Below are 72,089 nucleotides of genomic sequence, written 5' to 3'. Positions count from 1 at the left end.
GATCAAACCCAATATTCGAATTAAGCTTCGAAACCCCAATTGGAGACGGAGGAAGGCACAGCTGTTGAAGATGATTTGAGAGCCATTACTTGGTGATGGATTGCGGAGGAGGGATTTTAGTGGCACATTGAGCAAGATTTGTTCCGAAGAGATTGACGTTATTGGCTATAAAGGTTGATGGGGATGGTGGTATGGAACTATTAAGTTTCCTAATTGTTATGAAATTTCAAAATAAATTATTTCCAATTTTACATGCTACTATCAAGTAAATCGCTTCTATAAATCAAATGGGAAGTAAGAAATTTCCTAATTTATTTATGAATCTCCATAAACATCTAGCCTACATTAGGAAGTATGATTTCTACTTTTATATGCTGATAGGATGCAATTTGTTGCTAAATTTATGATTATTTTCTCCTTTGATTTTTAGCCAAATATTGTTTTAATTGTCGGATTCTACTTATATTTGATATTTGGTATTGATTGTAGGGAACTTGAGCAAAAAAGTGATAAAAAAGGTGATTTTTCAACAATTGCCATCGAGTCCAGATGATTCGGAATTTGCATGCAGAGGCTTCTTAATTCGAGTCAAATACCGAAAAGCCTTTGGTGGAATATTTGGAAATTATTTTTAATTATAGAAATCAATTAGGAAACATGGGATATTATATTTTATAGTTTCTTTCATTTATTTAAAAAGTACGTTTTATTAATAGTAGATATCAAGTGGGAAACTGGAGGAGGAAAAAGCCGACATTCCGATTGATTACTACTTCCGAAACAAGAAATAATTGGGAGAAGGGAGTCATGACTCTTTTGCAGAAAAAGACAGGAGCCGCATGGTTCTCTTCTTTCTTTTGTTTTTCTTCACGGTTAGACTATGCAAATCCGTTCGATGAATTTGTGTGACTCTTTCCCGATGATTTGCAACTAAATTTCTGTCTTTTAGTTGAGAAATAACAAAGAATTTGATTCATCTATAACTGTGAGATCTAATTATTTTATTAATCTCTTTTATTTGTTAGTATTCGTATGTTTGCTGGTTTAATTTCTCATGGGCATTTTGTTGTTTGAATATCAAGGGTCTGATATTTAATTCAACTTAACAAACTAATACCAGTTAAGATAGTTAAATCTGTAATTGTTTAATTGTCTTAAATTAGTGGCGACTAATGTGATTGGTTTCATGTTAGGGAGGCATATGATCCAATTTAAATTAACCCTAATAGTTTATTTATTGATTAGAATAGGGTTTTTCTAATTGCTAATATAATCAAGAAATTAAATTCCACGAGCTTACCAAGGTAATTTTTTGGTTGGAAAAGTAGTTAATGGGCGTATCTTAACTATCGAGACAGTAAGAAAAAACTAGTTGTCATCTCTTGTTAGGCAATTATAACCTGTTTATTAATGAGTAGATGAAATAATCATTGCATCGATGAGCAGTTGTATGAACCACTTCCGGAGTTATTTCTTTGGTTAGAACTTGTTAATCCTTGAGTTAAATTTAATTTATTTTTGTTTAATTATTTTTATTTTCGTTAAGTGTTTTGTTTTAATTTTAATTCTTTAAAACCCCCTAATTGGCTTTGCTTGGAAAGAAACAAATTTTTTCCAATCCATGTAGAGACAACCCTACTCACCACTATACGCAAATTTTTATTTTTCTTAAGTATGTTTTTTATTATTACACAGGCTCGACACTTGTCAATTTTTTGCGCCGTTATCGAGGATTGACGTTGGTTTATTTGTTTTTTTAATTTATCTTGATTTTTTTATTTTTCTCTTATTATTATTTTTATTAGTTTATGGCTGCTAACATTCAGTATTTTGGTAATAAACTGGATTTTATTCCTATGGGGGTAATGAGATTTGTGTTTTTCCTAATGATCAACTTTTAGATACACTAACTTCTTATATAGAAAAATTGATTATTGCAACCTGTGAAATTTGTTATGTCTCGGATCATTCAACCAACATGTGCCCCATATTTCAAGATGATCTGAGTGCTCCAATCAATACTTTTAGAGATTTTTTATTCCTATCTCAAGCGTGGCATGACCCTTATTCAAACGGGTATAATCAAGGATGGTAGGATAACTCCAACTATAATTATGTATCAGGACCAACATGTTTTCAATATCAATATCAATAATAACAACCATCATCCATGTCAAGTATGTCTCTTGGAGAAATTATCAACCATATATAGACTAAGTGCTTAGGAAAGTTGCCAAATCGTCTGTGTGGTGCTGATGTGTCGCTTTGTGATGGGTGGAAATGTTGTCATCCTCCTCCTCCACGTGCTCAATGCTTGCTTTGCGGTGTTGGCTGCGTTTTGAATGAATGGGTTGTGTTTTGACTGCTTGTATGGAGCCAAAAAAATGGACTTCTGCCTATAAAAAAAATTTTGCCGCTTGCATGGAACCGAGCAATGGACCGATAGTGGTGATAAATAATAATGGACCGATAGTGGTGATAAATAATAATAAATAATAATGTTTGCCTTCTGCTGATGATAATGATGCAATTTTCCTTTCAATTTTACCTAATGTCAGGTCTTTTGTGAGATTAACTTCCCTTTCACTTTTACCTAATGTCAGATTTTTGGTATTCATCAGTCAATGTGACAGCTCGTGAATTACCTATTTACCCTTGATTTACATGTTTATTTATATTCTTTTTTTGTGAGTTGACTTAGTTTTGTTGTTGTTGGGTTATATATGTCAAAAGAATGCTTAGCCACTATGCAGATTTTCAGACAGGCCTCTCTTCTTTGACTCTGATATTTTCCAATGTCCTTCTCCGTACCGCCATTGAACCGCTCCATTCTTTGTATTCTGGATTTTTCAGATGTTATCATGCTTTGTAGTTGCTTTACGCTTTCAGTTACCATTTTCCCTCCTCCATTCTATTGTTTCAGTTATAAACTTGGTTTGGCTTTCCTTCCTTTGCTTGTTGGTCTGTTCTTTTGAGCCTTTCGTTTCTATTCGCCTGCTCCAGCAACATTGTCTCGGTAAGTCATTCATTTATCGGTCTATATGCTTTTTTGCTATTGCTGCTTATGAACTGTGCAAGCTTGGCCCATTTTTCCCACTAACTTTGTTCTTTTTTCCCCCCTTCCCCTGCTAATAAATGCTGGTCGATATATGCCTTTGCTTTGGTGGTGAGCTCATTTTTTTCAAAGAAAACCTTTCCTGCCTTTTTCCTTCCTTTCTAGCATCTCATGTTACTGTGGGCGTCGTTTTTTCTTTTACAGCTTTATTTTGATGTACTTGTTTGTCGAATTTGGCCGCATTTTTGTCCTTGCGTGGAGCCTGCTATGGAGCTCATCTTCTCTTATGTGTTCTGGCAGAAATTCCCTTGCAGGTTAGATGCTTGTTTCTTTGTGCCTGTATCGGTTGGTCGCTGTTTTTTCGCCTTCCTGGTCATTTCACGCTTTACACCTTTTCCCCAACATGCATGCCTTCTTCACAATATGCATGCTTGCTCTATTGCTTTCCCTTGCTACATTCTTGCAGTGTAGATGCTATCCATGCATGTTATCGTCGTTTCGTTATATAGTTTTTTAGATTCTGTTCTTTACAACAACGTGCGTTTCTTGTCTTCTTTAATTTGGATCCTGCTATGTTTTTTTGTACTTACTGTCAGTTCCGGCAAATCCATTATATTTGGACTGTTCCTTCTTAGCTCTTGGACTGTTCCTTCATAGCTGTTTTAGTGAGATGGCTAGAAATGCGCTGCGACGAATGCATTACGTGGACATGTCTTGTAGTGATATTTGCCCAATTAGAGATGCCTCTAATTTCTTTCTCAGAACCCAATCTGTAAATCTTGAATTTTTCTTGTAGCTTCGATTTAAATAGCCTCGGTCGCAAAAAAGAAAGGGGCCCTTTAGTCGAACTTATCTGTACATTTGCTATCTTGGGCATTTATGACTCATTCACCTCAGCGGAATACCACCTATCTTTGCTAATTGGTATTCTCTCCTTTGCTATCATAAACTTCACAGTGAGCCCTGCAATGGAGTAAAAAATATGGGGTTCCAACTGACCATTTTCTTCTAGGGAATAGATCCTGAAGATTAGCTTCAGGATATAAAGATGTGTTATTTAATAGTGTATTACGTCAGCCTGTGTATATGGCTGTTTTTCCCCCCTTCCTGGTCATTTCACACTTTACGCCTTTTCTCTAACATGCATGCCTTCTTTACAATATGCATGCTTGCTTTATTGCTTTCCCTCGCTACATTATTGCAGTGTAGCTGTGGTCCATGCATGTTATCATCGCTTTATTATATAATTTTTTATATTCTCTTCTTTAGAACAACACACGTTTGTCGTCTTCTTTAGTTTGGATTCTGCTATGTTCTTTTATACTTACTGTCGATTCCCACAAATTCATTATATTCGGGCTGTTCCTTCTTAGCTCTTTTAGTGAGATGGATAGAAATGCTTTGCGCCGCAAGCGTTACGCGAAAATGTCTTCCGATGATAAGGCTGCCCTTTCACGTCGGAGGCGTGAGGCCAGGCTTCTTAAGAAAAAGGAGAAACCATCGCGCTCTTATCTTCGTAGGGTCCCGTTCGGACATGTTGAAACTGGTGTTTGTTTCTCTGATTTTGCTCTTGCTTGTAATGACGAGCTAGTAGGTGGTCACAATCAGATTGTTGATCATCATCCTGCTGCGCCTGAAGAATCGTTGAACTATATGTCTACCGCTATACCTGCCTCACTGTGCCTATCCAGTGGAGCTGCTTCCTCTTCTGTTGTCCCGCATTTAGTACAGTGTAATTTCATTCCAGAAGGTATAAATTCCGTGGTCCTAGACTAGCTGTCTGCCCCTGAGCCATTTAGCTCTTTAATTGTTTTCCCCATGTTGGCATCTTTTCCAGCCTTCGTTCTCTCTGCACTTCTCTGATACAAGTTAGGCCATCTATTTGTTCACTTTGCAGCAATTCTCCTGGATGGCACAGTTCGCCTTAGGCAACATCAGTCGGCTTGTATTGCTACAAAGATGAAAGAGCAAGCCTCTTTCTCTCCTCATCTTTCAACTACTGTTCATCTTTCTGACCCGAGCCATAGAAATTCCCTGTCTGAAACATTGGATCACCCTTCAGATAGCATTGTTACAAGCTCCAACCAGAATCAACAAACTCCAGATGCTCTTAATGAAAATGCCCGTATCACCTCTAACGCTGTTAAGACCTTAAACTTTCAGCCCCTTAGCTCTCTCAATTCAGCGCCTTCAAATTTCCTTTCCAGAAACTGTCTTTCTTCTTCTGCTGCATTCAATCTTCCATCTATGAACATCTGTCAAGGTACAGGTATTGCAGCACTTGGGAATCTTTTTCGTTATGTTTCTTTTTCGCTCCTGATATCATCATCTTTTGTCTGCTATTCCTATATATATAAGACCATCTATATCGCTGCATTACTGCAGCTTCGTGCAGAAGCATAGTCCCCCGTAAGAAATGTTCTGCATAGAATCGTTCTCAAAAAAGAAAATAGAACGAGCTTCTCCCTTCCCATTGTTTACCTCATAACCACTGTTCTAAGCAAAAGCATCTCCGTCGTCTGTCTGCAGCAGCATCTCCCTTTTCGCAAGCTACCCACTACAAGAAATTTGGCTTGTTGCGACGCCAAGAATGTGCTGCAAAAAGTCCAAAAATCGCCACAAAAAAGTATTTGTGATGCTTTTGCGACGCAAGTCCTTTGTGCCTCAAAAGTAGCCGTTACAAAAGAAAACGACACTTTATTTTAAATGTGTCGCAAGTATTTGCCGCACAATTAGCGACACATATTAGTGCCACAAAATATGCAAGCAGAACAAAAATTGCGCGGCAAATCATGCGACACAAAAATTGCATCACAAATAGTCTCCTTCAATAAACAGATGCACTGAAGTGATTTACACTTTTTGCATATTTTTATGAATTATTTCCCATGCTTGTAGTACATTCCCTTTTCAAGTGTTAATTCAATTCACTATCTAAATGGAAACAATCATTGCAAATTTCCAAATTCATCATTATAACCTAATTCTAAAAGGTACAAGTAGTTCCTAATTCCAACCAATTTTGCAAAAGCCATCGCGTTTCAATATGGTTAGGCCACATTGAAACAATTTTCATAATAATTGCAACTTCCTTCCAGAAATGGCATGGCAAATGTAAATAATCCACTGAATTCGGCTCCTGCAACTTCCTTTACCAGTGCCATATATATGTGGGCTGCGTCATCAAAACTCAATGAACTCGAGACAGCAAAAACCGGAAGAGTAGTGCAAACTGTCCTTATGGAGGAAATGGTGTTCAGATGCCATCTCCAAGTGTTCCTTGAGTACCTTACTACAACCGCAACTCAATCCTTCTCCTTTCCAGTCTCCAAAAGCATCATCATCTAACAATCCTCCACAGACTTCACTTGGTGGCTTACCGACCGGAACGCACATGAATTCTGCTAGTTCACCGAACATTGCAATGCAACAGCCAACATTTTCCAGTGACACAGATGCAAATGATTCCCAGAGTTCTGTTCAAAAAATCATACATGAAATGATGATGTCAAATCAGCTTAGTGGTGGTATCATGGGCATCAATCATATGGGGAATGACATGAAATTAATGCCAACGAGCAATAATATGGGTCTAATTAGTAATAACTGCATCGTTGGAGATGGGAAACCAACCAGCCGGTCCAGTCTTCAGTCCGCATCTTGGGTTTATAAGCTTATTTGGGAAATAGCCAACTAGAAGCCATTGCATGTATTAATCTGGGCAGAATTAACACACACATATAAGAAACTGGTAACTCTTACAAAAAGAATTAACCAAAGTTGCTACAGGTAGTAATATTTGGTAAATAAGGAATTTTCTTTTAAAATGAAACTGAATTTTACTAAATACCAAGAACACCAATTATTAAATGGTATGTTGAAGCCAAGGAGGAAATGGCGAAATTTGTCAATGACTCAGTGAACACAGAATTGCACTCAATTGGCAAAAATTAAATTAGCTACTATTTCGTATTCAACCATCCTTAACCAAATAGTTAGCTACCATTCAGTGGGCCACTTAACTACAGATGAGCCCATACATGGATGAGTTGATACCTAACCTGCCATGAAAGTCCATTCAGTGGCCAAGAAAGTTAGCAATTTAACTTGTCATTGGACCTGAGAAAGCTAAAAGAATTTACATTTCACACAAACATATTCAGAAAAAAAAATGAACGATAAAAGAATAATTAACAATACCATTAAAAGCATTTTCCATCCTCTATTTTGCATGACTTGAATCCATATATCATAATTTTACACATGACTAAAAACTGCATGATTACTGAATTCCATAAAGCTATTGAACTCCAAGGCTTATTGTAGAAATTGTGTAGCTGACTTTAACATTGGCAGCATTCTTTTCAATTCTCCAGTCAGTGATTTGTTTAGTAACAACGTTTAACATCCAAAACTAAGTTTCATATATTAGCATAGATTTGATAGCTTATACATACATGTTCCGTTTTATGACTATATTGCTGATGGTACCTAGTTGGCCCATCATTGAATAACTGAATATTTATAATGCAGTTATATATCCAGTGTATTCCAAAAATTTAAGAAATGAGAAAGTATGCAACCAATAATCCCAATTTGAGGATCCTATGGTTCTTTTAGAAAGCACCTTAATTCTAATTTCCAGCCTAAATCCAATACTTTCAACTCTCTCAATTCTCACCACTCAATCGCAATCGAATTCCAGCAACAATGTCCACTGAAATTAAAGGAAAACGAAAAGGGAATAGATGCCTAGCTGAATTTCTTGCCTGCTGCTTCTACTACACCTTATCCGTTCTGCATTTGCCTACCCAGATATATATATATATATATATATATATATTTGTACTCCTTTTAGATGGCAAAACTCTACAACAATCTCTCCTGGGTGACTGCAAGATAGAATGGTTATACTTAGTGTCAGTCCTGATAGAAGTTATGTAAATAACACAAACACCAAGCTAATAATGAGAGAAGGTGGGCCTACTATTATACCCGTAGAGGCAATCATGCTTAACAATTTTGTGTTACAATATTATCATACCATGTCATAGTGTGAAGCAAAAATTCTTGCTACCATAAGCAAGTGCATTTTTAAGTAGTTTGAATGCCTTGTAACCATTTTTAAGGATTAAATCAGGAATTACTTGGTCTAAAACAGCAATACTTGATTGCCATTTTCCACTTTCTTGAAATGATTATGCTCCAAAGTTGGGATTTCTCCTAAACTATTTGTGTGATCCCAGTCTCCAAGAATAGGGAGATTTGTTTACAAGCATTTATGACAGAATTACAAATAACACCTAATATCAGTAGCATGATAATCGGACAAATATATAAACCAGAGGATGGAGTGCACTTAAGCCTCAAATGTACCTTCTGCCAACGGCTGCTATCTGGCTGTTTCAAGACAACGACTGTATTGAGTTTCTCAGGCGATTTCATTTCCATCTGTAATATGGGCTGGACTCTTTAAAACGAGAGTAAACTCCTATTATCTCCCCTTAAGTCACATTAAATATTCTAAAGAATTACAAAAAATACATAAAATAACCACAAAAGTCTATAAACTCCCGAGCACTAAGGGCAAGTAATAAATTCACTGATTTTACCATAAAATAAATGAATAAAGCGAAAAACAATTGCAAAGGAATTAAGCTTAGTTACCTTGCTTTTGAACCAGAATAGCTAGCAAAATTGTTAGGTAAGTTCTCTCAAAGCTACAATTAGTTCACCGATGATCAAAATTACATGGAGAAGCACTGCAATTGGGAATCGATTTCAACTGCTGAGAATAAAAATGGAGGAGGTCTATCTTCCTCGTGTTAAAACCCTAGCTTCAGGCGTCGAAACCAATTAGCAATCAATCTGTCTATTCTTCTGGAATTCCTTTGTATCTCAAAGATGAAGCTGGTTGCCCCATATTCGTTGGCCGTATTGGGAGGAAAATGCAGGAGGTGGAATTAGGTTTGACCATTTGAGAGAGAGAGAGAGAGAGAGAGAGCGAGATAAGTTCATTGGGAATTCGGAATCAGAATTTAGAATTTGGAAGAAAGAAGTGTGGGAGATTTGTAATTAGCAGAGAATGGAGACATTGGAAGTGAAAGCCGGTTTCCCCTTTTTTTTTAATACCTTTTTCTAGATTCATTAAAACTACGTCGTTTTGCCACAAAAATTATGCGCCTTTGTCAACTTTGCCACAAAATTTGAAATGTGCAGTTTATTTGCTGCATTTTCTCCTTGTGTCGCAGCGAAAATGTCACAAAAGGCCTACTTTCCTGTAGTGACCATTGCAGGCCTTAACGAAAATGAACAATCCTGCCATCCTCCTACTGAAGGTTCGACTAGCATCTTTAAACTTTTTGATGGGTCAAATTTTAGATTCCTTGCCTCTTCTGCTACTTCGTCCTTAGACCACTTATGTGAGCATGATATGTCTTCTCATGTTACATTCGAAACTGACTCTTTTAGACCTGCTCAACGTACAGGTATTATTCGTTCACTTTCTTAATTTTTTTTCTTCCTTTCAGTGTTCGACCTCTATCTTTTAAAAAAAATAATTACCCCCATCTAAGACAATTCTATGTGCTATTTCCAGCGTATTAGAATTCACGATTGTACAATTATAGATGTCCTGTTACTTTAAGAGCAAACAGTTGCTTTCTTAGAATAATAGAACCATTTGCCAGGCAACACCAACGAGACCAGCAAATCATCTGATTGTGCTGTTGCTCTTCCGGCTACTGTAAGCGATTATTCAAACATTATATTGACAAGGAGGAGGCAATCAGGTTGGTCTTTGTTTGTTTGACTTATTTCTGAACTTTTTCCCCATATTCCCTTCATATTATACTTCTTTCAGCTTTCCTTATCAGCATCGTTCCCATTACATAACCTAAACTGCAGGGCCAGTTACTAGACGCCGTCACTCAAAAAAATCTAAGATTGATGAAATTCCTAAAGAATCTTTATTGCTGCCTGATGCTCCTGATTGTCAATATTGTGGAGCTAAAAGATTTCATTTGGAACCCCCTAGCTTTTGCTGTTCCCAAGGAGAAATTTCTATTGTTGCTCCTGCAATGCCTTACGCTCTAAAGCGTTTGTTTATAGGAAATGATGAGGAATGCGAGCATTTTAGAAGATTGCCTCGTACTTATAACAATAACTTGTCCTTCACCTCATTTGCTGCAAAGTATGACGTAGAATTAACAAGGAATGCAATGGGAGTGTATACCTTTCGTGTTCAGGGACAGGTTTATCATTTTTTAAACAGTTTGTCACAGCCTGATCATAAGCCTTGTGGGATCCATCTCTACTTTTTTTATACCGATGAAGAATTGATCAAGCAAGTCGCTGCTTCTGATAAGCTACGTCAGAGCACTTTAAAGCTTCTGATGGACATACTTTCTCATAATCCTTATGCTAGATTCTTTAAGGATCTAAGGGATATTCCAGATCTTGAAAAGCATAATATTGTGCTTAACTGTTTTCCTGGCCTTGACCAGCGTATCTATAATCTTCCTTCTACTTCTCAAGTTGCCGCTATATGGACTGAACATGATGATGAATCAGTCGATAAGCAAGCGCATATTCTCATTTATAGCCACTCAAATGCTGCTCACAAGGTCCAGCATTATTATGCTTGTTATGACCCTTTGCAGTATCCTCTCTTATTTTCTCGTGGTGAATCTGGATGGCACCACGGAATTAAACGAGCCTGTAAAAGAAAGCGAACTGATCATTCCTATGATGAAAAGGTTATCATTGATCCCTCTTCTGTACAGGAACCATCCCAACTTATGGATTTAGAAGAGAGGCAAGTACATCTCCTAGCTTTTGTAATTTCCCAATTCCACGGTTATCAAAATAAACTTTTGTTTACATGTAGCATTTTTCATTTCCTATAGCTGCTGACCATGGAAAGAAGGACGAACATACTGTATCAGCTAGAGAGTATTACTGCTATAGGTTCCAGATAAGGAAAAATGATGAATCCATGCTATTGCATACTCTTAGATTGCTACAGCAATTTTCTGTTGATTCCTATGTAAAAATTGAAACGTCTCGACTGGATTTTCAGCACAAGAGGCAAAATGACATTCGGACAGAAATCCTTGCAGGAGTACTGGATAGTGTCTCCATTGGTCAGAGTGAAGGCTCAAAAGTTGGTCGGAAGATGATATTACCGGCTTCTTTTATCGGTGGGCCAAGAGATATGAGGCGGAGATATCTTGATGCAATGTCATTAGTACAAAAATATGGAAAGTCGGATATTTTCCTCACCATGACATGTAATCCAATGTGGAAAGAAATTCAGGATAATCTGCAATTTAAAGAAAAACCTCAGGATAGGCCAGATCTTTTGTCTAGAGTATTCAGGGCAAAATTTGAAATGCTCAAGGCTAAACTTTTAGACAGAAAAATTTTTGGAGAGGTCGCTGCATGCGTTTACGTTATTGAATTCCAGAAACGTGGCTTTCCTCATACTCACTTGTTATTAATCTTGAGACCACAATTCAAGCTGCTTAATCCTAAATCATACGATAGAATAGTTTCTGCTGAGCTCCCTGATCCTAAGCAGTTCCCTCATTTGTATTATTTTGTTCTTAAACACATGGTTCATGGACCTTGCGGGGACATGGGCAGGAATAGCCCTTGTATGAAAAATGGTAGCTGTAAAAATCATTATCCAAAAAACTTCTATGAACACACAACTCATGCTGAAGACAGCTATCCATACTATATGAGAAGGGATAATGGCAGAAAGATAACTGTCTGCAGGTTTGAACTTGACAATAGATGGATTATTCCTTATAATCCTTATCTTTTAGCCTTGTTTGATTGCCACATGAATGTAGAAATCTGTTCTACTTTGAAGCTGGTTAAATATTTATACAAGTACGTCTTTAAAGGACATGATCTTATCAGTTTCAAAATTATATCTGATGATTCCCGTGCTGATGTCGATGAAATTAAAGAATTCCAGCAGGGAAGATGGATTTCACCTCCTGAGGCTTTTTGGCGCATCTTTGAATTTAGGCTAAATGAGATGACTCCAGCTGTCTATACTCTCCAAGTTCACCTGCCTGGGCAGCAGCTTATCACTTTCAACAAAAATTCAGACCTTTTACAGCCACTGAGGAAAATTGACTTCTCAAAGACCATGTTAACCGAGTTCTTCAAGATGAACAAAACGAATGCAAAGGCTGAAACGTTGAAGTGCTTTTATAGAGAATTTCCAGAACATTTTGTTTGGTCTTTTAAATTTAAAGCTTGGACTGAGAGAAAGCGTAAAAAAGCCATTGGAAGGCTGGTCACGGTCAGCCCTCGTGAAGGAGAGAGATATTACCTTAGACTCCTACTAACTCATGTTCGAGCACCTACGTCATTTGATGACCTGTTAACTATTAATGGCCAAAAAATGAATTGCTTTAGAGATGCTGCTTTGGCCCTTGGACTTTTACAGTCTGATACATATATACAAGAGACTCTTGAAGAAGCAGTTGTTTTCCAAATGCCATCCTCTTTGAGACTGTTATTTGATACTACTCTTGTTCATTGTGCTCCAGCAGATCCTCAGTTTCTTTGGGACAAATTTCAGCTAAATCTCTCTGCAGATTACCAGCGATCCCAACATCTTTGTTTTTATACGGCTGAAGAAATCAGAAATAAGGTCCTACAGGAAATTAAAAAAATGGTCAAACAAATGGGTAAAAGCTTTGCTGACTACCACTTAGCTGCACACACTTCAGCAGATGTTCACTCTGATCAGCTAACAAAGGAAATCGAATGTGAGAGGAGTATTGAAGTTCTGGCAGAGGATCTTCTAATGCCTTTTAGATTGAATGTTGAACAACGGCATGCCTATGATTTAATTCTCCAGTTAGTTTTCTCTCATGTTGGCCAAAGTTTTTTTATTGATGGCCCTGGAGGAACTGGAAAGACCTTCCTATATAGGTCACTTCTAGCTACTTTGAGATCCCAAGGCCACATTGCCATTGCGGTTGCAACGTCAGGTGTCGCAGCCTCTATTCTTCCAGGAGGAAGAACAGCCCACTCTAGATTTAACATACCATTAGATTTTTCTAGAAATAAAACCTGCCAAATTAGTAAACAGGGCAGTGTTGCAAGATTACTTTTTCAATCAAGGTTAATCTTGTGGGACGAGGCTTCAATGGGCAAACGAGAAACTGTTGAAGCCTTTGATGGTTTGCTTGGAGATATAATGGACTGTGACGTTCCATTTGGAGGAAAAATGGTTGTTTTCTGTGGCAATTTTCGTCAAACTTTGCCAGTTATCAGACAAGCTACAAAACAGGTTCTTATAGAATCTAGTCTTCCTAGCTCTCATTTGTGGTCTTCCATGCAAAAGCTCCAGCTAGTACAAAATATGCGAGCCATCTTAGATCCAACATTCTCAGAATTCCTATTGAGAATAGGAGAAGGAAGAGAAGCTGTTGATAGTCATGGTGAAATAAATTTACCTTCTGAGATAGTCATTCCTTATACCGAAAAAGAAGAATCTTTGAACAGGTTAAGGAATTTTCCCTTCCAAGTCCTACTTTTATCTGGTCTTTCCTCTATAGTTGAATATGTATATATTCTTACTTAGCTTTCTTACAAACAGGTTGCTTGAATCTGTTTTTCCTGATTTAACTATGTATTCAAAAGATCCTTATGGTATGATCAATAGATGTGTCCTTACTCCAAAAAATAGCTCAATGGATGAAATAAATGTCAGTTCTGATAGATGTCTATGTCTATGTCAATAAATAGCTCAATAGATGTCTATGTCAGTTCTGATAGAACCATTGATCCACGCCATCAAGGAGACTATGAAGATTTCTTGAATTCTCAAAATCCAAAAGGCCTTCCTCCTCACAAGCTGCTGCTCAAAGAAAATTGTCCAATCATACTTATAAGAAACCTGAATCCTACAGAAGGATTGTGCAATGGTACACGACTCATTTGTATAGAGCTGAGGCAGAATACTATCTGTGTAGAGATTGCTTTTGGTCAGCATCAAGGAAAAAGAATTTTCCTCCCTAAAATTCCTTTACAAGTGTCTGATGATGACAAGAATGGCCTGTCATTTATAAGAACACAATTTCTTGTCCGTGTTTGTTTTGCCTTAACAATCAACAAATCCCAAGGCCAAACACTGGATTATGTTTTAATCTACCTTCGCGAACCAGTTTTTTCTCACGGCCAACTATATGTTGCTTTATCTAGAGTTAAAACTTCTGCAGTACTTAAAGTCCTTATTCTACCTGGAACTTTTGATGGTATAAAAATAGATTGCAAAACTAGAAGTGTAGTATTTCAGGAAATACTTCAGCTAACTGCACACTAGCACTGCATGTTACAGTTATTTAAAGTTAAGGTTTGTTCTCCATAATTATTATTTAGTTGTTATAATACTTGCAATACCATTCTCTATTCATACTCACATTTGATAGATATTTCCTTTATTGTTTTCCATTCTGCATGGACAAGCTCTTATCCATAAAAGAAATTGTACCTGATATGCAAGACTGGTCATGCAAAGTAATTGTTCAGGAAAAACAACAGGTTACCCAATCACTGTCGACGCCAGCAAAGAAGTAAAAATTTATTTTTGTTGATGCAGAGGTAGCTAGATACGACCTCTGCATTTAAAATTTCTGTTGATATTCTATTCGTATTCACAGCCGATTAATTCTTGAACATTTTTCTTTATGCAACAGGGATCAAAAGTTGAAGGCATTATTTTCAACCATGACATTGCTACGGTCGGACCAATCTTGCAGGTCTACAGAAAATACAGAATAACGAATGCTGTGGTTAGACCAATTCACCCAAAATATCAAACAGCTGAACTGATAATACAATGGATGCTCACTAGTAAAACTGTCATTGAAGAGGATGCTGATGACAAAGATATAATGCCTGTCAAATTTAACTGCACTCAATTCACAGACTTGGCACAGTACATGGATCATAAGGATAAATCTGTGGGTATGTATGTAGTGTATTACAAATGTATCATGAATTCTGGCTTAGAATAGCTTTTACAAAAACGTTTCCCTTTCACAGATGTCCTTCGAATTATTATTCAAGCACAAGACAGCAGGATCATTAATAAAAATTTCAAAGAATGTATTGTTTAGAAATTCGTCCTTGTCAATGAACAGTAACCTTCCCTTTCTACTGCTCTTGAAACTTTTACTTAGTTCTATTTTCATTGTTTTTTATATGTCTTATCTATCTTAACAGCTGCCTATTGTCTTCGTATTAGATTGCAAACTATCATGCTTTCCATGTGAGACGATTTCATTAAGAATGAAGGCCAGCAGATATTAGCTGACATACACAACTACCCTGTCATCATATGTCACAAGCTGAAAGTTAGCAACTATAATAGTAATTCTGTGTCTGTACATCTTTGTTTTAATTCCCATTTCCATGAAAAAATTGATACACCAACCTTGGCAACGTATCATCATTCTTAATTCTATAGGAGTTGCACTGTCGACATGGTTTGATTCGGCGATCCTTGTTGACCCTCCTGTACAGGAAGCAAGAGAATTAAAGAACTCGTATTGAATAATTATTTATGTCATGTAACCAATTGATCATCTATAATCAATTGTTTCCATTACTATTTCGATCTAGTCTATCACAGGGCGATGAGAAATACCAACCTACTTGCAGCAATCATTGATGAAAAAAGCTATATTAAGTGTAACCCTAACATATCAGTGAAACCAGATCAGAAAACCACTTTAATTTCAAATGTCAGACCATCACAGAAGGTTCAGTATTTTTTCCTCTAATCTGTTATTTGACTATCCATTTACATATTAACATATCGGTTAAAACAGTGCCTTTCAATGTTTGCTTTTAGAATATATGGGTTAAAGCAAGGTTTTCTTTTCAGCACATATTCCAAAAATACTGGTTTATGAGCTGTAAAAAATGCTGCCGGGGTACTGCTGCTGCAGATGGAGTTATTTTTATGTGTAATACATGCAAAGAAAAGCATCCTGCTCAGCCTAGGTATTTACTTTAAAATTCATTAGCATATAAGTTCCGCTCGCTCATTATTGACCTTTTGTTTAATAGACATACCTCGCTGAAATTTACATGCATCTATAGGTGTCGCTTTGATATGGATTTATGTGATCATACTGGTGCCATCATAGCTTCTGTCTTTGGAGAACAAGCAGAAAAGCTGCTAACCTTCACTACTTTTGAAATAATGGACCATTTTAAGCAGGCATGTTCTCCTTTAAAAAAACGACTGCCAATTATTATTATTTTCATTTAATTCTTATTGCAGTAGCCATCTTATTGTGCATATAATCCTTATTCATTTCCTTATTTTTTTCCTTCATGTTTTCCTTTCCAAGAACATTGAACTTCCTCTCGAGGCTGTCCATAAGGAGCTGGAGTCAAAGTGGTTTCTGGTGCACATAAAACCAGTGCAAACTCAAATGGCTGATGCAAAGCAGCGTTATACAATTATCTACTACTCTGAGGTTCTCAATACTAATGCTGTTCAATCGCCGAGTCAAGGAAAAATTGATACTTTATTAATCGATCTCTAGGCTGACACTGCTACCACCAACACTTCAGGTATAAGCAGCTGAACAGTAACCTTATACAGTACCAATGCCATCAACAGAGCATTTATTTCCTTCTCAAACCAGAAATAATAGTTCACAAACATTAGTTCAAAAAATCCTTTGTTCTTCTACTTCTATTAAACAATTGAATAAATGTTTATTTATCGTTGTTCTTACTATTTTGCCTTTCTTAACAAAATTGATTTTGCTACAGGATCTGCACCTGTTAAAGAAACCAAACCAGCTTCAAAGGCTAGACAATGTCTACTGAAAAATTTGAAGTGTTAGCTGATGAAGGCAATAGTAGTTCCCACAGTGCCACTGAAAGCTCCAAGAAGAAGGCAAAGCTGATTTAGATTGCTGTTACTTACTTTTGTATTGATAACCACGAATAGTTAGCACTATTGCACGTTGTTATCAATTAGATTTTGTTCAGCACTGTGTTATGCTGGAGAAGCCATGCTACCTATGCTTGATCCCTTTCTTTTCACCTTTATTTTATTTGGTATTTTATTTTACTAGGGGAACTATGGCGCTAGTGTTTGATTCCCTTTCTTGGAACTTACAGCTAAAATTAAAAAACTTTTGTGTCTTATTCTGCTGATTTTCTGACTAGACATTTTACTGCAATTTACCTTTTTTCACCTATTCAATCTTTACATTTCAATTACATGCTCGTTACTCTCTAGTTACAGCAAAACATAACAATCACAATTTTACTCTAAAGCTATCTAGTTCTCCATTAATTATTCAATAGATATAATGGATATACTATCAATTATAACGTATACTTCTCATTGCATGAGCATCCTTAGTTCCTAAGCTACTGATGCAACACAAACCTATTATATTTGTTGTGCTGTAATAAACAGTCGTTACTTAGTAGTATAAATATATAAACCTGTTCCGTCTTCCATTCATTCTTTATATGTGCATGTATTTGTGTTAGGACCGGGCCAGGAAATAGACAAACTCAAGTTAGCACAAATTAGGCGGTATAACCGACCATATAATAGATAGGCGGTAGATACCAGCCATATAATAATTAGGCGGTAAAACCGACCATATAAAGACGGATAACAAAGCAAATAAAAGACACAAAAGATTTACGTGGTTCGGTCAAATTGACCTACGTCCACGGGCGAGGGAGGAGCAATATTTCTACTATAAAGAAGAAATACAAAAGCCGTAGGAAAGTGGTTCCTAGGCCAATAGGCACTTACAAAAGAGTTTAGAAAATATTCCTAAACTCAAAACAAGAGAGCCTAAAATATTTGACTAAATGGGTTAGATGACTCAAGAAGCTAATAGCTCATATAACTCTCTTGAGTGGTGCGAGTTGATCCTTCAATAGACTCCCTTATTTATAGGAAACCAGAGAAGGCTTTCCTCAAGCCTTTGTCGATGTGGGATGCAAAATTTTGCCACCAATTCAACCGTGGTGGGCGTTGAAAAGTCAACAAATCTCCACCTTGGCATAATTTTGGATCCCATTAAAAAAACTGCTCCACCTTCTCCACATAAGCCTCAATAGGCTTAAATCACCAACAACGAATACCAATCAAGTCCAAACACTGCTTGAACTTGTAAACTGGAAGAGGTTTCGTAAACATATCGGCTGGATTGTCCTTGGTATTGATTTTGAATAAGGACCTTTCCCTCAGCAATGATATCCCGAATGAAGTGATACTTCACATCAATGTGTTTCGTCCTCTCATGATACATCTGATCTTTAGTCAAGTGTATGGCACTTTGACTATCACAGTGAATATCAGTAACACCTTGATATAGACTTAGCTCGCTAAATAAACTCTTCAACCACAAGGCTTCTTTGATTGCCTCGGTCACAGCCATATATTCTGCTTCAGTAGTAGACAAAGCTACGACAGGTTGTAGAGTAGCTTTCCAACTAACAGCACAACTGCCAATGCAAAATACATAGCCTGAAAGTGATCTTCTCCTGTCAAGATCCCCAGCGTAGTCTGAGTCTACAAAACCAACCAAAGTGTTATTATTTCTTCCAAACTCCAAACATACATTTGAAGTACCTCGCAAGTATCTGAGAATCCACTTCACAGCCTGCCAATGTGTTTTACCAGGGCAAGACATATATCTGCTAACAACACTGACTGCTTGTGCAATATCTGCACGAGTACAAACCATTGCATACATAATACTGCCGACTGCACTGGAATAAGGAACCCGTGCCATATAATCTTCCTCTTCATCTGATTTTGGTGATTGACCAGCAGATAGCCGAAAATGGCTAGCAAGAGGAGTAGATACTGATTTAGCATCTTTCATGCCAAAACGCTCCAAGACCTTTTCAAGGTAATTTTTCTGGGTCAAGAACAACTTCCCTACTCCTCGATATCGATTGATATCCATGCCAAGAATTTTCTTAGCTGCTCCTAAATCTTTCATTTCAAATTCACTATTTAACTGCAGTTTCAATGTGTGAATTTCTGACAAATTCTTGGCAGCAATGAGCATGTCATCAACATAAAGCAGCAAATAAATGAAAGAACCATCATTTAACTTCCGGAAGTAAACACAACTATCATACATGCTCCTCAAATAACCATGACCCAACATAAAGGAATCAAACCTCTTATACCATTGTCTTGGAGACTGCTTCAATCCATATAAGGATTTCTTTAATAAGCAAACATGGTCTTCCTTACCTTCAATTTCAAAACCCTGGGGTTGTCTCTTATAAATTTGTTCTTCAAGTTCGCCATGTAAGAAAGCTGTCTTAACGTCGAGCTGTTCTAACTCCAAATTATACATGGCAACTAAAGCAAGCAAAACACGAATAGAGCTATATTTAACAACATGTGAGAATATATCATTAAAATCAACACCTTGTACCTGACTATAGCCCTTTGCAACCAATCGTGCTTTATATCTTGCATCTTCAACCCCTGGAATACCTTCCTTTTTCTTGAAGACCCACTTGCAACCAACAATTTTCTTAGCTGACGGCGGCTTTACAAGAACCCAAGTTTCATTCTGATGAAGAGATTCAATTTCTTCATTCATCGCAATCAACCACTTTGCAGAATCATCACAAGAAACTGCTTCTGAATAGGTGGAAGGTTCACCAACTGCATCAGTTTCTTCTGCAACAGACAAAGCATATGCAACTAAATTTGCATATCTTTGTGGTGGTCGAATATCTCTCCTTGCTCTATCTCTGGCTATGGAATACTCCTCTTCTTCTAAACTATCTTCAACAGTAGATTCAGGTGTATCTACTGGCATTTGTTGAATAGAAGATTTGGACTGAGAAGGACCAGAACTGCCAATATCAAGCTCCACCTGCTTCTGTGTACTATCAGTAGTACAAGGACTAGAAGACTCCTTCTTGGAAGATAACATAAACAATTCATCAAAAGTAACATCTCTACTGATTACAAATTTTGGAGATTTGGGATCAGAACACCATAATCTGTATCCTTTCACCCCAGAAGCATACCCAAGAAAAATGTACTTTTTAGCCCTAGGCTCCAATTTTCCATCATTCACGTGCATGTATGCTGGACACCCAAAAACTTTTAAATTGGAGTAATCAGCAGGAGTACCTGACCAAACTTTCTCAGGAGTTTTGAAATCAAGAGATGCAGAAGGAGAACGGTTGACAATATAACAGGCCATATTGATCGCCTCTGCCCAAAAGTCGTTTGTCAACCCTGCATTGGAGATCATACATCTTGCTCTCTCCAAAAGCGTTCTGTTCATACGTTCAGCCACACCATTTTGTTGAGGCGTCATCCTGACGGTGTGATGCCGAACAATTCCTTCATTCTTACAAAATTCATTAAATTCACCTCCACAAAATTCCATGCCATTATCTGTTCTCAACCGCTTAACATGTTTTCCTGCTTGTTTCTCAATCAAAACTTTCCATTGCTTGAAAGTTAGGAAAACATCATTTTTATGCTTAAGAAAATAGACCCAAACTTTCCTTGAGTAATCATCAATGAAAGTCAACATGTACCTGGCACCACCTTTAGAAGGAGCACGAGAAGGACCCCATAGATCTGAATGAATGTAATTAAGAGTACCTTTTGTCTTGTGAATTGCTGGTGAACTGAAGCTGACTCTTTTCTGCTTCCCAAAAATACAATGTTCACAGAATTCCAATGGACCGGTACTTTGTCCACACAGAAGTCCTCTTTTGCTTAGTATGCCCAAGCCTTTTTCACTCATGTGCCCCAAACGCATATGCCATAATTTGGTGATGTCTGTATCTGACAAAGATGATGTTGAAACAGCAGCAGCACCTGTAACAGTAGATCCCTGCAAAATATACAACGTACCAGATCTGTGTGCCTTCATAACAACAAGAGCTCCTCGAGTGATTTTGAGAACTCCATCTCCACCTGAATACCTGCACCCGATAGACTCAAGAGTGCCCAAAAAGATGAGATTTTTCTTCAAATCTGGAACATGTCTAACATTTGTGAGCGTCCTCACAATACCATCGTACATTTTAATCCGGATTGTGCCTTTGCCAACAACTTTACAAACAGCGTTGTTGCCCATTAAGACAACTCCACCTTCAGTTGATTCATATGTTGAAAACCAGTCCTTATTGGGACACATATGATATGAACAACCCGAATCTAAAATCCACTCATTGTTAGACCTAAAATTATTTTCCGTTGCACAGAAAATGGTTCCATCATTCTCATCAGCTGCTATACTAGCTTCAGCGGATTCAGTATTTCTCTCAACAAATTTCCCCTTTTGCTTTTCTTTATTTTTCAATTTAAAACAATCAGAGATAACATGACCCTTCTTTTTACAATAATTGCACACCACATTTTTATGTCTGGACTTGGATCTACTTCTATTTTCTGTGTTTCTCTTTTCAAATCTACCCCGAACAAACAAGCCATCAGCTTGACTCCCACTAGTTTCCCCAGTAATATCCCTATCTATCTGCTCTTTAGATTTTAATGCAGATTTAATTTCTCGATACGAAATTGTTTCCTTTCCATATATCATAGTATCACGGAAATGCTTAAAAGACTGGGGAAGGGAACACAAAAGTAATAGAGCCTGATCTTCATCATCAATTTTCGAATCTATATTCTCCAAATCCATAATAATGGAATCAAATTTATCAAGATGGGAGAGTATAGATGTACCTTCAGACATCCGAAGCATATACAAACTCTGCTTCAAATATAGTCGATTCTCGACTGTCTTCTTCATATACAAGGCTTTCAATTTATCCCACATAGCCTTGGCCGAAGTCTCCGTTGCTACCTCACGCAAAACCTCATCGGAGAGATTTAGGATAATACTGGATCTTGCCTTCTTATCCATCTCAGCAAAATTTGCATCTGTCACATCTTCTGGCTTTTTCTCAATTCCTTGAATTTCCAAGTCAACTCCGTCTTGAACAAGAATGGCCTCCATCTTGAGCTGCCACATTCCGAAGTTGACATTCCTGTCGAATTTCTCGACAACCGTCTTTGTTATCGTCATTGTTGCCACAAAATCTGTAACTTGAAATTTGTCTCAAAAAACTGGCCAAACAAATATGCAAGTCTCATGAGCGGGCCCCACAGGGTGAGCGGGCCCCACGAGATAAGCGGGCCCCACGGGGATGAACGAACCCCACAAGGTGAGCGGGCCCCATGGATAAACGGACCCCACAGGATGAGTGGGCCCCACAGGATGGACGGACCCCACCAGATGAACGGGCCCCACCAGATGAACCTGTCTTGCAAAATATAACAACCAACTCTGATACCAGTTTGTTAGGACCGGGCCAGGAAATAGACAAACTCAAGTTAGCACAAATTAGGCGGTATAACCGACCATATAATAGATAGGCGGTAGATACCAGCCATATAATAATTAGGCGGTAAAACCGACCATATAAAGACGGATAACAAAGCAAATAAAAGACACAAAAGATTTACGTGGTTCGGTCAAATTGACCTACGTCCACGGGCGAGGGAGGAGCAATATTTCTACTATAAAGAAGAAATACAAAAGCCGTAGGAAAGTGGTTCCTAGGCCAATAGGCACTTACAAAAGAGTTTAGAAAATATTCCTAAACTCAAAACAAGAGAGCCTAAAATATTTGACTAAATGGGCTAGATGACTCAAGAAGCTAATAGCCTATATAACTCTCTTGAGTGGTGCGAGTTGATCCTTCAATAGACTCCCTTATTTATAGGAAACCAGAGAAGGCTTTCCTTAAGCCTTTGTCGATGTGGGATGCAAAATTTTGCCACCAATTCAACCGTGGTGGGCGTTGAAAAGTCAACAATTTGCTTTCTTAGCTTAACACATCAAAGAGCAGATTTGTCCCTGACTTCACCAACAGGTTTTTCCTACTAATATCTTTTATTATGCATTCATAGCTAAAACTTATACAACTACATTCACCAACTGCAATCAGTCATACATTTATCACTTTTGCTTCCTAAATAATAGAGCCTTTATGGCCGAAACATCTATTTTTTCTATGGATTGGTCTCATATCACAAGCAATGCTCGACAAACATATTGCTTTCTTATCAGATGCAAGAACAGAGGACAGGTAATAATATTCGTCTGCAATGCAAAAGCTTTGTTATGGTCTATTCTTCAATTTGTGTTTAAACATGAGGTCCCTTTTTATGCAACATACAGCTTTTTCCTCTTGCATTTCAAATATTGCTCAGGCAACATGATGACAATACGATCACGTTCAGACATGGATTGCACAGATGGACCATCTCGGTTAGAAATGACTGCTTTGAAGAAGGGTGGCTGGACTATTATCACCAGAACATTACCAAAGAACATGATATGTTGTTGCTTCGACATGCTGGAGATCTAATTTTTGATATTATTCATTTATATGAGCTGAAAAAACAAGTTTATCTCCGATGGACAGTTTCCCTACCAAATCTTTTGCATCAGCAAAGCAGTATACGTTCACATATTATATTTACCTTAGTAACTTAAAATTCTATATGTACCACTTAGTATATCTTACACTATCATCCTTTCGTCTTACCAGATCCTACCTTTTTATCGCTGCATCAACAAATTGTTTGCTCATCACTGAGCCCAGCTTTCTCTCAAGATTTGTCCAATTCAATCTGCTTTTATCAACCGTTTGACTCAGCATATCCAAGTTCCTTAGTAATGATCTTTTCTGCCCAACATTTGAAAGCAAGTTTCATCCTGCAGAATAATTTACCCTTCTTTATAAACTTACTTACATTCTCTTATTTCTAGAAACTCCCTCGGTTTGTTGATCACTTTCTAAATAGTGAGAGAACTCCAACCATAGTTCTAAAAACTGGCCACAAGATCACTGAAGTTGGAATAAAAGGCAACCGGCTCAAACAAAATTGGAGAAACTTTGTACTGGACCATCATCTACATCATAATAACACCCTTGTCTTCGTTCCAGAATCAGAGACAAGTTTTGCTGTTGTAATCTTTGATAGTAATGGAGTTGAGAGGATTTTCCCTTGGAACAATATATTTTCGCTGTATTTTTATGGTGGACGAATATCCACTTACATATGTAATGCTCAATTAAATACATAATCAACTTATTGTTAGCGTACTTCTCCACAACAAAACTGCTCTGCCTTTGACTAGCATGCATATCCAAAAAATTATTCTGCCAAGGAATATATTCCACTGCTGCAAAAAGTTATCAGATTCCTGACAATGCAATGAACTATCTGAACCAAACATCACGCATGACCTAACACTGATCAGCCAAGCTTTTCTTTTCTACCTACAATATTCCTTTACTATGCATTAAATTTGCAATATCTATTTCTATGTTGCAATACAATTTCATGCATTGAAATAGATTCCCTTCTTTTAATTAATTTAAATTATGGTATTTACTAATTCACTATGACAAATATCACAAATCCTGCACTTCATATATACAGTTACGGCCCCTACTTATTGTTCCTTTCCATATGATTTGGCATTACCGACCACAGCCATCTTACTTTGCAGGTCTCTAAATTATTCGTTCACCTTATGCACTAATAAAAACTTGCTCGCTTTAAATCAAAGGTTCTGAAATAATAACAGACAAAATACCACTACCCTAACAAATGTTTCTTTAGTACATACATTACAGTGATGGCTTTCCAGCTTGACGCCTAACAATCTGCTTACTTGTTCTCTTTTCAACAGCTCAATCATCTTATTACTCACATTTTCATTACCTACCACGCCTCAAATCATTTACCATTTCTCTACTAGATATTCATGACCTGCTACCAATAAATTACATTTAATTTCTTCTTCAAATATCGAGCACGCTCACTCCTCTCTTCAATTTACATTCTCTTGCAGCATACCCCAAAAATGAACCCTTCTAGCATGCCTTTGTCTGCTATTCATCCGTCGTTGAAAGACTGGGGAGTTATTGTCCAGGCAATTGAAGCAACTCATATTAAATATAACTCAACTCTTTAGCAACATTATCGAACATTTGTCCTAGCTGACACAAAGGTGATATATATCCAAGCCTTCCTTTTACCTTCCTATCATCAAATTAAATTCTGATGCAATTTAATACTTGCTAATCACAGGGTACTACAATTCAAATGATTGTTCCTCATCACATTCTAAATCAGAGAACACAATTGCTTGTCCCGTTTAAAAAATACTACATCTCTGGAGCTTTTGTTTCTCCTCCAAACCCTCATACTACCATCACTGAATATCCATTCCATTTCGTTGCTACCGAAGATACTTTAATTCAAGAAATTCCAGAGACTGGTCAGCCTTCTCTTTCTCTTCATTTCCAGCTACATTCATTCTCTACATTTGCCGTAATTGCTGACACTGATCAGCTTATAAGTAAGTTAACGCTCATACCATGCAATATATTTTCCGGCTGCCAAGAAATTTCTAGCATAGTCAATATATTTTTTAAAACTTTCTTAGATGTCATGGGAATTGTGCTACATGCTTTACCTGTCAAAACTATCACCTCTGAGGGAACAACGTCCATTGCTCGAGACTATGTCATTGCTGATCAAGAGTAATAATCTTACCTGCTAATTCAATTTCTTATCCCATGCTTTATATATACAAATAAGCTGTTCACAAAAACATTTATTCTTCCTGTGTTACTAGCATGAGACCATTCATCTTAACTTTGAAGAATGACTTCGAAGAAAACAATGGTCCTGCAATTGCAGCTGCTAAGAACCATTTTCCAATCATCATTGCCATAAGAATGAAAGTCACAACACAAAACTGTAACCAAATACTTACTATCTATTATTTAAAAAATGGCAACACATTTATCAGCAGAAAAACTTTTCCGTTCTTCTTATGGTTGATTTTTTCTTCTTCTTTTCCGCTTAAATACCAGATCTTAGCCTTTCAACTCAAGATTCAACTACTATTTTGATAGCTCCAATTGAGCAACAAGCAACAGATCTGCATCACTGGTCAGAATTTTTTAGACGCTCTACATCATTCCAATTATTCCGTGCTAGCTTAACTTTTCCTTTCTTATTTTAGGTATCATTACAACGCATCTCGGCTAGCACAGATGGTCCATGATCACAGTTATGCTAATCCGCGCATCCTTCTTCCTCCCCCTCATCACAATCACATCCATGACATAGCCGCTCTACTTCACTTCGTAAAATTCTTATACTACCGTCCAATTTCGCATCTAAACTTCTTTATTATATTTACTCATTACTATGTCCCATTTCCTCCTTCTATTGCTTTTATTTTATAGAAGCCAAAGACTGCATGGATAAAAGGTGTCGTCGAGCTTGATTGTAAACCTCAAAAATTAACCTATATAGCTTGTCCCAACTGTTATCACCCAGACAGCTGTATAGATCAGCGGAAAATTATCTGCAAATACTGTCAAGCTAATATTGATCTCCAACCCAGGTACTTATACTTAAAAATAATGTGCACTGCTTATGTTAATCAATCTGAACCTCCAATCGCATGTGCATTAGTTTATTGATTCTAGGGCTTGTATTTCAATTTGGATAACGGATTCAACTGGCACTCTATATCTTACTGCTATGGCATCTAAAACCGAAAAGCTAGCTCAATTTTCTACCGCTGAGCTATACTATCTGCAATCAGAGGTCATTATCAATATTTTTTTATGCAACACTTGTTTTCCTCTCTTTTTTTCACCAACTTATGCTTCTTTCTTACTTTATTGGCACCAAAACATAAATATGGCTCAACACCTCCAAACAATTCTCCACGGAAAAATCATTGTATGCTACGTCAAGCCTTCAACTCCAAAGTTCAGAATGATGAGACGCTCAACTTATGAAATAATCACTTCCTACACTATGGATGAAGTTCATGACATTGACAACCTCAACGTCAATAATCTCAACATTAATAACTGAAGATCTGCTTATTCTGTTTTTTAAATCATGCATTTTCCAATCAACAATGTACACTCGTTACTTGTAATATTTTTCGCTTATATCTTAAATATACTCTTCATTGCAGTTTTAGATTTCCAATTTCTTATTACTTTACACGGCAACATTGGGCATACTAATCTTAGAAATCCACACCGCGCGTATGCGCGGTGTACACCTCCTAGTGGAATTACTAACTGCTAATATACATCGACTTCAATAAGAGACATAAATAAGAATCAGTAGAATGGAGGATGGAATGCGACAATTAGCATCTATAGTGAGCCAATTGATTTCTCTAAATTGTGAAGAATTGCTCTCACAGACCATTATTGACCTTAAGTAAGATGAAAGTGCAATTATCTGACAAGTGATATGGAACTGCAAGAGTCTCAAGAAGAAGGATAAAAAATGTAGTTGAAAAAGAAGTTGAAGTGGAAGAAATGAAATCCCAACCTCAAATCGTTCAAGTGAACGAATCCAGTGAACAATTACCAAATGTGGTGACACCCCCTCCATTCCTTAACCAACATTCTCCTAACTCTTATTTTATGATTTCTGTTAGTGACATTGATTTTCTTATATCAGAAGTTTCTGAATTTCATGATAGGAAGAAATTAGGAGTTGTAATGGCCAAGTATCTTGAACCGATAAGTGCTCGTGATGGAGAAGTGTATGCAAAATTAAGGTTACTATAACTATTTGGCCCTATCTACTAGTCATTGGAAGACCGTAATTCGTGTGGTTAAAAACCACTCTACTTACGAAGGTTATCAAGAATACATAAAGGATGAATCACTGAAACGAATTACAAGATTTTATCCTTCTTGAGTAAACATAGTGACATCTAGTCAAAAACATTAAAGAAAGGTGCTTATTGAGAGGCAATCTATTAATTTCATTTTATTTATTTTAGATTTTTCATATTTAGTATGTTTAATTTTCATTTTTGATGTTTCAATGGTTAGAAGATTTCCACCCGACAAGGCGTACCCATGTCTAATTGACTGGAGAGTTCATATTTCAATTTCAGAAATTCTGACAAACAACTAAGCAACAAGACGTGCCTACGTCTTGAGGGCATGTTGTAACTCGCAAATACCCAACTCCACCATCAGAAGATTACGAACTAATAAGATGTGCTCATTTCTTGTTCCAACGAGGGGAAGTAAAAAGAAATGACAAAAGATTTTTTTTTCTTTCTTTCCTTTCCTTTTTCCTTTTCTCTTTCCTTTCTTTCTTTTTATCCTCTCTTCTTTCTTCCTTCTTTCTTTCTTCCCTTTCCTTTTTCTTTGCTGCCAATCGCACGACTAAAACTTTAGAATTTCTAATTCCATTTACGTTGCTGTCGCTTGCTGCTCCTGCCATCATCACCATTCTGCATCGTTGCCTCTCTCTGCATTCGTTTGCGTCGTAGCCTCTGGAATTTGTCTGCCGAATTGGTGCACCACTAAATGAGACTTCTCACCTGTGTGGACAAGTTCATCAAATGGATGGTTGGTTAGCCAACGTCGAGGTTCGCATGTCTTTTGCCCCTCACCTATAGCTGTCCACAGCCCCTCAGCGTTCAAGGAAGTTTTATTGTTTCCTTACTTTTTTATTTTTTATTTCTTACATTGTTTTCAGTGTAAGATTTAAGTGTTGGGGAGGAGGGAGTATATATTGATAGTTTATTCGAAAAGTGTAAGTATAAGCATTTTTGTTGGAATTTTTTGTTCGACTATGTCAAATTTTATCCAATTTTTGCCACTTCTTGTACATTTTTGGGATTACTCCTGATCAACAATGGATAGATGTTTCAAATTTTTCTACTACTAAGGTTTTATATGAGAATGGGTCAAGTATGACATGGTAAGGTCTAAAGCTATCTCTTTGGTGAATATCAAAAATTTTGTAACTTTTACAATTTTTTATTAGTTTTTTTAAGCATTGTGAATATTTTTCTAGCATTTTTCAGGTAAATTGTTTTAACTATTAATTTTAGTTCTCCATGTTTGGAAAATAAAGCGGATTTGTGATTTTTAATTTTATTTTTGGTGCTATTTGAATTATGTTTGGGTATACTCTGCTAGTTATCGCTACCGAATAACCGGGGCTCTTTATCAAAAGTGTCGATTTTCGCATCAAAAAGTGACAATAGTTATAAATATGTGGTCATTAAGCAATGAAAGTTGAGTAACCGACCTCTTTCATTTGACAGATATCGGAGTTCGCGTCAAAAGATTTGAATGGCTAAGGATTAAGTTTTGTCCCTAGAGAAAAAAATGAAAAAAAATGTTGTGAAAAAGTAGAAAATGTGCGAGTATATAGTTGATTATGTTAGCCTGCCGATCCATGAGTTTGACGTTGAGATTTTGGTTAATAATTGAATACTGGTTGAATATTCTATCTTCTTAGATTAATTAGCCAGAAATTGGAGGAGTCTTTGGTTTTAGAAACTAACCAAAGGGATATTTCATGGAATTTAGCCATTAATGTTTGATGTGTATTTTAATGGTATTTTGGTAATAGATAATTGGGGTGATAACCATTGGTTGGATTCAGTTGCTGATCTGTTGTTCTCATGCTTGAGGACAAGCATGATCTAGGTATAGGGGAAATTGATAAATTACAATTTGTTGCTAAATTTATAATTTTTTTCCTTTGATTTTAACCAAATATTGTTTTAATTATCGGATTCTACTTATATTTGATATTTGGTATTAATTATAGGGAGGCTGACCAAAAAAGTGATAAAAGGGATGATTTTCCAATAATTGCCATTGAGTCTAGATGATTCAAGATTTGCTCGCGGAGGCTTCCTAATTCGAGTCAAATACCGAAAAGTCTTTGGTGGAAGATTTGAAAATTATTTTTAGTTATAGAAATCAATTAGGAAACATGGGATATTATATTTTGTAGTTTCTTTCTTTTATTTAAAAAGTACATCTATATCTCTATGTATTGCAGAAGGGGTTTTTAGCAGAAACCCTCTCAACGACTTCCAAATTTCTCATTCTTTTTTCTAGATTTTTATATTTATTTTAATACATAAAAAGTAGTGGGTTATAACCAACCCTATCACCAATCAAATTTAAAAATTAAAATATTTCGCCTATCTACTTCATAAACCGTTTATAGTTTGTTATTTACACTTTAAATCCATTTTACTCCTTAATTAAAGACAAATGCTCATTCGTATGTTATTTTAATACAATGTTACATTTTTATAATTAAAAAATATTTGTCACCACATTAACCCTATAACCACCCCTACAAATCAACTTTGCAAATTACAATCACGTTTCAAAAAAATCACAAATAAGCAACTAAATGTAAAATTGAGGGGGTAAAGTGCAGCTAAATGTAAAATTAAGAGGTATACTATATTTAACCCTAAAAAAAATCCCAAGAACGGAACAAGTAGTGGGTTATAGATTTTTGTATTTATTTTAAAACATAAAAAGTAGTGGGTTATAACCAACCCTATCACCAGTCAAATTTAAAATTTAAAATTTTCCCATGATCTACTTCATAAACCGTTTATAGTTTGTTATTTGTACTTTAAATCTTTTTTACTTCTTAATTAAAGACAAATGCTCATTCACATGCTATTTTAATACAATTTTAATTCGGAAGCATACAACATGATCAAGAAACAGCAGAACCAATTAGAACTAGATTTTGACCCAAAAAAAAAGGCCTAGATGCCACTGGCACGTTACCATAATTTGCGATGCTAATTAGGACTATTTAGGGCTTTTTTTTTTTTTGCAAGGAGTTAGGACACTGTAAAACTTATTTAGGCAAACTTTGCCTCATCGGTGATTTGAGTATCAAGTTATTGAGTATACTACAAATTCTATAATATCAGTCTGCTACAAAAAATAATAATATTTTACTAGGATGTGGTATTTGCGTACGAAATTTCAGAGGTAAACCAAATGTTTTTACTTATATTCTATATATTTGAATAGTTTTTTAGCGAATATAACCATACTATGCAGGACTATCACTTTGTACAATTGGAGCTAACAAATTGTATATCAATCACAATTTAGATATTGCTCGATACCTGTATAGTTGGTGAGTTCCATCAGTAACACTACATCAAACTTTTAATGTTGTTTCATACTCTTATCAACATGTATTTCAAAAAATTGTAGGTTTCAAAATGATACATGTGCTCGAAAGTTAATTACGTGGTTGAGATCAAGCAATTTTACAACATCACAAGCATTGTTGATAGCAAATTCAAAGAAAATATGGATATCCGAATATACAATCATGCATACGGTAAACTTACTTTATTTAATTTAATTACTGCACAAATTTTTTAAATTTATAATCATAACCTATACCTTCTTTCATTCTTACTAGATGAAATATTTTCGAATACTTGCTTACATTCAGAGCATTAACATATAAAACATGTTCTATGAGCTATGCAAAAATTGTGGACAACTATGTGAAGGTCATTTTTCAAAAATAGTGTGTATGCATTGTAATGACGTGGTCGACACTGTTGTTAGGTAATTAATTTCATGTACCTTTAATTTCAACAAATTTTTCTATATTCTATATAACATTTTATTTGTCAAACAAGTACAATATTAATATACAAATCAAAGATTCCAGTGGTAACATGCATCTTAATCTATAGGACAGACATGCACGGTTCGTATTTGGTTGTGATGTTTCTTATCTCTGAGAATTATAAAGGAAGGTAGAATTTCTTGATATATGTTTATTTTTTATAATGCTATTTATAAACTATGTAAACAAAATACACTAATTTTAAATTTCGCACGTACTTAATTCTCAGGACAATGGTGATAGGTTGTTCAACCAACGAATCAATTCATGCAAAGATCGTGCATTTTCATTTGTAGTACGCATTCCATAAAATTCAACAGAATTAATTAAATTACCAATTTGGGCTTTCATACTAAAAGTTGATTGGTGTGAAGAGTGTTTGCACCTTCATGCAAGATTATCAAATCGAATGCATAATATTTGTAAGTATTTCATTTTAACAACATTTAATTACATTTATTTTTATTCATATAAATTTCTATTATTTTTTCAGGATATATCTTCCGAAAAAAGGTAATTTTTGAATAATATACACATTCTATCATATTTCAAACTATTGTTAGACAGATATTATATTTTAATTATGTTGGTACTATTTTTTAACTTTTTTTAATTCACCCTTTTATTTCATTTTTTCAATAATGCCAACACCGTGCATAGCACGGGTATTCACACTAGTTTTATTAGTAGTAGATATCAAGTAGGAAACTAGAGGAGGAAAAAGCCGGCATCCGGATTGATTAATATTTTCGAAGAAAGAAATAATTGGGAGAAGGGAGTCGTGACTCTTTTGCAGAAAAAGATAGGAGCTGCGTGATTCTCTTCTTTCTTTTGTTTTCTTCATTGTTAGATTATGCAAATCCATTCGATGAATTTTGTGACTCTTTCCCAATGATTTGCAACTAAATTTCTATTTTTTAGTCGAGAAATAACTAAGAATTTGGTTCATCTATAACTGTGAGATCTAATAGTTTTATAAATTTCTTTTATTCGTTAGTATTCGTATGTTTTCTGGTTTAATTTCTTATGGGTGTTTTGTTGTTTGAATATCAAGGTTTCGATATTTAATTCAACTTAACAAACTAATACCAGTTAAGATAGTTAAATCTGTAATTGTTTAATTGCCTTAAATTAGTAGCGACTAATGTGATTGGTTTTATATTAAGGAGACATATGATCTAATTTAAATAAACCCTAATAGTGTATTTATTGATTAGAACAGGACTTTTCTAGTTTTTAATGCAATCAAGAAATTAAATTTTATGGGTTTACCTAAAGTTATTTTTTGGTTGAAGAAATAGTTAACGGGCGTATTGTAACTATCAAGATGGTAAGAAAAAAACTGGTTGTCATTGCTTGTTTGGCAACTATAACATGTTTATTAACGAGTAGATGAAGTAATTATTACATTGATAAGCAGTTGTGTGAACCACTTCCGGAGTTATATCCTTGGTTAGAGCTTGTTAATTCTTGAGTTAAATTTAATTTATTTTTGTTAAAATTTTTTATTTTCATTAAGTGTTTTGTTTTAATTTTAATTCTCTAAAACCCCCTAATTGGCTTTGCTTGGAAAGAAACCAATTTTTTCCAGTTCTTGTGGAAACGATTCTACTTAACACTATATGCAAATTTTTATTTTTCTTGAATATATTTTTTATTATTATACAAGTTTGACACCTGTCACATGCTACTATAAACAAAGTACAAAATTTTCCCAAAATCTTTTAATACTAGTAAACCGTGTATATATTCTTGAAAACCAACAAGTTTCCAGGTATTATTAGTGGATCTGCTTCAAATCAGCAACAAATTAAACAACTATGTGAAATACAATTTTTTCATGATGATAACACATGCAACATATTCAGCCCACTTTTTGACAAGAGTGTTTTCTGTTACTTGTGCGGATGGACCTATTTGCCAGAGATGTGTCAAAATTGCTCACACATATTCATCAAGTCTTGGAAGTTAAATTTGAATTAATTAACTTTTAGTACATTGACTGTGTAAAATTTATTTACGTGCAGGAACATACATGTAGACCTGTGATAGAAACAACAAGATAGAAATATTTAGTAGAAACTAGAAAGTCAAGTTTAAAATTTCCGTTTGGATTATCTGTTTTTGGTGTTGTTTTTCAAAAACTGTAGCATTTCGTTTTTGAAATACAAGTCCATTTGGATTAGTTATTTTTGGAGTTGTTTTTCAAAAACTATATGAAAAACTTTTATTGTAGATGTTTTTTGGATTATTTTTAGAAGTATTTTTAAAGCATATTTTTGGGTATTTTAATAATTTATAATTTTTATATACATTTATAAATATTTATAAATAAATGTATTTATACATTCGCTAAAAAATATATAAATGCATTATATTATATATAATACATAATATAAATATAATTATAAATGTATAAGTGTATATTATTATAAATGTATAAATTATAAATGAATATTATATAAATGTATAAATTATAAATTATAAATTTTAATTTTTATATTTTTATATAAATATACATTGATGCATTTATAATACATTAATAAAAATTTATAAAAATTTATAAATAAATATATTTATATATTTATATAAAAATATATAAATGTATTATAAATTTATTATATTATATATAATACATAATATAAATATATTTATAAATGTATAAGTGTATATTTTTGTAAATGTATAAATTCTAAATGAATATCATATAAATGTATAAATTATAATTTATAATTTTTATATTTTTATAATTTATATAAATATACATTTATGCATTTATAATACATTTATAAATAAATATATTTATGTATTTATATAAAAATATATAAATGTATTATATTATATATAATACATAATATAAATATATTTATAAATGTATAAGTGTATATTATTATAAATGTATAAATTACAAATGAATATTATATAAATGTATAAATTATAATTTTGTTAATATATGTTAATATTATGTATAAATGTATTAATATAATTAATATAAATGTAAAAATGTATTAATATTATGTATAGATGTAAAATTAACATTGCGTATATTAATATAAATGTATAAATGTATTATAAATGTATTATATTATATATAATACATAGTATAAATGTATATTATAAATATACATTAATATATATATTATGTATAAATGTACATTTATATAAATGTATAATATATATAATATATTATATTATATATAATTTATATAATATATAATATTCATATAAATATATAAAAATATTTTTTAAATAAAATAAAATATTTATAATATTTATAAATAAATATGTAAATATTTAATATATATAATATACATTAATATTAATTATAAATATTATAATATTATAAATATGGTGTTTATATAATATTTGAATTTGTAATATTTATTGTATATTTCATTATATAAATATTCATATAATATATAATATATAAATATATAAATATATAATTTTCAATTTGTATAATATACATAATATTGTATATATATAATATAATATACATAATATAATATATTATACATTATTACATATTATGTATATTAAATATTATACATAACATTATTATACATTATTATACACAATAATGTACATAATAATATTATTCATTACTAATGTATATATTATAATATAATGTACATAATATATTATGTATAAATATTTACACATTTATGTATACAATATTACATATTATGTTTATTATATTATATTATGTATAATATTAATGTATATAAATATTTATATAATATATATAATTTTCAATTTGTATATTTCAATTTATATTAATATAATATATATAATATACATAATTGAAATATACAAATTGAAATATGCATATGTAGTTGTTTTTTATATCATGTTTGGATATGGTGTTTTTGGAGTTGTTTTGGAAATACACATTAATTGTAGCATTTGGAATGTGAAAAACAGTTTGGATTAGCTGTTTTTGGGTTTGTTTTTCAAAAACACCACTGTAGCATTTTGAATCTGAAAAACAAGTCCGTTTGGATTAGTTGTTTTTGGGGTTGTTTTTCAAAAACTATATGAAAAACTTTTACTGTAGATTTTTTTGGATTATTTTTAAAGGTATTTTTGAAACATATTTTTGAGTATTTTTAGAATATTATAATTTTTTTATTTTTATATAAATATACATTTATGCATTTATAATATATTTATATTTACAAATGTATAGATGTATATTATTATAAATGAATAAATTATAAATGAATATTATATAAATGTATAAATTATAAATTTTATATTTTTATACAAATATGCATTTATGCATTTATAATACATTTATAGATATTTATAAATAAATATATTTATATATTCATATAAAAATATATAAATGTATTATATTATATATAATACATAATATAAATATATTTATAAATTTATAAGTGTATATTATTATAAATGTATAAATTATAAATGAATATTATAAATATATTATAAATTATAAGTGTATATTATTATAAATGTATAAATTAATATATTATAAATATATTTTAATATTATGTAGAAATGTATTTATATAATTAATATAAATGTATATATGTATTGATATTATGTATAAATGTAAAATTAATATTATGTATATTAATATAAATGTATAAATGTATTATATTATATATAATACATAATATAAATGTATATTTAAATGTATAAGTGTATATTATTAAAAATGTATAAATTATAAATGAATATTATATAAATGTATAAATTAATAAATTATAAATATATATTAATATTATGTAGAAATGTATTAATATAATTAATATAAATATATACATGTATTAATATTATGTATAAATGTAAAATTAATATTATGTATATTAATATAAATGTATAAATGTATTATATTATATATTATACATAATATAAATGTATATTATAAATATACATAAATATTTATATATTATGTATAAATGTACATTTATATAAATGTATAATATATTATATATAATTTATATAACATATAATATTTATGTAAATATATTATAAATATATAAAAATATATTATAAATAAAATAAAATATTTATAATATGTATGTATAAATATATAATATTAGAAATGTACAATATATATAATATACATTATTATTAATATAATTTATGCATAATATACATAATTGAAATATTCATATTAATATATATTAATATATATTATAAAACAAAATTGAATAAATATATTTATAAATTTATATATAAATAAATGTATTTATATAAATATATAATATTTATTTCAATTGATATAATATATATAATATTATACATAATTGAAATAAATATATTTATATTAATATAATATATATATATAATATACATATTAAAATACATAATTGAAATATACATATTAAAATATATTAAAATATAATTGAAATATACATATTAAAATACATAATTAAAATATACAAATTGAAATATACTTATTAAAATATACAAATTAAATATACATATTTGAAATATATTTGGAGTTGTTTTTGATATATTGTTTGGATATAGTGTTTTTGAAGTTGTTTTTGAAATACACATTACTGTAGCATTTGGAATGTGAAAAACAGTTTTTCAAAAACAGGTGCAAAAACACTCATTTTTTTCTTCTTTTTTTTTTTGTTTTACTTTGTCTTTCTTTTCTTCTTCTTCTTTTTTTTTTAGATTTTTCTAAAAATGATGATTTTTATCAAGAAAATAAAAATAAAAAAATAAAAATAAAATTTAATGAAAAATAAATATACAAAATGGTAAAATTTTGGTGTTTACGGTGTGTTTTTTGGGAGTTTGCCTGAAATTCTACTATAGCCTACTGTAGACTTTTTATAAAACCTTTTAGGTATTTGAGTGTTTGGAAAATTTTTTGGCGTGCGTATTTTTAAAATTTTTGGGGTTTCCATAGAAAAAGTTGTTAAAAATTTGTCTATTAAAACACCCATAAAAATAAGATGCCAAACAAAGCCTGCAATTTAACAGATACAACAAAATCTGAAAAATTATGAATAAATATGAAAAATACAAAGAAATTTCAAGATTGTTTTCTAATAAGATAATTCTCTGCAACTCCATTCTGTACATGTTGCAATTGCCAAATCTATTAGTTAATTACTTTAATCTCCAATAATAATTATGAAATCTATTGAAATAGACCTAAGATTTTTAAAAAAAATAAAGATTGATATCCATATCTAAAATAAATTCAGATATACCAACAAAATAACAAAAAGAAACTGAACAAAAATTTCACTAGTGATGACAGAAAATTTTCACTAGAAATCCAAAAGAGAAATAGAAATTTCTCAATAGGAAATCTAAGAGAAACAGAGATCTCTCACTAAAAAAATTTGAGAAGAGACTTTATTAGAAAACCAGAGTAAAAATTGTATCCATGGATTTGGAAGGCCTTTTGAGAAGAAGTAGAGAGAAGTTGGAGAAGAGCAAAGGAAGTGAGAGTACAAGTACCCTAATAAAATCAAATGGGTTTGGAAAACTTTTAACTTGGCAAGCCTTATTTCTAGAACCGCTCCATTGGGCAAATGCATTCTTTGATTTTTCTAAATATTTATTTCTTAACAAATGCATTTAGTAAATGCGTGTTGTAAAGATTGTATTAATTGAATGCATTTTCACTTTTAGGAAAATCTTTTAGGAAAACGCCATCATTTCGGAATTTCCTCCTCATTCATGTGGTGTTTACTCAGGACAATTATCCCTCACCCCTGCCTTCCCCCTCCCCTCCTCCCTCCCTCCCTCAAAAAAACCCCCCCAAACTTCCCATTCCTCCTCCGTCCCCGCTTCTGAAGCTTGATAATAGAATTTTATTTAGGCTTCCAAGATTTAAAAAGCTCTCAATTTTGCACTATATTTGCACCTAAATTTTGTAAACGTACTCCAGGAGAAGTGAGCTATAGTAACTCCATTTTTTAATACAAGTTGTCCCGAAAGGCCGAAACACATGAAGGTTCTTATGGGAATATATTTATAATGGAGAACAAATATATATCTAAAGATACATAGGACACGGAAAGCAAAATATAGGTATGATTTTTTTCCTTTTTAGTTTTTTGAGCACGTAGGTTATGTTCAACAATCAATATTGAAACAGGCTTTCATCTACTACTTTTTGCATGTTCTTTTCTTCTCCAGCTCCCTTTTTTGCTGAAGAACAAGGAAAAATTAGAACCAACCATAATTTTCGCATTATGTTTTGCTGAAGAATAGACACAAATTCAAAATCAAACATGATCCCGCTTCATTCAGCAATTGATTTAAATTTGGGGATTGATAACCCATTTTTTATTTATCATTTTTGCCTCTGGCATGAAGAGCCAGGACTACATTTCATCTGCCAATAGATAACGACAGGAACTGATTAGATAGCAGCATAGGACTGCACCCTGAATTTCTCACTGTAATGTGGGTGATGATGAACGTAGGGCCAAAGCATGATCCCTCCAAAGTTGGAATAGGTCTCCACAAAGGGAAGAACCACACTAACTAGCACCTCATATGGGATGTAACCGCCGTCAGGTGCGACCTCTGGGGATACAGGAATTCCCAGGAATAGTGCATTAACGCCTGGATACGAAGCCCAAGCGTCCCAACTCTGGAAGAGGGCAGTGAGATTGCCTGGGGTATACTGACAAGCTGTATTGTCGAAAAATTCCACCCACACGTAATCAAAAAGGCCAGTTCTGATAGAAGCGTCAAGCCAAGGGTCAGGCAGAAGACATTCGGGTCCAGCAGATAAGTACACCTGCTTATTTTCTGGTGTGTTGTATCCCGACAGTGCCCGAGCAAGATCATCCAAGAAATTATCTGGATTTCCAGAGTGGATATGATAGTCTACACCATTTAAAACGGCTTCGCCTAATGGACGAGAGCTTGAACTGCCACCTAAGAAATTGTCCCAGATATAGGATGCCACTTCGTAAGCTTCAGCGGTGGAAGAAATGTTCGGAGCTCCAGCAAGAGAAATTAACACTTGGATGCCTAGGCTCTGGCAAAGTTCTATCTCCGAACTTAGTAAGGGGCAAGTGGTCGAATTACAATGCACTAAACTCAATACAGGTGTTCGGCCACCACCAATATTCCTCAGAAAGGCAATATTCACGTACTGAACAGGACCTTTCACGTATTGAGCAGTACCGTTAGTGCATAACTCCTTCAGGCTTCCTTCGGTGCGGTTTTGGCCCCAATAGGTGGAAATTGGAACAGCTCCGGAGGACCCGATCAGAGATGCCATCAACAGGAATGTTATTGCTAAGAACAGCGGTTGCAAGGAGAGAGCCATTTTTTTTTTGTCTTTTCAGTGATTTCTTGTGGTTTTGCTTTGATGAGTCTAGTTGCACAGTGATGGACCATTTTATAGATGAGTTTATGTCAAGTGGATGTTCAGCATCCAGAAAATCCAAACATCAGTACATGAAAACGTGAATGGTACTATTTCTGTGAAAAACACCGTGAATGGCATCACTGTCGTCGTGTTTAATTTTGCTGGGGAATACTACAATTACTGTACATGTTGTTTCACTGGAACAAAAATACAAAAGTCGAATACAAAAATTACCAGCAGTTATAACAATAATTATAACAATTATAAAATTAAATATAATAAAATAGTTAAAATAATCATGTAATAATATACAAATGTGGAGAGGTGAGGTGTTGCCATAAATCAATTAATACTACTTCCATATACGATCAAGAATCTATTAGGATCTCAAGGTGCATTTATAATTAAGTACACGGATTAGGTCTACCTTACATATAAGTTCTTGGACTACTACCCATTTTCAATTAATTTTGAGATGGAAAAGCATTATCCATTTTAGGGTTAAGATTCTCTTCATTGAATTTCTCCCCATTTACTTATATCAAAATTAGTATAGTCTTATAAAACCATCCGAATGTCAATCCTTTTCTTTTGATTCTTAGATCAACATATTCAAAAGATAATATTCAATTTGTTTTAAGAATAGTTTGACATTCAATTTATATGAAATATTTGAACGGTGAAAACGGAGTCAAAATTGTAATTTTTAAAATTGTAATAAAGTTTGTAATGATTAATAAGAGGGAAAAACTTAATCAATTTCATATGAAATCTTATGTGTAACTTACACAAATGATGAACATATTGTGAACGGTGTTGACTTGCAAAAGAATTTAAATTAATTTTATTAGGATATAATGAAGAGCAAGTTCTATTCAATACAATAGAGAGCAGTGTGGTCCTACTTTGAAAGGCCTGATAACGGTTAACAACGTTGGGTTGAATATGTAATTGGGTAAGAAAGTAACCGTCATGCATAACTTGTAAGTCGAAAAATTGACGTCTAGGTCTAATTAATACACCTTTGCAGAAGTCAAAATTTTCTCCACATCATTAAAAAGAATGAGGGTAAATTATACATAACCTCCCAAAATATGTGCATATTAATATATATGATCCTCCCAAAGCGTTAGAACATTCACATCGCCACTGTGGTTTTATAAAAAGTGAAAAATAGATGGAAAGTATCATCGGTTATAGCGATTGAATAATCAATCGTAGCACTTAATTGACCTGCGATGGGTATGAATAGTCACTTGTCCCCTGTAGTTTTTGCATTTATCCATATAATTCGCTTATCATTTTTTGCTTGATGGTTAGGCTGTGGTTTGATTTAGTACTCAAGTAAGAACAATACTCACATTTCAACTAACGATATTACAGAGGCTATTTTTCGTCAAGTTTCTAGTTTGCATGAAAAAATAGTGGGTTGACGTAGATATTTTAAATTGTTAGCTGGCCATGCGAGAAGGTATGAAACTAAAAGGGGTTATGTATAATTTACCCTTGAAAAAATTTAAGAGCACTTAATAGGAGAGAAACTTTGCAACTCCAAATTTATATATCTATTAATTATATGGGTTTTCTTGCATGCTCATCTACAAGTTAAATCAGTTCAATGGCCAGTTCGTTACATCATATACCGTTATGTGCACCCACATAATCAATCATTGCTAACATATTTTACCCCATAGCTTTATATCCACTGGGACAACTGAACTGTCTTGCATATCATGATATCAATGATTTAACTCCATACAATTGATCAATTTTTTTCAGTACACATAGTAAATGAGGTTCTGAACCCAAACTCATTATAAGGGTACGAGCATTCTTCGTATAACTAGAAAAAAGCACATCAAGTCCTTGGGGATGTTGCTTGGAGGATTAACGTGCTGCATCATTATCAGAAATCGATTGTTTAACTTATTTAGCTTTCCTTTTCTTATTTTCTCCCCTTCGAAAGGGCGGCCCAGCCGGCCCAGTCGCATTAGGATTAGACTGGTTTGCAATGGAAAACAAAAAGGAAAAAAGTTGATCCATTTGAAAAAGTCCTTCTGTATGTAGCTCGAATCCCAACCTAAATTTTGGGTTATTCTCTCTCTGTCCCATTTTGATAGTTCTGATTTTTTTTTTCACACAGTTTACGAAAAAGTAGTTAATTTTGTTGGAACAATCAATTTAGGTAGCTATTTTCCTAAAATACTCTCACATTAATTAGAGTACAACTTTATGGAAACTTGAATTGATGGTAAAAGAAGAATCAACTTTCATTAAATGGGATAGGTTTATAGTAACAACAACTTACATTAAATAAGAGCATTTTAGAAAAATTAAAATACAACTACATTCTTCAATTGGAAAGTAGACTACAATTTGGGACAGACGAAAAAGAAAAACAGGACTATCAAAGTGGGACGGAGTGAATATTTTTGTTTGCAAGTAGCAAGATCTACAGATTTTGTATTTTAGACCTCAAATGAAACAGATTTTATATTTTAAAAACTAAATTGGGACCATAGTGTCTCATTTTAAAATTTAGGAATCAAGGGGAAAGCATTCAAGTACTTTGTTCATCAGATGTACATTTTCATTGAAGACCTCATTGATGTATGTTTCAATTAACAAGTAGTCTCTGGTACTTCCATCAGTGTCAAGCTAATCCGCCCCTAACGATGCTTGAGAATACGTCTTTGTGGGTAACTGCACAGCAAATCTAAATATTTGCGCACGAAAGCCTGAAATTTTTAGCACTTATTGTATAACTAGATTAAACCCTGTGCATTTGCACAATCCATTATCGTTGATTGGAAGCGATATCAAAAATATGAAATGTGTCATTCTTATATATATTCTTTCCACATATATAACTTTTGCATCTTTACCTTATAGTGTTTGATACCAATCATCACTCAATCAAAAGGTGAATAGTCATGTAAGATTCAGTGAAACTAAAAGTAAACAGCTTAATGAGGAAATAAAAATAAAAACTTAAATCAGGAAGTTGCTTCAGTGTTTTGCTCTAATCTAGTAATGACAATTGGCAACCTATTGTAGTAACATGAAATTTATGACATAAAATCATTTGGACTTATTTGCTAAGAATTTCGTGACCAATCCCCTTGATGTAGAATATAGGAATAAACAATATTTGTTTGCACCTATTTTACTTCTTCATGCTAGCTTTGTGATAACTGAAAGGCAAAAATAATTTAGCTAAATCCAAAACAAAAGGCCAAAATAAATAGCGTCACCATGAAAATTTTGAAAATGTTTTCTAAAAATAGGTATATATTATATATGTAAGCAAAATGATTTTCAACCATATTAAAGTATAATTTTTTATGTAAAAAAAGCTTTGTATAATTTCTCTATACCACATAATTACTACAAACTCCTAACTTTAAAACACCTCCAATGGAATGAAAAATTCCCTTTAATCCCAAATATAATTATTTAAAACTATAATACTTGAATAAGACTAGTTTTGGATTTGGGGTTTGTGCACCATGCATCCAACCATGTTGTAGACAATGAACTTGTTTTTGCTATTTTTTTTGGGTTGAGGAAGAGGGATAAGTTGGGTAGTATAGGAAAAGGAAATATAAGTCAAAGGTCCCGAATTCGAAACTTCCCACCTACCGTAAAAAATTAAAGAAAAAAAATTTGCCTTCTCAAACTCTAGAAATTCTCTGAGCATGAAAAGTCTAAAATTGCATATGAACTACTTCTTTAGTACTCCTTCAAAGATTATGTATTTTGGCCTGAAAACAAAAAAAAAAGGAGAAAAAAAAGCACTTATGAAAAAATCATAATTAATCTTGAAATTGGCCTGAAAATAAAAAAAAAGGAAAAAACACTTATGAAAAAATCATAATTAATCTTGAAAAAGTGCTCATGGGAAACCCCTAATAATTTGATAAAACACACAACACCAAAGAATTAATAAAGTCATATGTGGTATGCGGGAGGGAGTGTAAGCAAGAGGTCTCGGGTTCGAGTCCTCCCGCTTACACTAAAAAAGGAAAAAAAAAAAACCATACTTGATAAAAAAAATACAATTGCTAAGAATTCAGAGTAAAAGTTGTGTAGAGAATTATAAATGAAGCTTTTTTTTTCAGGTAAGTGGGAGGTCTCGAACCCGAGATCTTTCGCTTATACTCCCTCTCTCATACCATCGATTCCTCAAAATTTAATTTGAAAAAATTCTAATAGGGTCCATTAAAAATGAACCGTCAAGAGTGAGATAGACATTTGTTAGAAAAAGCATATCGAGAATTCAACATGACAACACATGTGATAAGAATAATAATAAATTTTAATTTAAAGATATTTGTGGAAACATCATCCAAAGGGAAAAAAAGAATAAAGACAAAGAAAATTGAGAGAAAAAAAATAGCTAGTCAAAGAGCGCGTAGACATTGAGAAAGAAAGTGTGGAAAACTCACTGTGTCAAATAGCTATATGAGAAAAAGGTAAAAAACAACGGATAAGTATTAGAATACAACTCTATTTTATATATATATATATATATATATATACACTAAAGGCAAGTGCCTGCGCATCGCGCGGGTGTTTAATGCCTGTGGGGAAGGAGGTTTTTTTGTTGAACAAACAATAGTATATTGTGAAAAGAAATAAAACTTAGTATAAAAAGATAAACGATATAATCAATCAATTTACACAACGTTACAATAAAACTGTGTCAAATTAAAGGTCGTTGATAATGCAGAAAGGCAAAGCAACACAAAAAGCTAACCTTATTCCAGAATCTCCACCGAGAGCTCTTTCTTGCTGTTGCTCCAAACCTATAAGATTATAACCAACTCAGACCAATTGGGGTTAGGCAATGCGAAAAATGCTATCTTGCAGTTAGGCAACACGATAAGAGTCGCTAATTATAGGTACTAAGAACACACCGACAAAATTAAGGGAGGAACTGAAAAATTAGGGAGGTGAAATCTAACCCCACGCTGAACCACCAGGAGTAGCTGGGACTGAAGAGCATTCTGAGCTGATTAGTATGAAGCCAGGTAGAATTATCCCAATCTTAGAATATGAACAGGGAGAAACTGATAATCAACCGTTTAGACATTAAGATACCAACGATTCGGAAATTGAATTGGGTGTAATTAATGATGAAATAATAGGTAATTTCAGAGTTGAGTTCGGATGAAAAAGAAAACGATGAGGCAATTCGTTGAAGACAAAGGCAAAAAGGGAAACCTTAACTCTTGAAACTGAAAGGGGATAAAATGACTAACGTTTGTGGCTCATAAATGCAGATTATAAATGATAGAGAAATGGGTTCCTACCATTGATAGAGAAATTGTTCGCTCATTTCCTAAACCCGATTGTCATTCAAATGTTTCAGACAAAGCAACGTCTCAAACGGTTATTTGCGGCTGAAAAAGGGAATTATTGGTAGCTAAAGAATATTCCGGTAATTACACCAACACACAAGCATATATGAGTTGTACAAAATGCAAAAACGGTTGCACACTAATTACACATTCCATCAATACCCAAATGCCTCATCAATGACAACTTTAAATGTATTAAAATGGGGTCATTTCAGTAAACATACCCAAATACATGCTTCCTTAACTTGTACCTAAAGTTTTAAAACTAATACACAACATTTCACCTTCCCAGAAAGCCCCCATCTATGCGGTTGAAATTCAACCTATTTTTTTACCAAAACTCAATTTTATATAGTATAAGGATATATATACACACACACATTAGAGTAGGAGTAGGAGTAGAGTAGATCATTAACGAGTGACAAAAAGAAAAGCTCAAATAATTGGGCATTCTCTCTTATATATAAGAAAATTTTGATTCAAAAAAATAAACATCACATCATGATGAATTTTGAAAAAAAGCTGGATGGCCCAAGACAATTGAGACACAAATTCTTCCGGGACCATGCCGGTTAGGTAGACAAAGATAGGTTTAAGTAAAGTAAAAATGTGGAAACCGTAAACTACACTATTCCAATCCCTACCAACACCTAATTTGTGTCTCCCCGAGCCAGTAATGTGTGTTTGGATGTAAATTATTACACATTATTTACACCTTATTTACACACACTGATTTGCTTACATCATCAATACATTTTTCAATCACCTTTTTTATCTCACATACATCATATCAAAAAAGTGCTACAGTACTTTTTTCACAAAATTATTTCAAATAATTTACAATCCAAACACACTTGAAAACCGAACCAGATCCGGTTCTATACTGGGGTTGACTTTATCAAAAAATTGGTCAAAATCGGTCAAACCCGTTAAAATTGATGAACCAGTGGTTTCCAATTTTCAACTTTTTCCTCCTTTTTTTTTAAGTTTTGCAAAATACAATTACCAAGGTTCAAATTCAAGACCTTTGTGATAGAAGACCAATGTATTAACGATTATACCATTCCATTTTATTAGCCTTTTTTTGATAACTTATTTATATAAAACAAACATCCATCTTTCTTTTCTCCATTTTTCTTACAAAATCTCATCATCTCATGATTCTTTTTTTTTATTCTTCAACTCTATCTCTCTTTCCTCCTCTTTTCTTTTGTTACTCCTTTTTTTAATCAAACCTCTTTAGTTTTAATTTATTGATGTTTTCTTCCATTTATAATTTTGTTTTTGTCCATTAAATTGAAAAAAATTAAAAAAGATTATTTTTCTTTAACTGTAACAACTAATTATTAAATGCTACAACCAATCACTTTTATCTCATTTTTTGTTTCTTATGAAGTTTGTATTTCTATTTTCGATTCTCTTGACTTCCTTCAAACTCCAAATTTCCTTTTTTTTTAGTTGAAATGTCTAAATTCCAAAAAAACATAAATTAAAATTTAAGCTCAAAATGTCTAAATTCTCATAGACATGAATTTTGTATAATTTCAAAATATTTTGGTATTTTTGTGTTAGATTTAAGATTATTTTTTCGTAGATATAATTGATATTGAGATGAAATTTATTTGTTTCAACTTATAATTTCATTATTTTTTAAAATTCAAGTTATTCAAAAATAGTAAACTTTTCATCATATAAAATTTTAAATTAGTCTATTGCATGTCTTATTTTGTGCATATATATAGTTATATAAATTATTTTTTAAAAAATTCATTGAACTAGGGTTGAACCGATCCGACCGGTTGAACCTTGATCCGAACACTTTACCAGTTCAATTAACGGTCCGAGTTTTAAAACATTGCCTACCCTTTATGCTGTAGCTAGGCCTATCAACGGGTCGGGTCTGGTTTGAAATTCATTATTTCGGACCTGGACCTAGCATACTACATCGGACTCGAATTCGGCCCATTTACCATGCAGGTCTTCTACTCTATGTTTCGGATTTGGATCCAACGGGTCTCGGATTCGAATCTGACTCGGAAAAAAACCTGTCAAAAGCTTGTTTTGCAACAATTTAAAAACGAAACCTATTTTGCCAAGAATTTAAAATGAAACATGTTTTGCAGCAAATTACAAAGACGTTCAAAGCCAATCACAAATCTAAGCCACAAATTACAAAGTTAAATCACAAATCACTCACAATAATCATTTTTAAGTGTACCACAAATCTATTTACAAAAGTCATTGCAAAACGACAAAATCAATATGAAATCTAACAAATTACAACAAATTACAACTTCTAAAAGGTCCATTCAAATATTAAATATCAAATGCATCATTTCAAGTTTCACAATTTTCTGCAAAAAAAATGAGAAAAAAATCATTTGTAAACTAATTTCTAACTAATACAAAAAAAATCAACTAAGAAAAGAAATCAAATTGACCTTACTCAAATACATCACCAAAATCAAATTATATTGATAAATATATATGTTTTTAAATTATTAATCTATTTATATCCGGATCCGGGTCGGATGTGGATCGATATACTACATCCTGTATCCGACGTTTTTTTTGTTTGACAAAACGTATTCGAGTCCGGATCCGGGTAATGAAATTAAATTTCTACCTGAATCCGAAATAATTTGACGGATCCTATCCGAATCTGAATTTAGAGCCGAACTGTTGATAGGCCTAGTCCACTTACATTTCCATCCATTTTTATCCATTCTTATCCATAGCAAGGGAATAGTCTTATCCATTCTTATCCATTTCCATCCACTTACATTTACATCCATTCTTATCCAAAGAATCCACTCTTATCCATTTCCATCCATTCTTATCTGTTCCATCCATTCAAGGAAGCAAAATAAATGCAAACTTCTCCTCCCAACAGTCACGTGGCCGCACGGAAAGCAGCTACACTAAGAAGTACTCGTTCTTATGTTATACAAAAAATATACTAGGATGGAATAAGTTGAGACGTGTCTCAACTTGCTTCTCACGACAAAAAAGAAAAACAAAAAATAAACGTGACTCTCATGGTTACGTGATAAGTTTGTATTTCAGTTTGGCCTTACAAAGTACCCGCAAAAATAATTTGTTTCTCTGTTTGTTTGTGGTTCCTATTCGCCAATTTAGACCAATCCCATTTATACGCTTTTCAATACTTATCCTACATTTTTTTCCTTTTAATTAAAAACATCATCATTTTTATTAAATCTGCCATCTGCATTAATGATAGAATTACATTAGTCATATACCAAATGGATAAAAATGCTGGATGCTCCATATCTAACATAAGTAATTTAGACTGTGAAACTCTAGGACCCGTTTTCTCGATCCACTCCACGATCCACGTATAAGAACAAAATTATATTGAAATTGAAATTAGGTCCGAATGTGGTATACTCGAGTAGAAAACTTTTTTAAAATAACTATGACAGTATTTTTTGATTGATTAGTTGTTTTTGGAGATATTTTTGAAAAATTTTACTATGGTAGTCTATATGAAAAACTTTTACTATAAATATTTTTAAAATATTTGATATATTGTATGAAAAACATTTCAATTAAATGTGTCTATAACATTATTTCAGTAATTATACCAACAAAATTTTTAAATGTACCAAAATGAAGACATTTTGATAAATATACCTAAACACATCCTACCCTCAGTTGTATCAAAAATTTTTAAAAAATTACACGACATTCCGCATTCCCAAAAAATTTCTATCCATATAGTTGAAATTCAAACCCCTTTGTTTGGTGCATATGGTTAGAGAGGATTTTTCATTGAACAAATAATAGTATATATACTGTGGAAAGAAATAGTCATCAAATATGACAAAGGTATAATAGTACATTCTAATTGTAATACACACTTGTATACTTTGTTTTATCAATGCTATTATAATTTCATCATTCTCGAAAGACCCCTACAAGTGTCAGTTGAAAATCATCAAAGAGCAGACAAAAGTTGTTTCAAATAAAGGAATATTCTCCAACGACTAGTGATGGCAACGTGTTAATTGCACAACGTGTTAATTTGTTTTTGTGTTAATTGCACAACAAAAGCTGCACTTCAATTAAATGTATCTGTAACACCATTTTAATAACTATACCAACACATAAACTTATATGAGTTGTACTCGATGCAAAAACGGTTGCAAAATAATTCCATATTCTAGAAATACCCAAATGTCTCCATAAATCAAAGATTCAAAATGAGGGCATTTTGGTAAATATTCTTAAACACATGCTGTTCTCAATTGTATCAAAAAATTTTAAAAATACTATGCAACATTTCATATTCTCAAAAAATCCCTATCCATACGGTTGAAATTCAAAACTCTTTTAATCACAACTCATTCTTATATAATATAAGGATATAATTCTTAGCTGATATTAATGTTGTATATATGTACTTCACCTTTGCCACCTCCAAGCCTTTAAGAAAGATAAGTCATGGACAAAATAATGTTAAAAGATCCAAAAATTAAGATTGATGTCTCACTACTCTATTTCAACGTAATGTTTCATGCGTACTTAAATTAATAGTCATTTAATCCGTGGTTTTAATCACCGTTATTCTCCATGTTCCATGACACGAACTTCATGCGGAAGAACAAGTGAATTGGTGTCAATCATTTGCTACAAATATCTGTAACCTTGTTTTAGCAGCGGCTTTCCCTTTTTATCAAAATTAAGGCATGTCTGTCATATTATTTTCATCAAAGCAACAAGAAAATAACACAATAGCTCTTTAGTCTTCAATTATGATACCGAATGCTTTTCGACTGTGGTTTTCCAATTATGAAGTGAGAGTGACGGTACCGATAAAGAAAAAATGTACTACATTTTTTTTAAAAAAAATTACAAATTTTTCACTGGTAAAAGAAAACGTGCCTTCCAGGATGAATTCACAAGAAAAAAAATTACCATCACTTTAAATGAAAGGGACTACTCTAATTTTTTACCATGGGCTAACATAGTAATTTTAAACAATTATTTTCTTAATATCTTTTGCTAGTTAGGGAAAAGTTTCACTTCCTAATTGAATTTTTAAAAAAATTAGAATAGTTCTGACACAATAAATATATGCATGTGCACCTTTATTGTCCTTCATTTTATTGTTTAGAATAGCTATGGTATGGTGGATATTGGAATCAAGCAAATCTACACAAGTCTTAATTCATTACATAGTAAGAGTACATGAGTCACGACTTAATTCTTGAAAAGAGAACATTTAAGTATATGAGACATTGGGAATCCAACCGGAGAGGTTATTTTGTAATGGGACGGTTTGTTACGCCCAAATTCAAAGGTACTAAGTCAAAGTTTGTCCGGAATTGATCCTTGCAAGCTATTGTTTGCTAAAAAAAGGTGATCCAAACTCTCTAAACTCCAAATTTACCTGAAAACTGATCATTTGACAAGTCTAACTTTGTCAAATTCTCTAATTCTCCTATCTCTAGAGCCAAAGGTCTTCTCAAGAAATTCGATGACATGTTGACCTCCAAGAGATCTTTAAGATTATTGAAACATCCTGGAATTCGACCGCTAATCTGATTTTGACTTAGGTATAAATACTCCAAACTCTGTAAACCACACATCGTATTTGGAATTGAGCCAGTTAAGCAATTGTCACATAGATCTAAATCTGCTAAATTGCTCTAGTTTCCAATGCTGTCTAGAATGTTTCCCTTGAGCCCACAGCTCCCTGCATTCAACGTTTCAACAGAAATAGAAAGATTCCCAATGGATCTCGAAAGAACCCCATTTAATGGATCGTTTGCCGCCCAGATCTCCCTTAAAGAGATGCAAACTATAAGGGAAGTGAAGAGACTCATTTCTGAAGATGAAGATTCACTTGTCAAATCACTATGAGATAGATATATAACTTCGAGGTGTCTCAATTCCAATGGAATTGGGAATTTGACCGTTGAATTTGTTAACACCAAGATATATTTCGGTTAATTTCGAACAGTTTGAAATAGAGGCAAGTATGACTCCACTGAAGTTATTCCTACCAAGATAAATATCTTCCAATTTGTGTAGGCCATGGCACATATTTGATGGAAGAACGCCAAATAAATTATTGTCAAAAAGGTCATTGAACCAAAAAAGAATTCACGTTGATACAGAATCGGGAAAAGCAACAAGTTTTGATCTACTGATCATTTTTTTCCTTTTCTTGAAAGTCTCTTCTGATCATTTCAACTATACTACTGTTATCTTTCTAGATTTTGTTAATGAAGGACTTACAAGTGCCCTAATATATTCTATTTTGGATAACATGGTTCATTAATAGATTGTTGGAAATCATCCAGCACAATTTGATTTACATCATATAAATCTACACAAATGGTAAGTAAAACATGCACTGAAAATAATAGATTTGCTGGTCCATTTTTTTTTTTGAAAAATAATAAAATAAACTGTGTATCTAATGGTTTTAGGTGTTAGAAAAATGAATTTTTTGATTTGGAAAATGAGTTTTTTATTTTAGAAAATAAACAAAAGAAAAGGGCCTAAAATGAGACTTAAAAAAAGTGCGACGATTTGGGCCTAAAATAATAGTCTAAAAAGGATCTTTAAGAAAAAATCGGAGTCACCACTTGGTATTGAGTTAAAGTGTATCAAATCATCAAAAAGGTCAAGTACCCTCAGTTGAGATGTTGAAGATCCCAACTGGGATTGAACCACTTAAACCTATTGTATCCCAAGTCAAGACTTTCCAATTTGAACAAGTTGTCAATCTCGTTTGGAATCAGACCTATCAATTCATGAAGAAAATCAATCTCATTTAAATATACTTCAAAAGTTACACCAAATTTAGGACTACAGCTCATTGAAAATCAGCATACCTATCAAATTAGCTATCATCTAGATACAGCTTCTTAAGCATAGATTAATTTTCCAATCCCCATGGCATTTACCCATTGAATTTATTGATCCCTATGTAAAGAATTTAAAGCAGGGAATTTTTTGAAAAAGCTTTCTGGTATTTGACCATCCAAATTGTTTATCTGTAGATATGAACTTCCAAGTTCAAGAAGCAGGTCACGTGAACTTTGCCCGAGAGATCCAGACAAGCTATTATGTTATAGCATAAGCCAATTAATGCCCTCTTAACATCGACATGTCATATACTTCCACCGAAATATATTGGCAACAACCAAGAGATTGTAGCACAAGAAATATGATTCTACAGTGAACAAATTTAAATATGGCATCCAGTAAAGGAATAAATTAACCAAGAAATATTACCTTCTAAAATGTTAACCGCAAGATGTAGCACCTCAGGCATTTTTAGCCTCCCAAGTTCTTTAGGTATGGATCCGCTGAACTGGTTGTATGACAAAGATAACGACTCCAATCTGGAGCAATTTGATAAATCTGATAGTATTTCATCGCTCAACTGATTCGAAAACATATCAACCTCTTTTAGATTTGAAAGATTGTTGCATATGTTAGCAGGAAGATCACCAAGAAAAGAATTGTTACTCAAGGATAGGTATTGAAGTCTATCCAAGGCGCCCAACCATGATGGAATTTCTCCGGCAAAATTATTGTTGCTCAAAGCCATGAAACTTAGTCGACGCAAATGAGACATCCCTGTTGGCAGATAACCATGAAAACTGTTGTTGCTCATGTCCAGAGAAACAAGAAATGAGAGGTTTCCTAGTTGTGAAGGAATTGTGCCTTCAAAACCCATGTTAGAAATATTTAAGGCCACCACTCTTTGACAATTAGAGTCACAAGAAATTTCAAAAGGATGAATTGGACCAATTTTTGGCCAAGATTAAGCAAGGATAAGAAATTATGTGGTTTTTTAAAGCCACAAGGGCAGATTTATCAGTAATAATATTGGTTGTTGCCAGAGAACTGGCTAATAAAATTCCCAGAGGAATGTAACTGAACGCTCTCTCCATTTCTTTTGACTAAGCTTACTAATAGAACTGACGATAGGGAAATATATACATACTATTATGGGACTGAGGTATGCTATTTTAACTTCAATTCAGATCCAAATATACAATTCTTAGATATTTCGATCAAGAAGTTCATTTTTTAAAGTTATTAAGGGCAGATTCTTAGTTTAACTACCTAAATACTAATTGTTAAAATAACTGCTCATTTTGCTTTTCAACATAATCAACCTTAAGAATTATAACTACTAATTTAAAAATTATAATGTGAAATTTTGTTTTGTTTACATTAACAATAAAAAACTTATACAAAATTCAAACATCATTGGAGCCTGCCACAAATCACATCAAATATTTCTTCTTTGCCGTGAGAATTTTAGACATGGGCCTGCCTTCGCTGAGAATTCTTCCATGATGTGCTATCAATAGATCTTTGCGTCGCGCGTTCCTCCGGTAGGAAGGAACATCCGTACCTTCCTACGATAGGTGACTCCTATTGGTTCTCCATATTTGATACGCCAGTTGACGTGAAAATTTTGGCAAAGACTTGTGGAAACTAAAACATTCTTATTAATCAGTTGATTTAAGAGAAATTTAATATCCAATTTTGATGACGAGCAAGCAAAATGGTGAAATTTCATTGGAAATTTTGACGGTACGCCGTCTCCTTCTGGGCATTTGGGGGGTCTGCATGATGGCATGACTAGCAAAATGGTCAAATTTCATGACTTTCTTGCGGAAAGCCAACGATTTCATCATTCAATTAATGACTCTGTGATACAAATTTAAGTATGTTTTCTTACAAGATGAAAATCCAGCTAAAGAGGAAGGTAAGTGTATGTCTCTACATGGGAAATTAAGGGGGAAAAGTCGTGGAAAAATCAAGAAGAAAATTGTTAGAAAACAAGAAAAGAGTTGATTAGAAAAAAAAAAAAATCAAATGTGAGCAGAAGTTTTAGAGAAATAAATGAAAGATGAAAAGCTAGGCTTGTCACATAAGAAGAATGGAAACAAAAAGATTGATTTGATTAAACAATATGAAAGACTTTAACATCCATATGTCTTCCAAAATTAATGCAAGGGGGAAAAAGGTTATCTTTCTTTTTTTTCCTTTGACTAGGATTCCTTAAATGTGGAATAAAAGATCATCTCCATAGTTGACACGCCAGTTGACGTGGAAATTTTGGCAAAGACTCATGAGAACTATAGATTTTTATTGATTAGTTGATGTTATATGAGTGGTAGAAATTTAATATCCAACTTTGATGATGATTTAAACAATATGAAGATTTGGCTTATTTGACCCTTCAAAAGACGAAGTGCGTGTCACGTTATTGAACCGTCAAAGTTGGAATTACTGTTAGATGTTATGAACAGACTTTATGACTTTATTCAAATCCATCAATTCTATCCAGTTTTAGTCCCACCATATAATATAGGATAAATTACTTATAACCCCCTTGTGAATTTACATAATGCCAGATGACCACCCTACTGTTTTAAATTAGCCATATGTCCCATTTATAGTTTTATATAAAACGGCAAATGGACAGAATGTATAATTAGTTTTGGCATTTATACCAAACACGTTCTAAAAACGTGTGTTGTAAAATCTTAATCTCTATGTAACCTCCTTATGATTTGTATAAATATCCCCGCCTATGATTTTTGCATTTATCGACGTAATCCTCCTATACTTTTATACAAGGTAGTTAAGCCATCAATTGATTTAATATTTAAACAAGAACATTATTGGTATTTCAATTAATGACATTACATCGGTCATTTTTTGACAAATTTCCACTTTATATAAAATCACAGAGGGTGTAGTGAACATTTTAAAATATTAGGAGGATCATGTGGCAACAAGCGAAATCACAGGGGAGTTATATGTAATTTACCCTATAATATATGTATGAGCACAATAGATATAGCCATTCCAGCAGAAGTCACTAAGTCAGTCAAAAAGATTTAGCGTAGCTTCATAAACATTGAACTTTGATGGGAATTTGCAATAACATCTGCACTTACATTTATGGGATACTTCCTTGCATCTCCCCCAGGATTTAGCATAGTTTTATAAACATTCCCCAGATATTGAAATTTGCATTTTTAAACAACCCAAAATTAATGATGGCGTCATCAAATTGTACTCTAATTTTGCAATACCCTTATGTGGTTTAAAAAAATTATTGCAATCGTCATTGATCTTAATTATTATTTTCTCGCTCCTTTTTTTTTTACTTTTTGATTTTTGCAAATTTGGGTATAAGTATTCTTTTCTAGGTTATCATAGCGATTGCCTTTCAAGAGAGCAAGTGTAAATTTCTTATACCTAACTAAGCAAGGCTAAACCTCAAGGGAGAAATATAAAATTATTCCCGAATTTAAACCACTTTAAAGATTTTTTATCACCTATAAAAAACCATTGTGATTTCTCTAATTATAATTAATTTTCCTCAAAATTCGTACCCCAGTATCAGCTGCAGTTTCAACAATCAGATTGAATAAAATATAATTTTCCCTACATAATACGTGGTGAAATGCCTACCTCTAATTTTAACAAACATTCTCCTATCCATAATCTTAAAAAAAAAAAAAAAAAAAAAAAGAGGAGAGAGTAAGAGAGAAAAGGTTATCATTCAATAACAAGAATACAGAGAAAGAAAAGAGGGATGGCCTTCAAATTCAATCTTCTAAAATAGATGTTCTTCGGGCCAAAAAAAAAAAATGTAAAATATTTTGATGGAATGCAAAAACTTGGGTAGAATTGGTCATTTGGTTTTGTATAGGATGAAAATCCAAATAAAATGGAAGGTAAGTGTATCTTTCTACAATGGAAATGAAGGGGGGAAAAGTCATGGAAAAATCAAGAAGAAAAATGTTAGAAACCAAGAAAAAGTTTGACTAGAAATATCACATATCGGTGGAAGTTTTAGAGAACTAAATAAGGTGTAGACAAATCAAAGATGAAAACCTAGACTTGTCTGATAATTGGAATGGAAACAAAAGGATTGATTTGATCAAACAATATGAAAGACTCTAACATATATATCTTCCAAATTAATGCAAGGTGGAAAAAGGTTGTCTTTCCTTTTTCTTTGACTATGATTCCTTAATTGTAATAAGTTTTAAATTACAAGAATTCTAAAAAAATGACGTAGAATATATATGACTTCACTTATAAAAAAGAAAGAAAATTTAAAAACAGAGAATCCCAGTGATATATACAAATATAAAAATTTTTTAAAAATTGTGAGGTCATATATCAGGGCACTATTTGATATAAGTTTCATTCATTTTTTCATGTTCGTTTGCACCAAATAATACTAATACACATATTACTGTATTTATAGAAATGGTGGGCCTTATAATGGTACTAGGCCTGGGCTGTATTTATATACATTGACCAAGCATTCTGATTATTTGTTGGCCTAGGGGTTGTTTGGAGCCGAAATCTAGGCTTGATCCAGTAAGTAAACTGTTTTTGGGCCTAAGACATAATTGTCTCCAACACCAGCCACCAGTACACCAGCAAATAAATTGGTTAAAATTGGACGTTTCTATCCGTCTCGGTCGAGTTCTCAGCGATTCATTATCTCGGAGTCATCTCATTCCGGTATCGAATCGGGAAGTCCCGTTCCAGTGATGACTCAGCCGAGTCATCTCGGTGTCGACGGAGTCTTTGAACCATGAATGAGACAGAGAAGACCCTTTTGAAGCTCACGTGTTCGTAAATAAGATGGAATAGTGTTCCTGCTCTCAAATAGATTAGCCATTTTAAGAAGCTAAGCCTCCAGGAATACATAAGAGTTGCAGTCTTTGGATTCAATCTCTAAAAGGTTGGAGTCTAGGGGTTAAAGTTCACATTTTCAATTTGTTTATACCTTGCTCTTGTACACATTTTCACTTTGTTTGTACCTTGTTCTTGTGCTTTTATCTTTTCGATATCATTATATTTTCCACTTCGTAGATTAGATTCCATTCCGTGCCCTTTTTTTCCAGTTTCCCAATATCCGAGTAGTTAGCACTAGGTTCTTTGTTTGCAAATCCCGGATTGTTGATTCTTGATTTATTTTGCTCTTGTGACTTCAAAATTTCAAGATTTGGTTAATTTCGATAATTTTCCTGACATCCACAAGAAATAAAGTGATGAGGTGGTGGAAGCGTGTAATAAGAATTTGTTTCATGAACGAAATCCACAAAAAGAACAAAGAAAAAGAAGCACGTTATAACTCGAAACACAAATCAAAGATTCTGAGAATAACAGGAGATTGAGAACTCTCAACAATTGGAATAACTAATTAGGAATCTCATTGATAATTGATAATGGAAGAATAATTATAAACACCCTAAATATACCTATTTATAAAGATACTTGACATAATTGTAATATTAAGAGGAAACCTATAAGATAAGGTATTTATCTAAAATAAACTCCTAAAGCATCTACCTAATTAGACTAGAAAACATGCTGGACATAGAGGACCAATCATAGGGCTCGCCATGATCTAGAATCGTGCGAGTGCAGCTTTCTCTTACCTTCCTTTGCGTGCTCCTTTGACGCCGATAATCATAATAATAACCCTATCAAAACTAATTTAAAAATAATAATAATACCATAAAATAATCCTAAATTCAAACCTAAATAATTTATTCAGATGGGGACGAGGGTGCCCTGAACCTAGAGAGCAACTTGTTACACATCATAAAGAAAATAAGAAACGGGTAAGATTTGTCTCATATGTATTGCTATGTTTAATAATATATATTGAACAAGCTATCTATAAAAAAAATAATAATAAAGTGGTGCTCTAACATATTAATTGTACACAAGATCTTATGAAAATTCTTTTGATACATTTATTCTTAGTAAAGAATAAAGATGCACCCCGGAATTGGAAAAAGCTATGCTATGATGTGCTTTCATTTTCTTTTTGCTTACTTTAATTCAACCGTGCATTCGTTAGGAAATAAAATAAAACAGCTGCAGCTTCAGTTTGCCCTTGTGGGGATACACTTACAGTGTCCGGTGTGGGTTGAGAGTTTGGATAAGGGGAGGGACGGTCAAAAGAAGGACAGACCCTGCACAGCCTATGGTCAGGATTTGATCACAAAAAATATATGATTCATATTACATCTTATTTCTCGATTTTCATAACGCGTGTGGGACTTATAAAATTTTGCTCTAAAGTTACACATTATACAATTAAAATTATGTCATGTGCAAACAAGATTACGCGATGTGTAAAATACACAAAACCGTCAAAGCCGTTCCTACCCGTGGCCCTGGGAGTTTAGGAAAGAAAAGAAAAGACCTTAAGTTAGAAAAGAATAGAAAAGATTATATTATATTTCCATGTTATTTGGGAGTTTTGGAGGAGAAAGGATTGAGAAAAGTGAAAAGAAAAGATACTATTTTACATAAAGGTCCTTAAATCTTAAGATTACATGAGAATTCTATTAGATTGTATTGTTATATTGTAATCTTTAAGGGTAAAAGTGACATATGATATAAAATTTTTTTTTTTTTTGCCAAACATATGATATAATTCATTCCGCTCTATTTTCTCACGTTTTCGCCGGTTATGGGCGAAAAGTTTTTCTCGCTTGGAAAGGACCTAATATCTTTCCATTTCTTTTCAATTTCCCAAGCGTGAGAAAGATTCAACTTTTCTTGATAACCTTTACCTTTCTCACCAAATCTGCTCTTCCAAACGAGCTACCTATGAGGCATTCTTGTTTCTTTTAGGATTCTATCCAAAGAAGAAAACAGAAGAAAAAAAACAATGGCTATTGACACCGACAGCTGAATTTCTCTCCATTGTAATAGTGAATGTGATAACTGATGCCATTTAACTTGAGGATATAGGAGTAATCCGTAAAAGCCATTGTTTTGCATATTTGGCATGCATTTACGCATAAAAGATTTACCCTATTGTTTAATCTCCCCATTCGACGTGAAGATGAGGAACGAAAATAAAGCAAGGAAATAAGAAAGAGTATAAAGAAAGAAAAAGGGATGGGAAAAGAAGACCTGCAGATAGCTAGCTGCCTGATGCAAGAAACTTTTTATCACTTAGCTTGGCTTCTTTAGAAAACACAAAGAAATCTGGTTAGGGAGAGGGGTGCTTTTGATTAGGTAAAAATGCCAAGGAAACTTGCGGATGACGAGATGGTCACTCGCATTTGCAGCTCACTGAGAGAGAAGCAGACGCGAATGGCCAATCCGGATGCAGTTCTGATGGAGAGCATGGATCGGTTTGTACAAGAATTCAGGTTTTTGTTCATCTTTCTCAGTTATACTCGAGCATGGAGTGATGCCCACAAGGTTGTCCCAAATCTGGATCAGCTGGTCCCCAGAATTGCAGCTGCAATAAAAGAATGCAGGAAAATCCTTCATTATGCATTTGCAGATAATTACAGAGGAGAGTATTATTTATTTTATGAATCCACATGTGGTTGGAAGGACTGTTGGAGAGGCGTTGGAGATTGCCTTCGGATGGACTATTGCCCGAGGGAGCCTTGGTCACTGTTAGATGTATTTGCCAGTTTGAACGAGCAGATTGAGATGTTGAAGCAGGAAATCAGGAATGCATACTATGAACATTTGTCTTCCCATGCTTTTCATTGTCAACCAGCTTCATCCTGGACGGGTGACTACAGGGATGACTTTTGCTCATCCATAAGATGGAGTCTGCAATTACTCTCAGAAAAACTTGATTTGGTTGTTGATACTCTGAGGAAGCAGATGAAAGCCTTAAATGGGAGTCTATACTCTTTGAAATTTTTTATCCAGCACCCATGTAATGATTGGTATCATGGGAAAGTACACATGATGGCTCGTTTTGGACAAGTGGCTGTCCGCACAGCACATGTTTGTTGTCTGTGCTGGTCTGTTGCAGAAATGGATTTAAACATGGAAAAGGATGTGGCAAGTTTGCTGTCCGATCTGCAACAGAAGGTCGATCTTGCTTCTCCAGAGTTCCTAGGGTTGATTCTAGAGTTCCTAGAAGAGGAAGAATGTCGACTTACTTTTCTAGATCTCATGCTTGATGTGAAAAATGGGCTTGTTCTTCATGATGATTTGTTACCCTTGATATATTGTGTTGTCAAAATACCAAAGATGGATAACATGGATGTCCAAAAGTTTTCAATAAGTATTAAGGCTGTGATTGTGGAGGTCTCAAATCTCAGGCAAAAGTGCAACACAATCTCTATAATTGATTTTGTGAGTTTGTTTGCCAGGGTTTGGATTTTAAATGCTGAAATATTCCTCACGGAGCAACAGATTGCAGTAACTCTCCTCGCTCTCTCTCTGGAGGATTATATCACAGATTCACAGCCCTTCAGAAAGGGTTGAGCCTTCTGTTGAAATCCTTCACTCAAACAAGGAAGAAGACAGAAGAACAGATCTTTGCGCTCGTGGACGACATGCCTAGGCAGATCGAAGCTCTCTATCGATCCTCTTCGGCTGAGGACTTCATAGGAAACAAGGTAAGAGATGCACTTTACAAGTTTCTTGTGAATGCTATGCTTTTCAAGGCAAAGGCACTTGTACTGAAGCTGTTGGACAGTGATGCAAGTTTGATAGTCCCCATGAAGCGCCAGATTGGAACTCTTCACGAGGCACTAGTATTTTTGATAGAATCAACCCTCAATCAGCCAAAGGAAAATGAGGAGGATGAGAAGCAGATCTTGACATATATTGAAGCAGTTGCTGCTAGAGTTATCTCTCTCTGTAATTCATTTTCAGCTGATCAAACCACAGAAGAAGCAGTTACGAAAATGGACTTTTGGCTTTCTGATTCGCTAGAAATAATTCAGCTTTTGACTCCAAAGTTCAAAGAGCTTTATCTTCAAATTCCCAGGTTACATTTCCCCAAGACTCCTCAACTTGGCTTCGTTGAATTTCTTTTGCAAAAGCTAAGACAGCTGCTAAGGCAAAAGCTTGATTCAGTTCAGCATGTAATCCATCAAATTGAATCCATCCATGAGGATTTGGAGATCTTGATGTCTTTCTTTAGGCACTCTTTGAATCAGGGAATTGGTCATTAGGAACATGAAGATCTTCGTACACATCTTATTGTTCTGGCATATGAGGCAGAATGTGTCATTGACTCAATTGTGATTGGGGGTTCTGCTGAATGGAACCATTTACCGTGGCTTTATCATGTTTCACAAGAGATTAGACATATGAAGATGCAGGTCATAGATCTTCATGAGAAGGAGAGCTGTGACGTTGGTAATTGCATTGCCCCCCAGACATTATGGCCTTCATTACCACAGGCTAGTATCACAAACATTGAGGAAGGGGTGGTGGTTCTAAATGATCAGCAACAAGTTCTAATCGATAAACTTACCAGAGGATCGTCGCGGAGAGATGTTGTGTCCATAGTTGGAATGCCAGGAATTGGCAAGACCACTTTGGCTTTCAAAGTGTATAATGATCCTGAAGTTGTTTGCTACTTCCATATTCGTGCATGGTGTCGTGTTTCACAAGCATACAGTAGAAGAAGTTTGTTGCTCGATATTCTAAGACACATTATTGAGCTTAATGATACTATCCTTGCCATGAGCAATGAAGGTTTGGACTTGGTGCTGTATAAACATTTGAAGAAAAATCGTTATCTCATCTTTATGGATGATATGTGGAGCATTAGGGCATGGGATGACTTCAAGATCTCATTTCCAGATGATGGAAATGGAAGTAGGATTCTGATGACAAGTCGTCTTTGCGATGTGGTCTCAAAAGTAACACCTGAATGCAATCTTCTTAGTCTTCGTCTACTCTCTGATGATGAAAGCTGGGAGTTACTAAAGTTGAAGATATTTCATCAGGAAAGCTATCCTGAAGAACTATTTGAAGTTGGAACAGAAATTGCTAGAAATTGCAAGGGACTTCCACTTTCTGTTGTTGCAATAGCCGGTATTCTTAACAGTACAAGCAAGGAATATGAATCGTGGAAACAAATTGCAGAAAGCTTAGACTCATTGATAGTTGGTGATCAACAAACTCGCTGCATGGACATCTTAGAACTGAGTTACAAGAATTTGCCAGGTGATTTGAAAGCATGTTTCCTTTACTTTACAGCGTTGGAAGAGGACAAGGAGATTTCTGTTTCTAAATTGATAAGGCTATGGATGGCCGAAGGGTTTATACAGAAAGAAGCTTCGAACAGCTTAGAGGGTCTTGCCAAGGATTACCTGATGGATTTGATCGGTAGAAGCTTGATAATTGTTACCAAAAGAAGATCAATGAGGGGGTCAAAGCATGTCGGGTTCACGACATTGTGCGTTGCTTGTGCTTGTTAAAATCTAAAGAGGAAAACTTCTCGGAGCTGGTAAGTGGTAACCAGTATGGATGGACCTTAAGCTTCTTTTGATGGTAGTATGGATTTTGATGATTTTGATCCTTCAGATTCCATGACATACGAGAAATATCGATTATGTGTTCATGCAAGTCGAAAGCACTTTTTTATGTCAAGGCCTTCTGGTCCAGATGTTCGTTCTCTGCTGTTTTATGCCACCACTGATACATACCCAAGATGCCCTTATGATATTTTGTTCATTTCTAAAAACTTTAAGCTTCTTAAGGTGCTGGATTGGGAATGTGTCAACATGGGTACTTCCTTTGCCAATGGAATAGAGTTACTTGTTCAGTTGCATTATCTGGCAGTTGGTGGTGATATAGACTCTATTCCCTCATCATTAGCCAACTTACAGAATCTGGAAACGTTTCTTGTGAAGGGACTGAAAGGTAAGGTCACTATACCGGATAGCATTTGGACCATGACTAGCCTGAGGCATCTTCATGTAGAAAACCATGCTACCTTCGCATTGCAAGATGGCAAGATTGGAAGTTCCTGTGAATTAAGTAACTTGGTTTCGCTTTCCTCACCATCTCTTTCTTATAGGGAACATGCAGAGGAAATATTAAGGGGTTGCCCAATCTTCAAAAATTAAGTTGTATTTTTTCAAAATCATGGGATAATTCCAAGAAGTGCAACCAATTTCCAAGGTTGGAGGATATGACTCATTTGGAGTCACTCAAGATATCATACATCGGTAGGAGTGTTAGTAGTGGCGAATTTTGCTTCCCCTTGAGTCTTAGAAAGTTGACTTTATCAACTTTCTTCTTGCGGTGGGATCACATTTCGACAATTGGCTGTCTGGAAAACCTCGAGGTTCTAAAGTTACTTTCTATAACTTTTGAGAGCACGCAATGGGAGATGCAAGATGGAGAATTCCCTGAACTCAAATTCTTGAAATTACATAACTCAAACATTGTTGACTGGAATGCCTCCTGTGACCATTTGCCTAATCTTCAGAAGTTAGTGCTGCAGAAATGTGATAATCTCAGGGAGGTTCCTATCGATTTTGTGGACATAACTACCTTGCAAGTAATTGAAGTGCAGCGGTGTGGAGATTCTGTTGAAGAATCGGTCAGAAGACTCAAGGAGGAGGAGCAAATACGATATGGAACTGAGCATTTGAAGGTCCTTATCCACCATTAAAAGGGGGTTTCAGATCATTAAGAGGTCCTTGTCCATCATTATTAGTGGATATGGAGCTTTATATCCATCTGGTGCTATGCATCCTATTATCATGTAAGTAATTCCAGTTTTACTGACTGCACTCCTAATATTTCACATCCTGGGAGGAGATTGCATAATCTAGATGTTACCATTTATTGAGTGCTTTCATTTTTGTCAACTTCTATTTTCACATTTACAATAAAAATGTCCTCTTGCTTGGTTGTGGATTCATGTAGTCATGTGGCTGTTTCCTTCAAAGTTCAAACTGTAAATCCTTTGGAGGAGCCTTTCTTTCTCATTGTTACTGATTCCTTTTCCTGTAGGCTTCTAGATAAAATCATGCAAGACTGATTAATACAAGGAAAATTTGGAGAAGATTTAGTGCTATTGTTCAAGTTTAACAAAAGAACTCGTGCATTTTGATTCATTTTATGGCTCGCGAAAATTAAGGATAGAGTTGATTGGAGAAGGTCATGGTTATTAAAAATTTTAGGATTCACAAAGGCAGCCTTTGGCTTTGTAAGACCCTTGTCCTTTGTTATTTTAGCATATTTTATCAATCCTTCGGCTTCCTGCTGAAGTCTATTGCTGCAAACCATAATCTATTAAGACAAATTAGTCTGATGTTAAGCGATAGTGTCGGTATTAATCTGAGATATTTGGAACCATGAAGATTATCACAGACCTATGTCCTGATTCTGCATCTTACGTACCCTTACGAGGCAATGACTGATTTTTTGATTTTCTAGGAAAAAAATCCGAAAGCAAGTAGGATTTCTAAATATGAAACAACACAAGAACATTAGCTCTGAAGTAGGAAGTTGGAATAAAAGAATTTCATTTTGCTGTCTTGAGAAACTCTGGTCAGATTAATTTAAAGGTTCCCTCTGGTTCTGCGGTATTCCTGTGTTACTGAGGGGCAGCTGTGTATGAAGTGCTGAAGTACCTCTAAAGACTTGCTATAGAATTGAGAAGCTGGAAGTTCCTCGTCAATATTTTTTGTTGGAGTTCCAGATCACCTTCTAATCATGGCACAGCACGAGTATGCTCTTCTCTGATGTTTTGGAAACTGAAACTTCTAGTTAAATCATTGCATTTATCTTGTGACTAGAAGAAAGATTCATGCCTAATTACTTACGCTTTTATTTGTGAATGCTAAGAAATTTGTGGTAATCCATTAAAACACTAGCACTTTTAACTTGAATGCGAAATACTTCTCAGTCATTTCAGTTTTTGGAGCTTCACTTTCTATTTTATGAACAAACATGCAAAAAATACAGGAAAAAAAATTTTCCAGATGATGAACCTCTAAAGAAAGACATTAGATAGAAGTTATGACATTCCAAATTGCAGTGACCTTAATGGGGATTGCGGACCAGCCGACAAGCATAAGCTTCAAAATTCCTTGTACCTTATTGAACGAAGCAAAACATACAGAGCATTGATTTAGTAAAGAGCAGTACAAAGAGAGTTACAGGGAAGAAACGGGAGGTTTAATATTTTTCACATAATGCCCTAATAATTTCAAAAGCTATACATAACCCGCTCCCTCATGATTTGGATTAAAGTGTTAAGAGCACTTTTCGTACATAGTCTGACTTTCAAATCTGGCTCCAAAAGCACTTCTTTTTGTACATAGCCAAAAGCCATTTCTGAACCACCTGAGAATTTGATAGTTGCAATGAAATAGCTGTATAAGGAAGCAGTTGTTACAACATATGACTTTGGTTTTAATGCTAAAATGCATCGAAGTCAATGGTTGGTTAGCTGTTTCTTTGATCCCTCCCTGTTTCTGTACGACTGTAAAAGTATCGATCAATGTCAAATTTATGCAGCTCCCTTGATTGTGTGTATCACTTGTCAGAAATTTTGGCCGATTTGAGAATGTTCTTCTTTGGAATCACAAATGGTGACCAATGTTTATTTTATTTGAAGGTGAAAAACAACTTACAATGGCCTTAGAAGATCTTGGAAAAGAGTGGGCAAAACTTGGATGACAATTTACAGTTCTGGTGTTGTTGATTCTCTTGCACTTGGATGACAATTTCTCCCATATTTGGGTATTCTGAATTTCAGTTTCCCTTGTAGCTTGATACATATCTACATTATAAGTCATTTCAGTTAAAATTTTCTTGTCTGATCTTTGGATCAGACTCTTTATCTTCATTGTCATTGTTACCTAAGTGATTGCGATGTGAAGTCAATACAGCCGCAAGACTTTCTTGTTATTTGTTTCATTTGCAATTGTAGTCTGCGGGTTTCGTGCTTTCAAGTACTTTGACAGGATCTGATGATATTTTTCTCAGAAAGTATTCTGCAGAAATTAATGTATTAATGATCCTTTTACCAAATGGTAGAATTCTATTGGTACCCTATTCAAACAAGAAGGCAATTAGAATGTGAAGAGAATGCTATTAGAACTGATATTTTTGGGGCAAAGGTCGTTTCACTCTGGTTTGATCCCTAGTCATTACTGTCTGAAATTTTTGGTACGAGGCTTTTACACTTGCCAAAGAAACCTTTTCCGGTAGCTACAGCTGCAAAAACTAAAAATAATATCTAATGATAATAGTGTATACACCGATAGTGTAATTTTAATCCCCAATGTTTGCCCTGTGCGCCAAATTGGTCCCCAAAGTTTCGACCAAAACAAATCTAGTCCCCAAAGTTTTTGATATTAGGTAGATTTAGAATAACTAATGGAAATGGAACAATGACTAATAGTGGTGTACAGAACTAGTTGTTACAACCTATGACTTTAGTTTAATGTTGTAATTCATCGTGGTTGATGGTTAGTTAGTTGTTTCTTTAATCCCTCTCTGTTTATACATGTACGTCTTCAAAAGTATTGATTGATGTCAAATTTAAGCAATTTCCATGATTGCATGGATCTCTTAGCAAAAGTTTTGGTCCATTTGAAAATATTCTGCTTTGGAATTATAAATGATAACCAATGTTTATTTTACTTGAAGGTGAAGAACAATTTACAATGGTCTCCCAACATCCGGGAAAAGGATGGGCAAACTTGTATCAGGCAGTTCTGACAATTTCTCTCACGTTTCGATATTCTGCATTTCAGTTTCCCTTGTAGCTTGAAACATATCTACATTATAACACATTTCGGTTAAATTTTTCTTGTCTGATCTTTGGATGAGACTCTTTATATGCACTGCCAACGTTACCTATGTGTTTACAACATGAAGTCGATACAGGCTTGAATGTCAGAATGATGGTATTATTGTGAAACAGCTGCAAAAGTTTCTTGTTATCCAATCCTTTTGCAATTGCAGGCTGTAGGTTTCCTGCTTTCAAGTCCTTTGGTAGGGTCTGATGATGTTTGCCAGAAAGTTTGATGTAGAAAATGATGTATTAAAGATACTTTTACCAAATGGTAGGATTCAACTAGTTGCCAATTGAAACAGGAAGGCAATTAGAATGTGGTGAGGATGCTATTAGAATTGAAACTTCTAGGGAAATGGACATTTCACTCTTGTTTGATCCCTAGCCATTACTGTCTGAAATTTTTTGTATGAATTTTTTCACACTTATCAAAACAAACCTCTTTCTGTAGCTACTGCTACAAAAACATCTATTATTAATGATTAACAAGTCATTCCATTAAAATTAAAAAGTCGAATTATGAATTAAAACCTAAGAGTAAATAGTGCCTAACACTACCAGTTACCATGACTCACCATACTAATTGCTAGCAATCAAGTTACTTCTTGTTTTTTATGGAAATCAATAAATAACCCACGTACACACCCACCTAATTTAAACAAACGCAGGAGCTAATCGAAGAATGGCTCGAAAGTAATCTAAGGGGATCCACAAAGAACCACTATTCAGCCAATTGGTAACTGAACAGGTTCTGTGGACCTTAAACCCAAAGTAAGATCCCACGATATTTCAATGTAGGATAGGATGCCCTAACCTCTCTTCCCCCCGGCGAACACTCTCACCAACTGAATGGTTTGTTTGTTTTTTATCGAAATCGATAAATAATCCACATACACACTCACCTAATTTAAACAAACGCAGGAGTTAATCTAAGAACGACCCAAAAGCAATCAAAGGGGGACTCACAAAGAACTACTATTCAGCCAATTGGTAACTAAATAGGGTTTCTGTGGACCTTAAACCCAGAGTAAAGATCCTACAATAAAAAAAAAAAAAAAAAGTTACTTCTTGTGAAGTTGAACTTGACTTAAATTTCAAATTACTCTTGGGGAACCTACTCTAGCATTGTCACTAGTATTTTTTTTGTTTCTCATGAGTTGGCAGTTGCAGAATTTAGTAGTGAAAGTTGGTCTAGTTACCAGGAAACAAATAACTTGTAATTCAACATTTTGCAAGTTGTTTGTTATTTTTTCTTTTAGCAGGGAAGGGGTGGAATTTAAGAAGCGGGAAGGAGACGGGAGGATTACAACCCAAAACTTCTTCATTCCGGACAAGTTACTAAGTGATAAGTTGGAAATAACTAGTAACTTTATAGTTTCTCTATTTGATAACGCAATTCAATATTCAAACTTAATGTATTTAGACGTTAATATATTTAAACACGTTTGATAACCAAAAGTTAAATATCTGAATTAATTAAGTGCCACTGAATTTTTTAGACAAAATTCACTCCGAACAATAAGTGATGAGATACTCACTTATCATTGAATATGATATACACTCAAATGTATATGACTTAATACTTAACAATTTAATAACTTTTTCGATTCAAATTTCATATTTCAGATTTCAGATTTTAGATTTTAAATTTTAGTTTTCAGATTTCAATTTTATCAAACGCACCCTAAGTAGTATTTTTTGGGGGTTATAAGTAATCCACCAATTTGGTCGCACTTTTTACGGGTCACAACCAAGTGACTTGATTAATAATTTGATTTTTTTTAATAAGACTAGTACGTTAAATTATTACATAATAAAGATAAGTAAAATCTAAAGTAGCAATTTTCAATGGTTTTGCTCCAAGCCAAGCCAAACCACTCGGAGTCATATCCGTGGGCTTTATTCTACCCAAAATGGCAAGATAATAATGGCTTTGACCCCCCCCCCCCCCCCCACAAAAAAAAAAAAAAAAAAAAAAAAGGTCTGAGATGAGATAACTGGTGAGCATAATGGGTCAAAGTCAACAAATTTGCCGGCTAAGTCGTCGTTTTGAAGACAAGCCCCCAGCAAACCAGTCCCACTCCCATTAATCGCTGCCAAAGCGAAAACGCAACGCAACGCATAATTTGACCAAATCACCACATTTTTCTTTGCTATAGGGCTGACACTACGCCACTTTGTTATTTATTTCCTCCGAGTGTAAACCGTGTAAAATTCTTTTATGAAAAGAAAAAGTTAAAAACTAGCCTATACATACATATATATATATATATATATATATATATATATATATATATATATATATATATATATATGTTTTAGAAGACTCAATAATGATTTCTCACTTACCCTTAATTAATTTACATTGACAGTATACATATCCTCTACCAGATTTAGGTACAATTTTCATATACCGCTAATATACATATTGTGAATGAAAAATTTTAGATCGAACTGTTCTTTTATTGTTTATCCTTAGGGGGATTTTTTTTTATATAGTTCTGCAGCTCAACCAAAGCAAAAAAAGAAAAAAAAAAAAAAAGAAAAAGAGCTTGCATGGATCAAGTTGTGAGCCCCACTCTTAGCGTTGTTGGAAAAATGATGGCGTCAGGTTTCTGAATAGCACTTGCAAGGATAAGCTTCTTCCTCGTAGAAACGTCGTGTGTTCAAATCTCGCTGTCGATGTGAGAACTGTATTGGTGGACGATTTGTAAGTATCTCTGTAAGTGACCTATGGTTTCGAAGACCTGTCCTGACTCATGATATGATGATCGTAGCCGAAACCACCCAAACTTTTTAAGTAAAAAAAAAAAAAAAAAAGGCACTTGCAAACATTTTTTTTTTTTTTTGCATTATCATCGTCATCGTATTGGAGATATTGCACTAGGGTAAATCTGGATAATCACTTATTTCTTTTTGTTTTTGTTTCAGGGTTAAATGTGGGGGGCAGCTGCAGCCCAAAGTACTGAGCATGCACAAATGGGGAGGTAATTGACAGTCTTCTTCTATGATATCATTCTCCTTCCACCCTACCCCCCTTCCCTTTTTTTTTTTTAAAAAAAAAAATATTTTTCATCGAGCTTCTTCGAATTTGAGTTGGAACCAATTGTGCAAAATAGTCTGCTTTTCCCAGAATTACTTTCATTTTCCTTGCGACTTGAATTTTTTATGATGGTTGTGCTTGCATTTGAAATTATGAGAAAAAAGAAGTGGAAAAAAGAAGCATAATTGCGATACGAAGGAATGTTGGTGGCATATACGATCTGCATGATCTTTAGCTTCAAGGATTGTTTCGCTTGTTAAAGTGAAATATCAGTACCAAGGCCTAAAGGTTGTTCACATATAGTTTGTCAACGACCTTAATGTCCGTGCACCACCAGTTTGATTCAATGCTCAATTAAAGCATATGACTCTCGTGTTCATGTAAAGTATAGACCATGTGTCATGACAGAAAATGTCCCAACAGTATAATGTAAAGGAAAATGCAAAAGCCAGCCACACATTTCCATTGCGTTTACAGTTTGTACTGTTTTAATACTAATGGTAGAAGTCATTAATGAATGAATGAAATGGGTAAACTTATGATGAAAAACTATGAATTTGGATTCACCTATGATGAAAAATTTTCACCTATATAGTCACGCTCACACTAGTACTAGTAGCTACTTGAGATAGAGTGACAAGTAACCACTGAACTTTGACTCAATGGCCATAAAAAAAGGACTAAAGTTTATCTTTGGATTGTAGGTCAGGGATTCGAATCATATCTATAGTGAAAAAAATTTAAAAGAGATGTTAGAACATTCCTTTGATCTATAGATTCTTAAATCTATTAGCCCTTTATACATAGTTTCGATTTTTATACCTATTAATCCTTTATAGTTTCTTTAGGCTTTTTCCCTATATTAGGTTATAAAATTGTTAACGTTGTCGTAGAGAGAGAGAGAGTGATTTAGGGTGACAAGGCAGTTGACTGACTCAGCTTAGCGGTCATCACTCTCTCTTCCAATTCCATAACCAATACGGCTACACTCCCACAAGCACGTAACCACTTCAGCAATATTCCAATTCCCTATTTAGCAGTCAAAATTTGCATCCCATTCAAATCCAACTCAGAATCCACCCACCCCCAGATTCACACGCAAACTCAGAGTAACTAGCAGTATACTTTAGACTCCTATGCTAAATTAAGCTTATGCAAAGTATATATTGCTGAAGTCCTCAAGATACATCTCATAGGTACCACCAAGAAGCAGAGAAGTTGATTTTATATCCTGTAATCATCAATCAAGAAAGATCATGGCTGAGAGAACTTGGATGTCTGGAATAAGTGAAAGAGCATTTTTCAGTGAAGAAGCTGTATTAACAATGAGAAGAAAGATGAGAGCCGTTTCATTGCTTGCAGGCCTCCCAATTGTGTGCCTACTCGACAACTTCCAGAATTCAAATTCACTTGAAGGGTCTCAACTTGCAAACAACAGTGGTAGCAGTTCTAGCACTACTGATTCATCCACTGATAATGATGATAATTTAAGAACAATGACAGCGACATCGGGCAAAGGGCAGCATATGAAAACAGAAGAAGACCAGGATCAGAATCATGAAGGCGTGCAGTGTGTGATTTGTCTGTACAACATCTGCAAGGGTGAAAAATACAGGGTTCTTGAAGAATGCAGCCATGGATTCCATGTTGACTGCATTGATGCTTGGCTGTTGCAGAACTCCACTTGCCCGCTCTGTCGCTGTTTGGTTGCTTATACTCCTGCAGGAGAAAAGCAGCAGCAGCAGCAGTTGAGCGGTAGAAATAGAAATGATGTTCAAGAAGCTTATTATGAGGCTGCAATTGCTTCTATCCTGTGTTTCCTGGATCACTTATGGACATGGTTCCTCAACCCTCTTGGACTCGACCAATCTTGTCAGGATTACCATGCTTATCTTTGAACTAGCGGTCTCCTTTTCAGGACTGAAATATATTATTTTCATTCTTTCTTGTAGTAAGATTACTTGTGTATTGTATCATGTACTGATTAAGCTGTGACATGTTTGATGTAAATTTAGATAACAGATACCATTTGAGCTTTGTAGTGGAGAATTTGCACTCAGAGATATCATTGTAGAATGACGAGTTTCTGTAAGCCTTATTCATGAGAAACTGAAGA

The 72,089-nt window shown here is 34.0% G+C and overlaps 5 protein-coding genes and 1 long non-coding RNA gene across 10 annotated transcripts; 3 read left to right on the top strand and 3 right to left on the bottom strand.

Moving 5' to 3' along the window:
* Positions 1-5,881: 5,881 nt before the first annotated feature.
* Positions 5,882-9,124, bottom strand: LOC113715593 (uncharacterized). The gene is made up of 3 exons (XR_003454016.2): positions 8,723-9,124; positions 8,432-8,506; positions 5,882-6,772 (listed from the first exon to the last, which is right to left on the bottom strand). It is a non-coding gene; the product is annotated as an uncharacterized lncRNA (long non-coding RNA).
* Positions 9,125-9,311: 187 nt separating this feature from the next.
* Positions 9,312-16,644, top strand: LOC113715815 (uncharacterized). Its single transcript, XM_027240117.1, has 9 exons — positions 9,312-9,543; positions 9,745-9,846; positions 9,962-10,875; positions 10,944-13,588; positions 13,832-14,174; positions 14,782-15,052; positions 15,555-15,633; positions 16,193-16,313; positions 16,447-16,644. The coding sequence occupies exons 1-9, from the start codon at positions 9,312-9,314 to the stop codon at positions 16,642-16,644; spliced, it is 4,905 nt and encodes a 1,634-aa protein (XP_027095918.1).
* A 22,371-nt stretch (positions 16,645-39,015) lies between these two features.
* LOC113716416 (acidic endochitinase-like) lies at positions 39,016-39,936 on the bottom strand. The gene has a single exon (XM_027240744.2). The coding sequence runs from the start codon at positions 39,934-39,936 to the stop codon at positions 39,016-39,018; it is 921 nt and encodes a 306-aa protein (XP_027096545.2).
* Positions 39,937-42,223: 2,287 nt separating this feature from the next.
* On the bottom strand, positions 42,224-53,275 carry LOC113715501 (uncharacterized). Of its 5 annotated transcripts, none has more exons than XM_072069857.1 (4): positions 52,611-53,275; positions 44,946-45,027; positions 44,738-44,786; positions 42,224-42,716 (listed from the first exon to the last, which is right to left on the bottom strand). In XM_072069857.1, the coding sequence occupies exons 1-4, from the start codon at positions 53,056-53,058 to the stop codon at positions 42,648-42,650; spliced, it is 648 nt and encodes a 215-aa protein (XP_071925958.1). In that variant the 5' UTR covers positions 53,059-53,275; the 3' UTR covers positions 42,224-42,647. The 5 variants fall into 5 exon arrangements, with proteins under 5 accessions (XP_071925958.1, XP_071925959.1, XP_027095512.1 ...); XM_072069858.1 differs by having other exon boundaries at positions 42,224-42,681; XM_027239711.2 differs by lacking the exon at positions 44,946-45,027 and having other exon boundaries at positions 42,266-42,716.
* A 5,590-nt stretch (positions 53,276-58,865) lies between these two features.
* LOC113717393 (uncharacterized) lies at positions 58,866-61,197 on the top strand. Its single transcript, XM_027242223.2, has 2 exons — positions 58,866-60,769; positions 60,850-61,197. Exon 1 carries the CDS (start codon positions 59,421-59,423, stop codon positions 60,633-60,635), a length of 1,215 nt encoding a protein of 404 aa, XP_027098024.1. The 5' UTR covers positions 58,866-59,420; the 3' UTR covers positions 60,636-60,769; positions 60,850-61,197.
* LOC140004412 (putative late blight resistance protein homolog R1A-4) lies at positions 60,707-67,008 on the top strand. The gene is made up of 6 exons (XM_072069938.1): positions 60,707-61,240; positions 61,331-62,585; positions 62,694-63,037; positions 63,190-63,882; positions 65,746-65,870; positions 66,783-67,008. The coding sequence occupies exons 1-4, from the start codon at positions 60,707-60,709 to the stop codon at positions 63,787-63,789; spliced, it is 2,733 nt and encodes a 910-aa protein (XP_071926039.1). The 3' UTR covers positions 63,790-63,882; positions 65,746-65,870; positions 66,783-67,008.
* Positions 67,009-72,089: the final 5,081 nt, after the last annotated feature.

Source organism: Coffea arabica, chromosome 11c (genome assembly GCF_036785885.1).
Source record: "Coffea arabica cultivar ET-39 chromosome 11c, Coffea Arabica ET-39 HiFi, whole genome shotgun sequence".
Taxonomy (NCBI): domain Eukaryota; kingdom Viridiplantae; phylum Streptophyta; class Magnoliopsida; order Gentianales; family Rubiaceae; genus Coffea; species Coffea arabica.
The sequence above is the reverse complement of the archived record's forward strand: the minus strand, read 5'-3'. Positions and strand labels throughout refer to the sequence as shown.

Coding starts and splice junctions, on each gene's coding strand:
- LOC113715501 (XM_072069857.1), bottom strand. CDS start 53,058: ATGGGTTTTGAAGGCACAATTCCTTCACAACTAGGAAACCTCTCATTT. Junction 44,787..44,945: donor TCCTGGTGGTTCAGCGTGGG/GTTAGATTTCAC, acceptor ATAATCTTATAG/GTTTGGAGCAACAGCAAGAA. Junction 42,717..44,737: donor GGTGGAGATTCTGGAATAAG/GTTAGCTTTTTG, acceptor TAAAAATTTCAG/GCTTTCGTGCGCAAATATTT.
- LOC113716416 (XM_027240744.2), bottom strand. CDS start 39,936: ATGGCTCTCTCCTTGCAACCGCTGTTCTTAGCAATAACATTCCTGTTG.
- LOC140004412 (XM_072069938.1), top strand. CDS start 60,707: ATGCCTAGGCAGATCGAAGCTCTCTATCGATCCTCTTCGGCTGAGGAC. Junction 61,241..61,330: donor AGCTTGATTCAGTTCAGCAT/GTAATCCATCAA, acceptor ATTGGTCATTAG/GAACATGAAGATCTTCGTAC. Junction 62,586..62,693: donor GTGCGTTGCTTGTGCTTGTT/AAAATCTAAAGA, acceptor TTGATCCTTCAG/ATTCCATGACATACGAGAAA.
- LOC113717393 (XM_027242223.2), top strand. CDS start 59,421: ATGCCAAGGAAACTTGCGGATGACGAGATGGTCACTCGCATTTGCAGC.
- LOC113715815 (XM_027240117.1), top strand. CDS start 9,312: ATGTCACAAAAGGCCTACTTTCCTGTAGTGACCATTGCAGGCCTTAAC. Junction 9,544..9,744: donor TAGACCTGCTCAACGTACAG/GTATTATTCGTT, acceptor ACCATTTGCCAG/GCAACACCAACGAGACCAGC. Junction 13,589..13,831: donor AAAGAAGAATCTTTGAACAG/GTTAAGGAATTT, acceptor GTCAATAAATAG/CTCAATAGATGTCTATGTCA.